The sequence below is a fragment of the Lotus japonicus genome, chromosome 1 (genome assembly GCF_012489685.1).
Source record: "Lotus japonicus ecotype B-129 chromosome 1, LjGifu_v1.2".
Classification (NCBI taxonomy): Eukaryota; Viridiplantae; Streptophyta; class Magnoliopsida; order Fabales; family Fabaceae; genus Lotus; species Lotus japonicus.
In genome coordinates, this window is record NC_080041.1 from 98,970,538 (window position 1) to 99,034,640 (window position 64,103).

General features: G+C 35.5%; 5 protein-coding genes across 9 annotated transcripts; 2 read left to right on the forward strand and 3 right to left on the reverse strand.

Annotated features, from left to right (window-relative positions):
* Window positions 1-4,816: 4,816 nt before the first annotated feature.
* Window positions 4,817-9,288, forward strand: LOC130728272 (bifunctional L-3-cyanoalanine synthase/cysteine synthase 1, mitochondrial). Its single transcript, XM_057579687.1, has 10 exons — window positions 4,817-5,142; window positions 5,693-5,802; window positions 5,911-5,968; window positions 6,177-6,440; window positions 7,000-7,137; window positions 7,242-7,293; window positions 7,615-7,694; window positions 8,014-8,073; window positions 8,254-8,334; window positions 8,861-9,288. The coding sequence occupies exons 1-10, from the start codon at window positions 4,960-4,962 to the stop codon at window positions 8,957-8,959; spliced, it is 1,125 nt and encodes a 374-aa protein (XP_057435670.1). The 5' UTR covers window positions 4,817-4,959; the 3' UTR covers window positions 8,960-9,288.
* Window positions 9,289-15,901: 6,613 nt separating this feature from the next.
* Window positions 15,902-29,073, forward strand: LOC130728273 (ATP-dependent helicase BRM-like). Of its 4 annotated transcripts, none has more exons than XM_057579689.1 (15): window positions 15,902-16,299; window positions 16,411-16,636; window positions 18,239-19,543; window positions 19,687-20,997; window positions 21,175-21,287; window positions 21,521-21,608; window positions 21,697-21,783; window positions 21,993-22,085; window positions 22,173-22,256; window positions 22,341-22,544; window positions 23,753-23,995; window positions 24,076-25,623; window positions 25,726-26,265; window positions 26,602-26,853; window positions 28,041-29,073. In XM_057579689.1, the coding sequence occupies exons 2-15, from the start codon at window positions 16,439-16,441 to the stop codon at window positions 28,692-28,694; spliced, it is 6,720 nt and encodes a 2,239-aa protein (XP_057435672.1). In that variant the 5' UTR covers window positions 15,902-16,299; window positions 16,411-16,438; the 3' UTR covers window positions 28,695-29,073. The 4 variants fall into 4 exon arrangements, with proteins under 4 accessions (XP_057435672.1, XP_057435671.1, XP_057435673.1 ...); XM_057579688.1 differs by having other exon boundaries at window positions 15,902-16,283; XM_057579690.1 differs by having other exon boundaries at window positions 15,902-16,283; window positions 16,416-16,636.
* Window positions 29,074-30,988: 1,915 nt separating this feature from the next.
* LOC130728274 (uncharacterized) lies at window positions 30,989-32,892 on the reverse strand. Its single transcript, XM_057579692.1, has 7 exons — window positions 32,758-32,892; window positions 32,481-32,668; window positions 32,072-32,249; window positions 31,911-31,968; window positions 31,582-31,817; window positions 31,437-31,488; window positions 30,989-31,344 (listed from the first exon to the last, which is right to left on the reverse strand). Exons 1-7 carry the CDS (start codon window positions 32,758-32,760, stop codon window positions 31,277-31,279), a joined length of 783 nt encoding a protein of 260 aa, XP_057435675.1. The 5' UTR covers window positions 32,761-32,892; the 3' UTR covers window positions 30,989-31,276.
* Window positions 32,893-36,257: 3,365 nt separating this feature from the next.
* LOC130728276 (ubiquitin-conjugating enzyme E2-23 kDa-like) lies at window positions 36,258-39,035 on the reverse strand. The gene is made up of 6 exons (XM_057579693.1): window positions 38,830-39,035; window positions 38,622-38,701; window positions 38,006-38,120; window positions 37,856-37,908; window positions 37,620-37,748; window positions 36,258-36,558 (listed from the first exon to the last, which is right to left on the reverse strand). The coding sequence occupies exons 1-6, from the start codon at window positions 38,871-38,873 to the stop codon at window positions 36,425-36,427; spliced, it is 555 nt and encodes a 184-aa protein (XP_057435676.1). The 5' UTR covers window positions 38,874-39,035; the 3' UTR covers window positions 36,258-36,424.
* Window positions 39,036-46,523: 7,488 nt separating this feature from the next.
* On the reverse strand, window positions 46,524-52,150 carry LOC130728277 (AT-rich interactive domain-containing protein 2-like). Of its 2 annotated transcripts, none has more exons than XM_057579695.1 (3): window positions 52,025-52,150; window positions 50,273-51,411; window positions 46,524-47,944 (listed from the first exon to the last, which is right to left on the reverse strand). In XM_057579695.1, exons 2-3 carry the CDS (start codon window positions 51,236-51,238, stop codon window positions 47,153-47,155), a joined length of 1,758 nt encoding a protein of 585 aa, XP_057435678.1. In that variant the 5' UTR covers window positions 51,239-51,411; window positions 52,025-52,150; the 3' UTR covers window positions 46,524-47,152. The 2 variants fall into 2 exon arrangements, with proteins under 2 accessions (XP_057435678.1, XP_057435677.1); XM_057579694.1 differs by lacking the exon at window positions 52,025-52,150 and adding an exon at window positions 51,552-51,842.
* Window positions 52,151-64,103: the final 11,953 nt, after the last annotated feature.

Consider the following 64,103-nt stretch of genomic DNA (forward strand, 5'->3'; position numbering starts at 1 on the left):
CTAAATTAGAAAACTCCAAAACACTCTTTTTCCATTTCTTCATAATTTTTTTATAACATTTTGAACTTTAAATCTTGGAATACAAATTTAAGAAATACATTCTAAGTTTTAAATTTGGAACACAAATTTAATAAACACATTCTAGGTTTCAAAACTCAGAACACAAATCAAATTTGAGAAATATATTTCGGATTTTAAATTCCCGAACATAAAACAAAATTGAGAAATACATTCCGAGTTTCAAATTCTTTAACACAAAACAAAAATTGAGGAATACATTTCAGGATTTCAGTACTCGATAAAGAACTTAAGTAATAGTAGTATTTTACTACAATGAGGTGAAAAATTAAGTAATGGGGTGAAAAATTCAATATTCAATAGACAATGATTGCTGATACAGAAACGTGCTTGTTTAATTTGCCTTTGCCTCCACGCTTATAGCCACATGCACTGAACCTCTTTTGGCTCTACCTCCATATCAATGGACACATCCACTGAACCACACGTTCGAAGCAGACGCCAAAGTGGTACTGACCACATTATCCTCTAGCTGCGGGCATAGCAATTTTCTCAGTTCATGAGGCGTAGACACTATGAGTTGTATAAGTAAAGTCCAAAATTGATGAAAAAAGAGATGTTGATTGAAACATATATTAAGTACTATGCATGTATGATTATTTTTTAAAAAATTAACTCTAAAGTTAAAATTAATTATGGAAGAAAGTTTAGAGATTTACAAAATATAGTTTTCTGTGCGTTCTTAAATGGTAAAAACAACTTGTTTAATTTTGCTTTTTTTGGTGTTCTAGGCGGATTCAAGCACTTGAAACTTAGAGTTTAATTTGTCTTCTAGCGTTTTTTTTATAAGCAAGAAATATACATTGAAATGAAGTACAAGGGGTACTTCAACTCAATACAAAGAAAGATATAGGGAGAAACTAAAAGAAATAAAAGTACAGCAATTGAGGAACCATTCTTGGTGGGGAGAAATTAGAATAATGCCTCATTAAAACCTTACTAGGAAAACCCCCTTGGGAAAACCTAGTGAATTGAGGAAAAAGAGTACAAGACTCCACAGGGAGGCTCGCCCAAGGGAAAAAAACCCCATAAGGAGGCTCGCCCAAGGGCGGTCACTAGGGCATAAGGGAGTTGGGTCCAGCACGGAAGGCCTAACTGGCCCATTTAGCTTAGGAATTAGCACTCTGTGTATCGACCCTGTAAAAGGGAATCTGACACACATTGTATGAGACTTTTGACATCTATCATACACATGATAAACTATTACCATTCTCAAGCTCTGCTAGGGTTTGGGATCTACCCCTCTCTTGAATGTTCATTTCAAGAACATTTTGGCGTCGTCTGTGGGGATCAGTAAACTTTTGATTCCTAGACCACAAATAATTCATGAACGTTAGAAAGCTACGGAGTAATTCCATGTTGGGGCGGATTTTGATTCTGGAAATGGATATTGGATGATCATTTTCGGATCTGGATTGGACATAATGCGATGCACTTGACCTTCGGGAATCCATGTCGCCACAGTTCTCTCGAAAACATCTTCTTCCGTTGGGTTTAACAATGATGGCGGCAGAAGCTTGGTGAGGAGCATCGACGACGAGTCACGCATCGTTGAAGCGGCACTGCTTGTGCTTCTAGCGAAGAAGGGTGAAGACACCTTCGACACTGTCCGTGACCAAAACTTTGGTGTGTTTATCACTACTCTAATCTGTATACGCGTCTTATTTATTTACACTCAATTTTCTTTTTTTATCTCATTTTCATAATTTTTTCTTATTATTTCTCTTCTTTTTATATTACACCAAATAGATAGGTCTTTGCAACAAACTTTTCTCCATCACACTGTCAAGAACCGAATCATGAAATAAATATTTAAGGAGCTCAATTATCTACTGACTGTACGTGCTTATTGGTATTGAAAAGAAAATCAAACATAACAATATAATCTTAGACAGAATAATAATAATAATTTTAAATGTTAGCGTTATGCTTCATGTTTACTTTATGTAATTTTTTATGCGTTATATACCAAAAATAAATTACTTTATGTAATTACTTTTAAGAGTAATTTCTCTACGCAGCCCTTACAATAATTGACAACTTTTAACTGTTTATACTTTATCGTTTACTTTTTAAAATTAACAATCATAACATCTTTATAAATCTAACTTATAGTACTCACTTATTTTAAGAGTCATCACTTTAAACACTCATATTGATTGACTGACTGAACTTTTTTTTTAAAGGTGACTGTAATTTATTTAGGTACTACTTTTTTTTTTTGAATAGAGGTACTACTAAATTTAATGTAAATCCTAATTTTTAATAGATCTCATAAATTTCAACCGACCAATGATAAAATAAAATATTAAATTGAACATCACTAGCCTTTTTCTTAACTTATTATCATTTTCAATATTTTTTTCAAAGTCACTATAGGGTAGGATATTACAAATAGTAGTATAAAATAGACAATCTATACAAAAAAAAAGACATCAATCAACTTATAAGTATTAATAAGGTCTAATAAAATTTATAGATAACTGAGCTCCTCAAGTATATAATTCCTTAAATATATAATTTAGAGTTCAATTTTTAAGTGATGTATAAATAATTTATATTGAGAGACCTACCTACTTGATATAATTTCTGAATCTCAAGCGGATTAATCTCTTATCTGTTGGCGGAACATATAAGGGATAAGAAAGGGCCATGGCCCTCCCATTGTTTTGTAAAAATGTAAAATTGTTGTATATATTTAGTGGTCGTGGCAAAGTTTTCGATTATCTGTTCCGTTACCCAATTCCTTCACGGCCCTATTGTGGTGCCCAATATTGATCCACTTTTGAGAAAATAATGGAATGGAACATGGCAGTGAGTGAAAGAGAAGAATGGAAGAGGGTTGATTGAACAGTTGGCGGTGGTGGGGCAGCAGGTAGGCACGTGTCCCATTCTATCACTTTGTTTTTTTCTTTTTTTTTTGGTCGACATCACTCGTTTTTTTAAAGACCATTCTATCACTATATTTTTGATAGTATCACTTGTCCGAAATTATAATTTTTTTTTACATTAGAAAGGTAAATTGTGCCCGTCAGGAATAAATCTTTGGACCCCCGTACCCAACTCATATGTCTGACAGGGACGGAAAAGATAATCTTTTATGTGAAGAGATGGAAAAAAAAGAAATAAGAAAATAGAAGAGAGAATGTAAAGATGTGATAGATGATTTGATGAATATAAAAGAGAAAAATAAATAGAAAATGAAGTTGGAAAAGGGATGAATATATGTATGAATAATAACTCGTCCGAAAAATTAAGCCACGTTCCCAAGATTTAGTGTATTTTTTAGGTTCTAATAACTCTTTTGAAGTAATGAAAAAAAAATTGATTTTTATTTTGTCTCTTGGAACCTGTTTGGATTCAAAGAGACTATCTATGGCTCTCATTTTAGAGGATTTTTTTACATGGTTAGTACAATTTTCAAAGAAAATTACCAAACTAGTGCAACTTTTGTTTTATCTCTTTTTTTTTTTTATGAAATCGCCACTACCAGTGGCGACACCAAATTTTTTTTTTGACTTTGTTTGTTAGTGACGGAAATGTGTCCGTCACAAATTCCGTCGCTAAAACTTTTGCAACGGATGTATTCACACTTCAATTTCCGTCGCTAACTTCTTTTTCATTATTCACTGGGATTTTGAGACGAAATATACTTCGTCGCAAATAGAATTCCGTCGCTAGACATTTTGTGACGAATGCTATCTCTCTTCACATTGGGTCACTAATAACTTTTATATTATCCTAGGATTTTGTGACGGATACGATTCCGTCACTAACAAATAAAGTAAAAAAAAAAAAAAATTTAGGGTGTCGCCACTGGTAGTGGCGATTTCACAAAAAGCAAAAGAAAAAAAAGATAATATCGCCAATGAGATTGACGATTTACACTAAACCTGTAAATAAAAAAAAAGTTGCTCCATTTTGGTAATAAATCTTTCAAATTACACCATCTAGGTAAAAAAGTCCTCATTTTACTCTTAAAACTTTTTTTTTCTATATTTCATTTAGTTTATGAAAATCTTATGTCTGATTTATTTTTCTACTTTAGCCACCTCAATTATTTAAGTTCAGCTCCGCCAATGTGGCTATGAGATACCTCAAAAAATAAACAACAACTAATAAGCTGTTGATTAAATACTGAGGACCAAATTTTAAATTTAATAACGTCATTTATCGAGCGAGACCAATATTTTTCAAACTAAATTTCACACCAGAAAGAGAAAAATAAAGTATATACATAAATCATAGCAGCCCCATACACAATCTCTCTAATTTCATATTGCATTTGCAGCACACCACCGCCACCAACTATGCAACTACTAATTCTGGTCTCAGACACTCAAAACTAAATTGGAGTTTTGCTCATCATAATAAGCAGAGTCTATATAAGTGGCAAATAAATAGCAACTCTTGCTCTATCAAGTAAAGCTTATCCCATCAAAAATAAAAAAGCAATAGTAACCCTACGTATTTAATGTGATCTCAAAGTCTCAAATGAAGGATTCACTTATATCAGTGAGATTCCTACAACTAATAAGGTGTTGGCTAAATACCGAGGACCCAATATCAAATTTAGCAACATCATTTGTTGACAGAAAGACATATTTTCAAACAGGATTACACACTGGAAAGAGAAAAAAAAATATATACATAAATCAGTGCAGCCCCAGATGCATTAGGGAAAAAATAAAAATAAAATATATACATATGCAGCCAACAACTAGGCAACTACCAACTTCTGGTCTCAGACATTCAAAACTAAGACTAAATTGGACTCTTGCTTATAACAGCAGAGTCTATATAAGTGGGAAATAATAGCAACCCTTACTGTACTATAAACAGAGCCTTGAGATCTTATCACTTCATATCAATTCTCCATTAATGGCTTCCCTCAGTAGCTTCCTCAAGCAAAGGCCTTCTTCATATGCTGTTGCATGCCACCACACCCTGTTGAGGAGATTGTTCTCAACAGCAACCAGTGCTGATTCCCCTTCTCTTGCTCAGAAAATCAGAGATTTGCCTAAGGATCTTCCTGGAAACAACATCAAAAAACATGTTTCTGAGGTATCTCTTTTCTCTGGCACTCTAACTTTTGTTACAAGCTGATGAGACAACATTCATGATTCAACTCTCCACTCATATCATGCCATGTGTATGACAAAATTTTCACTCTTTCCAGCTCAATCTTTTCATCATCACTCAAATGGGAATTGAATTTTGGAACCAAATCTTGTTCTGTTTTTCCCCCCTTTGTCCTGGGGTTGGTTTGAAAAGCTGTTTTGAATTCTTAGCATAGATCTTGGAATAATTACAAAATTGTGTTAGCAAAACCAAGATTAATGTCATGAAACTCAGTTGTTCTGTTTTGATTTCTTTGAATTGTTCTGCTATGTGATGACAAGAGCAGAAGAAAAAACAAAAAAAATTATCACCTTATGAAGTTCTTTATATTTTCTTTTTACTTCTCCATAGGAAAAAAAGAAACAAAACTTGAAGAAGAAACCATTTTGCAGAATAACTGACCTTTCCTTTGTAACCATTTTGTTTTATTGGAGCACACACTCTTGTTTCACTTATTCAATGCTTATCTGAAGTATAATATTCAATTTTTCAGCTTATTGGGAGGACTCCACTTGTTTATCTTAACAAAGTCACTGAAGGATGTGGAGCTTATATTGCTGTAAAGCAAGAGATGATGCAGCCCACAGCCAGTGTCAAAGACAGGTACAGGCACAGCCCCTTTCTATTTCCAATTCAATAAGAATTTCTTTTAATTGTATCTACATTAAATTTGATCAAGTTAACTTATATAATTTTCTTGAGTTTTTGCAGACCAGCACTTGCAATGATTGCTGATGCTGAGAAAAAGAATCTGATAACTCCTGGAAAGGTTTGTTTTGGCTTTTGATTTGATTTTGGATACCAATTCAGCTAATAGTGTGTTTGGATCAGTTTCTCTTTCATCAGAATTAATTCTGAAACCCATAAGCTACTCACAGAAGCTTCTACCCAGATTCTGGCTTCAAATTAAATTGTAGTTTTCAAACACAATTTTCAGATGTAGATGCTAATGTTGTGTACATAATTTTTTGGTGCAGACAATTTTGATAGAGCCCACATCTGGCAATATGGGTATCAGCATGGCTTTTATAGGTGCTTTGAAGGGATACAAGGTGGTTTTGACCATGCCCTCATATACCAGCATGGAAAGAAGGGTGACCATGAGAGCATTTGGAGCTGAATTGATCCTCACTGACCCAGCTAAAGGAATGGGAGGCACAGTGAAGAAGGCTTATGACCTTCTGGAATCCACACCAAATGCTTTCATGCTGCAGCAATTTTCAAACCCTGCCAACACTCAGGTTACCTGCCTAAATTCCTCTTTTTGTATTTGAAATACTTTACTGATAAAAAAATGTATAATACTTTCTTTGTTCCTGTTGGAAAATCTCACATTGACTAGAGATATGGCCAAATAAGCGTTTATAAATGGTATAGAAAGCTTTACTCTAGATTTGTTTATCGGAAAACACCCATATATGGGCCACCTGCAAATGTTTTGTAAATTTCTCGCTCCAGATGTCTAGCCCTGGGCATGAGGTTTTGAGAAGTCTCACATCGACTAGATCAAATGAGTCTTATAATGGGTAGAGAAAACCTCATCTCTAAGCTAGCTTTTGATGTAGAGTTAGGCCTAACCCAAATTCTACAAGTTCTTATTCATAAGTCACTTTTAACTAATTCACACAGATTGAGAATGTTATTTATCAGTCTCAAATTTATACAAGTTTATATTAATTTATGCTAGTGCTATACTTGTGTGTAATGGTTGGTTGCTTTTAATTTTAATTGTAGATTCATTTCTAAAATCCTTGGCATTTGTCATTGTGAGTTTATATCTGACTTCAACATGGAAAACAGGTGCATTTTGAAACAACCGGTCCTGAGATATGGGAGGATACAAATGGACAAGTTGACATATTTGTTATGGGAATAGGTAGTGGAGGCACAGTCTCTGGGGTTGGACAGTATCTTAAATCCAAAAACCCTAATGTTAAGGTGATGTTCTTCAGATCACAATTGAAATTACAAACTGTAACAGTGCCCTAGTGTTCTGTTAGATATCCTCATTAAATCCTTTGAACTGTTTTCAATCATACCAGATATATGGAGTGGAGCCATCTGAAAGTAATGTGCTGAATGGTGGTAAACCTGGTAAGGATCATTTATATTTCTTTGAATATCAGTTTACTTTTTTTGTATGGTAATTTTGTACATATTTTCTCCTTAAATGCTCCATTTCAGCTCCAAGCAACAATAGATTAAATCTAAAAGAAGTGGTGTAGAAGTCTCCAGAGTTTTTACATTTCATAGTCATTTCTTGCATGGGTAAATTGATGAAATAATATAACGTATGTAAAAGGTCACTAAATATAAGAATCTGAAGTATTTAAAACAATTATTCTGGTCTGTGATATTCTGAAGCCCCTTCTCCTATATACAAATTGCAAACTCTGATGCTGTCCTTATATACAGGTCCTCATCATATAACTGGCAATGGTGTTGGATTCAAACCAGACATATTGGACATGGATGTAATGGATAAAGTTCTTGAAGTAAGTACATATTGTTAGATTCTTCTACTAGAAAATAGAAATTTGGTTTGAGAACCTTGGTCCTCATCATTTGTTGCAGTCAAAAAATGATGTAGTCACTATAGTCATAAAATCTTGACCTTGGGATAAAGATTAGACGGTTCAGATTTCAAGTTCATGTTTTAATTCCAACTTTGTTGCAATTAAACATAGACCGTTTGATCTTCATTCAAAAATTCTGATCTACTGACTGCAGCGGCTGCACCCTATTTTGACTGCAGCAAATCCAGAGTCGAATACCTTGTGTTTCTCCTAACTGTCATTGGAAACTTGTGTGTAGGTAAGCAGTGAAGATGCAGTTAAAATGGCTAGGATATTGGCCTTGAAGGAAGGACTCATGGTATTCTTCAAATGACAATTTTGTGGAAGTCTAAAAGCAAGAATGCATGAAGTTTTATTCATTTAACCATGGATTTCACCCTAAGATTTACATATGATTCTTAAATAACTGGCAATAGACTGTTTCTGAAATGCAAATTAAATTATGAAATTGTAAATATTTTTGTTCCAACTTTTCCAGGTTGGGATATCTTCTGGAGCTAACACAGTTGCAGCACTCAGATTGGCTAGTCTGCCTGAGAACAAAGGCAAACTTATTGTGGTGAGAACACTTTCCTTAAAACAACATCAAACTAATGGTGTAAGCCTAAATGATCATCACCCTCAGTAACTAATTCACACCAGGCATAAACACTATGCAATCAATGGCACATTTTTTTCTGTAATATGGTTTTGGTCCCTGCATTTTTGGAAATTAGTCGCTCATTGTTTTTTTGTTTGACTTTAGTCCCTGTGTTTTCAAAATAGCCATGTTTCAATCCCTGAGATGACTAATAGTCTAATACCATAAGAGAGGCAATTTTTAGGATTGAAATTTACTAGAAAAATAGTCCTCGAAATTGTCTTTTTCTTTTGATATTGGTCTTCTAAGAGACTGAAATACGACTATTTCGAAAATATAGGAACCGGAGTCAAACAGAAAAACAAAGAGCGACTAAATCCAATAATTTCCAGTAATACAGACACCAAAAACACATCTAAACCTATTTTTATCATCATATGATTCGAAATTCGATTAAAAATGCTTAGAACTATGATTTTAAAAATTGCTGGTGACTTATTTTCAGACTATTCATCCAAGTTTTGGGGAAAGATACCTGTCATCTGTCCTGTTCCAAGAGCTTCGTGATGAAGCTGAAAAAATGCAGCCAGTGTCAGTTGATTAATGCCCTCCATCAGGTCTCATAAAACTAGAAAGTTTCGTTGTGGAGTTACAATCCTGTTGTAGCAAAAGTTGTCAACTTCAGCTTACAACTAGACTAAGACCCGTGCGCTGTTTGGGCGGACACAACTTAAATAATTGCAGAGTAGTCGTCTATGGTTTCAAATCGTTTCATCTTCCAAAATTTTTAGAAAGAGTTCAGCCACAATAACTAAGATTTTCTTACATTTTCGAAAACTGTCACTTTCATTTGTGAATTGTGATATTTATGATGATAATAATCACTGTTAAGTGACTTTATTTTCTCTCAAAATGTCTACACTTGAATCGTCATTGTGTTATGTTCTCTACTATCCACTCCTCTACTTGTTGAAATGAAGGAGTTTTACAATGGAATCTAAAAAAGAAAAATGAGGTAGTTGTAGAGAAGCTATGAGTAGTTGTATCCAAACCAATTGCATCCACTTCAAGTTTTTTAGAGGAATGAAATCAACCACTAAAAACATGTTTTGCTGAAATTTTGAACAAACCTAAAAAAAAGTAAATATTAGGCTTAAATATGTTGGAGGTCCCTCTAAAATAGGGGTCTTTTGGTTAAGGCCCCTACAATTTTTTTTGGGTGGAATAAGCCCCTAATGTGAAAATAATATATAGTGATAAACCCCTGCCGTGAGGTTCCGTTTAATTTCTCATGATTCTGCAAACGACGCTGACGTGGATTATATTTTGTGAAAATTATTCAATTAAAGAGGGTGCCACGTAAGTAAATTAGGGTTGAAAAAATAAAAACCCAAGTAAAAAACTCAAGTAAAATTCCCAAACATACTTGTGTTTTTTACTTTGGATTTTCATTTTATTTTTATTTTTTGATCCCTCATTTACTTACGTGGCACCCTCTTTAATTGAATAATTTTCACAAAATATAATCCACGCCAACGCCGTTTACAGAATCATCAGAAATTAAACGGAACCTCACGGCAGGGGCTTATCACCATATATTATTTTCACATTAGGGGCTTATTCCACCCAAAAAAATTTGTAGGGACCTTAACCAAAGCACCCCTATTTTAGAGGGACTTCCAACATATTTAAGCCTAAATATTACACCATTTTTCATGCTACTTACTTAGCATTGTCACGTTGCTAATATCAGTCCACAAATGGACACCAAACCATATTTCATGGACACCAGAATGATGAGTTCCACTTGGAGATGTTCCAGAAATCACATCGCCTGCAATATGAACAAAACAAAACAGAATTCGAAAACATTAAGTTCTTCTTTGCACAAATTGATAGGTAATCAACCAAAACCAATGATAACAATGGAAGTCCACCGAAAATTAAATCAAATGTTTTTTGTGATCAAACTAAATTACTAAAGTAATCTCTTATATCTTCTTCTTAAACTTGACCTATGTGGCACACTCATGCCAATAGAATAGTCACATGCCATGCCGTCAAAGAACCTATAACCCAACCAGACACAATATTCACCACTTTGTCGTTCCATGTCTTCCATGGCAAGTACAAGCCTAACATTTAATGAGGTTTTATGTATAAATGGACGAATCATCAGGCAAAAAAATAGGGCAAGGGAAACAGGTAAGGTTGTGCAAATTAGAGTTTCCGAAGAGAGGTTGATGGCTTAAGATTGATGCAGTCGATGGAGGTTGAATTGAACTATTGAAAGCAAGCTAAGAGTTGAGGGAACTTGAAATACTAAACTATAAATGTTTCTTTTGCTTTTGGGCCATTTGGAGGCATTTCATAAAGAGTAAGGGGAGGAGACAATGTGACCGAGCTGAGGTCAATTTCGAGCATGCCTTTCTTTTACATGTTGCATGTCTATCTTTTCATAACATGGTATAACATAATAATTTTATTTATTTTATATAAATAATAATTTTGGTAATGGAGAACTTATGGTTGTCGGGTCTGGAGATACATTCATAATACCAGTAAACAAATTTCCTTCTCTTTGTTGTCATAATATAAACTGCCAAATTGACTAGCTTAGTTTCCGGGGACATGTAAAGAATGCGTTTGTTCCTTCATTTAATATCGGCTTGTTAAACAATTTTAGGTTATGTTATTTTTTAGAATTACCTAATACGTACCATTACAACAAAAAAAAAAATTTAAAAGTAGCTCAGATTTTGCGATGAACAAACTTTTCGTCCAAAGAAAAAAAAAAAATTGTGATGAAATTAGCGATAATATCAGCCACAAATATTTATTGAAAAAGAATTTATCACTTTGGAAACGGGTTCTTTTTATCCATGGTAATTTAGTGATGAAAAAGTTTAATTTGTGTCAAATTTGGGATGAAATTAATTACTACTTCATCTCAACTTGAAACTTAATTTTTGGCAAGTGTCCTAGTGCCAACATTGGAGACAAATATGTGACACTGTTTGATCATAATGTAGTTTATTTTTAAAAATATCTTCATGACACATTTTTTTTGAACGATCATTACATAATTAACTAATATAATTTTAACATGACATTCTATTGAAGAAATTTTTCGCTAAGCTTCATTTTCATTTATTATTTTATATATTTGTCATACTAAGATATAATAAATTAACATTTTTTATACAAAGGGGACTTATAAAATATATTTAATTTAATATTTCAAAAAATGCTAAATATTTTATGTTAAGCAAAATTTAATATTTTAAACAAAAAATAAAAATAAATATTCATTATATAATTTAACTTATTTTTATTCATAGTGTTTAAATAGTTTTTTTTTGATACATGGAGGGGCAAAGACCTATGCTTAAATAGGTATTTGATACGATATTGTGTAACTTATTGATTTATTCAATATAATTTTATTTATTTATCAGGTTATTCATCTGGTAAATATTATGGTGTACTTTTATGAAAAATATAAAGAATTAAATATGTTTTTGTCATCTAAAATCAGGGTTCTTTCGTTTAGGTCCCTCTATTTTTTTTAAACACCCCTAAATGGAAATAATATTGCGGTTTCAGCCCTTGTCGTCAACTTCCGTCCTTTAGAGAGACCTAGCTAAACCAAAGAACCATGATTTTAGAGGGACCTAAGACCATGATAAAAATTGGGTTTTAGGTCCCTATAAAATCATGGTTCTTTGGTTTATGTCCCTCTAAAATTATGGCTCTTTGGTTTAGGTCCATCTAAAATCATGTCACGTCAGCGTTGTTAGGTGATTCAGTAGATAATAGAGAGAAGGTGAAGGGGCTGACACCTTAGTATTATTTTTCATTCAGGGGTATTTTACAAAAAAAAATAGAGGGGCCTAAAGCAAATAACCATGAATTTTGAGGGACCAAAAACACATTTAAGCCAAATATTTTACGAAATAACTAATTAAGTAGCTTGATTTAACAAAAATGGAAAATCTAACCATCCAACCCATATATATGTCAATATCATGCCTCCTTTCCCAATTCCTACCTTCTTGAAACCCTAAACATCTACTTCGCCTCAGCTGCGTCTTTTCAATTCATTCCAGTGATTTTCGACCTCTCTCTGCCTCATTGTCTCATCTGATCGCACCTTTGTCTTTATCGCTACCTATTGCCGCATTTCGGATCGGAGGCCACAAAGGATTTTCACGATCACCCTTTGACTTCATCTCGCGGATCCTCTTCATCGGGTTCTCTATTTGCGTCAACATTTCGTAGAAGGTAAATCAACAAATGAATCTCTTCGCTTGATTTTTATTTGCAAAATTAATTTACTAGATCCGTTTACATGCATGCGCTCAAATGTTTTTTGTGATATTTTGTTGTGTAATAGAGGAGGATTCTTATAGTCCTCCGATGGTCGTTATTGTTGGAGTTGGTCTTGAAATTGTTGTTATTGCCCTTGAAGCTTTGTTGAATGCGACTGAGTGGCTCTGCGTTGATTGCATTTGTTGTTTGCGGTCGTTATTTGTAGTCGTTGTTTGCGGTCATTGTTTGCGTTGTTGTAATTATTTCATTGTTGAGAGAATTTGTATCCCAACTTTCTATCCAATAAAGATTTTGCTTTAAAACAGAAGTCTTTGTAACAAAGGGCCAATTCTTTTATTTTATGTGGTAAAATTTCAATTACAGGTGTAAAATCAATTGTCCAATTTCAGTTAGAAAACATAGATATATTAGTTTTTGATTTAAGATATGTTTGGATTGTTGGGATTGAGTGAAAATAGATGAGATGGAATGGATTGTGAAGTGTTCCTTTGTTGGACTTAAAATAAATTATAATCCAGTATAACGACTGCATGTATTACTGATGGAGGTGGTCTCCGCCTGGGATCCTTCCTTGTTGGGGAAATTGCTTTTTGAAAAAACTTAGTATTGACATTCAAGTTTTTCAATCACCTGAATCTAAGATCACTTGCAGGAATAGTTAGGACTTTAAATGTCTTATTTGATGTTGCTGAGGTTAAGTTAACCTTTGAATATTTCCTTACTGTAATGAAAATTTCTATTATCATATCAATCAAATTGGAAATAATTACCGGTAACAAAATCTGGTTAGTTACCTAATTAGATAAGTGATACTAATTTTAAGAGGACACGGATTTCCATTCATTTCCTTTTTTGTTTTTGAATTAGTTATGCTTTTTTAATGGAGATTTTTTTCAATCTTTGTGTAGGTAAAACAAGATATTGAATCGGAGATTCTTGGAGAAGATCAAAGTTAGGGTGGGTCACTAAGAAAACAGTGTGAGTGTATTTTCTTTTTTTTAATTTAAGCCATGACAAACACAACATTATTCATCTTCTATTGCCTTAAGAGGTTTCTCCTCTTGGTGTGGATCTAACCATTTACAAATAATAATCAACATATGTAAAGGTAGTAGTATTAGTTATAATTTATAGAGTTAGTTCACATTTACCCTCTCAAAGACACTTCAATTACGCTCACATCTAAAAAAAATTGCATGTCAAGCCTAATACACAGACAACAAACTTCTGCAACTCTAGAACTTCATCCCCAAAGAACTCCCACCATTCTACTAGAGTCCTCTTGTTAAGTGTTCCAAGAGCTAGGTCAGATCTAAGAAAACCACTTTTGCTATGAAAGAATTCTTCTTGAACTGGTATTTTATCACGTGCTTCATAATCAGGCATCATCTTATATAAACAATCAAATAATCCTTATTTAACTTCAACATCTGCCTTAAAACTAAGAGCATAATGCAATGGAGGGTTGAGATAAAATTTTGCAGCATGCAAAGGCTTGTGGAGTTGTCTACCCCATATTGCATCAATAATATCTCACAATGGCTTATAACAAAATTACATAGATAGTTGAACTAGTTTTAAAATAATAAGTTAAAGCATAAAAAACACAATAAAGTTTAATTATAAAAACTCCAATTGAATTACCTCATCTTAACACCATGGAAAACCCTTTGTGGATTTACTCTTTAACTTGGTCAATTGACTCATAAATGAAACCCATGGTTGAATTATCTTTAGAATTTACATCACAAAGCACTTTGATAAGAGGAAATGCACCCCTCAAACAATCATATACATCCTTCCAAAATAGGTTGTTCCTAACTAATTCCTCTATATGTTTTCCTTCCCTTGTCCTAGCATAGGTGGTATAGCATTCCATTCTTTGCTTGCAACCATTCTCTTAAAGAAGCCTTGTCCTCATAAAAACATCTAAAGTGATGTAAGATGTTGCAAATTGAGTCATGCCGGGTCTCACCAAGTCTTTCCCATTGGTGTGTTGTTGCAACAAAACTATAAGATAAGTTCTTCCATAGATATATCTTGTGATCATTCCCCCCTTTGGAAATTGTGTTATTGTAAATGGACACTTTTCTCAAAATCTTCTAACATAGATCAATTCAATGGGCGCACATGGTGTCCCATACAATTTCTTCCCTTTTCTTATGGACAACTCTATGGTGGCTTTGTAATCGACAACATTCTCTGTCATAACTTGAACAACATTATCATCACCAATCTCTTCCACGGCTTTATAAGCATTTTAAAGATGGCTTATGCTGTCTTGGATATGTGGGAGGCATCAATGGACTTTAAGAATAACTATTTACCAAAAAATTCATAATTGTTCCCCTCCTCGTATCAGCCCATCCATCTGTCGTTTTAGTGTACCCAACTTTCTTCCAAATAACTCTACGCTCTTCAATAATCGGTGGGCCTATTCTGTTGTGTTTGGGGCTTTAGTTCTCTTGTAAGGTGGCAAAGATTTCCCGCTTTAGATGGACCCTCCTTATTGGATCACTTCTTGCTTCTAATAACTTCTAATAGTTCCTTTTGAATCACTTATTTTCTAAACATGAAAATTTGATCTCTCCAAACAATCACTAATAGGGAGATATGTTATAAGCATAAAATGCAAATATTAAATTTTTTTTCAATTATCTTAAAGTACTATTTTCTAGTTATTTTTACATGTAGCCTAGCTAGTACTTAATGAGTGTCGGTCGTAATAGTTAAAAGCGGTTATTTGAAACCTCTGAGGTTGAGTGTTTAATCGTCAGAAAAACCAGAAGACTTTTAACCCTAATAATACCAAAATTAAATAAGATTGTCTCCGTAGAGATTGTCTCCGTAGAGAGTGTACGTGCGGTTATAAAATAAAATGTAGCCTAACTAGTATACAAAGGTTATGTAATTGGAGTAATGATATATACACACCTCATTTTTTAAACACTTCATTTACACCTCTTTTTATTTCTATTTCTATCATCTTATCATCTATCACATCTCATATTTTCTCTCTCTTACTTTTTATTTTCTTCCTATTTCTCTCACCATTCCACCTCTCCACCTCAAAAGAGAGGCGTGGATGAAACATTATCCATGTAATTGTGATGGGAAAGAGGGGCAATCTTAATTGCTACATTCCATAAATTTGTAACCGTAGATGTTTTGGCATATAAAATGGCACGAGTGAAAGACAGTAGGAGAAAGCTTTGTCATCAAACCTGAGGGAAAAAAAAAAGGAAAAAGAAATAAAAATAAACACGATTTTTTTTCTACAAAAGAAAATGGAAAACAAAATTTGAGAGTTGAAAAGAAAAAATTAAATTTCCCTCTAGGGTTTGACTGTGAATTGGGGGAAAATCGCGTGTGGCCCAGATAGTGGAAATCACCGGTTCCGTCAAGTTCGGTTTCCTACGTCGGAAGATCCGACCTCGATTTCCCCGAAACTCGCGGGTTCTAGAGAGAGAAAATTGGTGTCAGTAGCTGCAGCTAGAGAGAGAAAATGCGGGTGATGATGACGATGAATTTTTGAACTTTGGGATCGGAGGGAGGGAAATAAATGGGGCTTTCTAGAAATTCGTAGGGATTTAAAGGTTTTTGCATTTCTGGGTATTTCTATTTTGTTCAAAGTTTGACTCTTTATTTATTTACTTTTTTCAATTAATTCTTTTTTTTAATCAGTGTGAGTGATCTGAATTTTGGTGATTTTGGCACGTGTAGTGAAGGTGGTGAATTCTGAGGTGATTGCATGCAATCTGGGGGTGGTGCCGGCGGGGTTCCCGGCCGGAATCCGGTGGGGCGGGCTGCGTCGACGTCTTCAGCAGCTGTATCATCGCCGCCTTCTTCATCTTCAGCCTCCCACTTGGGATTGGACTCTTTGCAGCAGCAGCAACAACAGCAACAGCAGCAACAACAGCAACAGCAGCTGCTAGGTTCTTCTAGGCAGGTATGGATTTTGATTGGTATTGCTGAATTTCAGTGATAGGTTGGAACATTTGGGTTGTGGGATCTGCAATTAATGCACTTGGTGTTGGGTTTACTTGCTCACTCTGTTTCAAAATATTCTAATTTCTAACACATATATATTGTATTAAGAAATGCAATTAATATCGTTAGCTTTTTAAAACATATCATTTGTTTTCCTATTTTACCCTACAAAGTGTATACTTTTATATCTCCTCATTTATTTTTCTCATAGAGCATTATATGGAAAAAACATCAATTAATGCTCCATTAAACTTCTAAGTTGACAGTTATTATGAAACAATTTTTTTCTCTCTAAGTGGATTATTATTTGAAACGGAGGTAGTAGTTACCAGAGAATGTCTTTAGTTACTTAGTATATGTTTTGAACCAATTGGTTTCCAGGCTTTCAAGGAGTCAAACTAGGCATGTGAAAAATTGAATAGGATATGGAAACTGATGGAGTCATTGAACCTGAAAATGATTGGGTTGAATTTTGTAGGCTAATGTTGTCAGTTCCAGTCTAGCTTCCTTTTAATCATGCAGCAGCGAACACTCTTCTGTTGACTTCTAATTTTTTTACTTCTTGGACTCTGCATTTATTTTCTGTTCATATCTGATGTACTAGTTAAGTACTTACTATTCTGTATACGGTATTTCTTTTCTCACATTTCTGGGGAATTTCCTTATAGAAGTTGATGATAATTATGAAACATCAGAGTTATAAAACTTGGGCTTTGTGTTTGGGTTATATGAACACACTCTTTCCTCATTCTTTTTCTCTTCAGGTGCTATTTTTAAAATTGATTAACTTCGGATTCTGAATCCCCCCTCCTTTTGCCCTTTCTTTATACCTTAAGTGAACTGTATAAATTTAAAACTTCTACTAATTGTGAATTGTAACCATACAAGCTAAAGTTATGTGCTAAAAAGTGTTTTTTCGTCAACATCTGTAAATTGTCAGTTTGTCTTAACTATTCCAGCTCCCCATTCATTTGCTCTGATATTATCAGTAAAAGATGTCTGATTTCAATAATTGTGATCGTCTTTTTCTTGTTGACTTATAGTTTCTTTCAAATGAAGTTTTAATGGGGAATGTCATAATTATGTCGATTTCTTTCTCAAAATGGTGTTATCATTAATATGACTGATTTTCTTTATGCTAAATGGCATTGTTACTTAAAAATATGTTGGGATTATGGCTTTGTATGATCCATGTCCTGATCTCAGTTAGTGGGAAAATTTTGGTTGTTGTTGTTGTTGGTATTTAAGAATCTGTGACAACTTACAAATGGTCTCTATTCTGCTTTCGTGGTTTTGTTACTTCAATAGTGGACATAGATTGGTTCTTTTGTCTGTACTTTTTTTTAATATTAGCCTGCATAACTCTTCATAATATTTCTGTCATACCTTTTAAGATACAAACCAATAGTTCATCTTATACTTTAGAAGGTATTTATGTACTTCTCTTTGTGTTGATATCTACGAAATTTTCATTGTGATCATATAATGTTTTTCTGTAACCTTTAACCGTATCATTTGTGTTGTGGAATGATGACTTGTACTCAACTACATATCTATGCAGTCATTTCAACAGCAGCTGCTTAGAAAACCTGAAGGGAGTGAAACATTTTTGGCATATCAAGCTGGGCTTCAAGGGGGGGTATTTGGAAGAAACAATTTCTCATCTCCTAGTGCAATGCAACTTCCTCAGCAATCTCGAAAATTTATTGAATTAGCTCAGCATGGGTCCAACCAGGGTCAAGGTGTTGAGCAGCAAATGCCAAATCCTGTCCAGCAAGCACACTTTCAATATGCTCTCCAGACGGCTCAGTCAAAATCTGCATTGGCAGTGCAGTCACAGCAGCCTAAACTCGGAATGTTAGGCCCTTCTTCTGTGAAGGATCAGGAAATGCGAATGGGAAATTTGAAAATGCAGGACCTTATGTCTATGCAGGCAGTGAGTCAAGCCCAAGGATCCTCTTCTAGGAATTCATCTGAACGTTTTGCTCATGGGGAAAAGCGTATAGAGCAAGGACAGCAGCTAGCACCTGATCAGAAGAATGAGGGAAAACCTTCAAGTCAGGGCCCCACTGGTCACTTAATGCCTGGAAATATTATAAGACCTGGACAAGCACAGGCAAATCAGCAGAGCAACCCAAATACTATGAATAACCAGATTGCGGTATCTGCTCACTTGAGGGCGATGCAGGCATGGGCACATGAACAAAATATTGATCTATCACATCCTGCGAATGCTAACTATATGGCTCAGCTACTGATGCAATCAAGGATGAGTCAACAACCAAAGGCCAATGATGCCAATGTTGGTGCTCAGTCATCATCTGTCCCTGTTTCAAACCAGCAGGTTACTTCTCCAGCAGTTGCAAGTGAGGGCTCAGCACATGCTAATTCATCTAGTGATGTGTCTGCACAGTCAGGTTGTTCAAAAGCCAAGCAGGTTGCTCCACCCAGCCATTTAAGCTCACCAATTAATGCTGTTGCAGCCAGTAACTCCAGTGGCATGGCAGTGCAGCAATTCAGTCTTCATGGAAGAGATGCTCAAGGATGTTTGAGGCAATCAGTTGTAGTTGTAAACGGAATGCCTCCTGTGCATCCACAGCAATCTTCAGAAAACATAAACTTAGTTGCAGATCATCCTTTGAATGCAAAAACTTCATTATCTGGGCCAGAACCTGCAAAAATGCAGCACACCAGGCAATTAAGCCAATATGCTTCTCAGGATGGAGGTCTGACAAATGAAGGGCCCTCAGGAAATCACCCCAAACCTCAAAGGGAGCCATCTCAGATGCCTCAACAACGAACTGGTTTTACCAAACAACAGCTTCATGTTCTTAAAGCACAGATACTAGCATTTAGGCGCCTGAAGGTTTTATCTCTACTTTCCTTTTCGTTCTTTCTGTGTCTGCCTCATGTGTTTATGTGCTATTTATATAGGGTCTAATGAAGATTTACTATATAATATCTGAAGAAGATTGTTCTAACTGATATTCTTGTTCTGTTGGTTGTTAGAAAGGAGAAGGTACACTCCCCCAAGAACTTCTTCGGTCCATTGTTCCGCCACCTCTTGATTCTAAAGTTCAGCAGCCAATTCATTCTGCTGGTGGACAAAATCAAGACAAATCTGTTGGAAATATTGTGGCAGAGCAACCAAGCCAAAATAGTGCCAAGGATTCACAACCTATCACATCTATTAATGGAAAGAGTTCTTCAAAGCAGGAAGCCTTTGTCAGAGATGAGAAATCCACTGTAACAGCAGCTCATATGCAAGCTATGCCTCCTGTTGAAAAGGACTCTGTTGGCAAGGAACAACAGCAGTCTGTTGGATTTTCTGCTAAGTCAGACCAGGAAACTGAACATGGAGTGAGCAGAGTTCCTGTTAGAAATGAGCTGCCGTTAGATAAGGGAAAGGCTATTGCACCCCAAGCTTCTATAACTGACACAATGCAAATTACTAAACCTGCACAAGCAAGCGCTGTTGCCCAGCAAAAGGATGCAGGACCCACCAGAAAATATCATGGGCCCCTATTTGATTTTCCTTCCTTCACTAGGAGACATGACTCTTTTGGGTCTTCAATGATGGTAAACAACAACAATAATTTGTCACTGGCATATGATGTGAAAGAGCTGCTTTTTGATGAAGGCAAGGAAGTCTTTAATAAAAGAAGGACAGAAAATTTGAAGAAGATTGAAGGATTACTTGCAGTGAACTTGGAGAGGAAAAGAATTAAGCCAGATCTTGTGTTGAAGTTGCAAATTGAAGAGAAGAAGCTTCGCCTGTTAGATCGGCAGGCACGTTTAAGGAATGAGATTGATCAACAGCAACAAGAAATAATGGCAATGCCAGATAGGCCATACAGGAAGTTTGTTAGGTTATGTGAGCGTCAGCGTATCGAACTTGCTAGACAAGTTCAGGCATCTCAGAGAGCTTTAAGGGAGAAGCAACTGAAATCTATATTTCAATGGCGCAAAAAGCTTCTTGAAGCACACTGGGCTATTCGTGATGCCCGTACTTCTCGCAACAGAGGGGTAGCCAAATATCATGAGAGGATGTTGAAGGAGTTCTCAAAACGTAAGGATGATGACAGGAACAAAAGGATGGAAGCCTTAAAAAACAATGATGTTGACAGATATAGGGAAATGTTACTGGAGCAGCAGACTAGCATGCCAGGTGATGCTGCAGAGAGATATGCTGTTCTTTCAACTTTCTTATCCCAGACTGAAGACTATCTCCAAAAATTAGGAAATAAGATAACTGCTGCTAAAAATCAACAGGAAGTGGAAGAGGCAGCAAAAGCTGCAGCAGCTGCTGCGCGATTGCAGGTATGCTTCATTAATCCCCCCTGGGAGAAAAACTAAATGTTTCTGTGCCTTCTTTTTCATTTCTAGTACAGTTCATTTCTTATGTTTCTGTTTTTGGTGTTTTCTAATGCACTGTTTTGACTTATTTTTTTTATATTTTGTATTTATCATTAATCCATCATTTGTTTTATGGCAAAGGGTCTCTCTGAAGAAGAAGTCAGAGTGGCAGCAGCATGTGCTGGAGATGAAGTGATGATTAGAAATCATTTCATGGAGATGAATGCTCCTAGAGACAGTTCTTCTGTCAGCAAGTGAGTTTTGTTCTTCTTTTAATGTGTATCTTGAGTTTCAGGCTGTTGGTTCGAAAGTGCTTGTCAAGTGCATTTTAGTGCTAGCTGCTGGCTTGAAATGTGCAAATACCTTTTTTTAATTGTAATTTTAATGCTAAAATATTGTTATTTTAAACCTTGATTTGTGAACAATTTATTGGTTATATAATAATACATCTTGTGCCTGATGGTTACCATTATTGGCCAAATACCAGGTATTACAACCTTGCTCATGCTGTGAATGAAAGGGTTGTAAGGCAACCATCAATATTACGGGCTGGAATACTGAGAGACTATCAGCTTGTAGGTTTCGATGGTTGATTGAATTGTCAGTAATTCTTGTGATCTTTTTTGAGCATATTGTTAAGGATGTGAAATATAATTTTTGAAGGTTGGTTTGCAATGGATGCTTTCTTTGTATAACAACAAATTGAATGGAATTTTGGCTGACGAGATGGGTCTTGGCAAAACTGTACAGGTTAGTATCACGTTTTGCTTTGTCCCTCCCTTAAAACGGGAAGAACATATTGTGTTTTTTCCAGCTGAGTGATTTGATTTGAACTCCATATTTAAGCACATCATGCATGAGAAATGTAAGAAATTTAGTCATTTTTTGTGTTATTTCAAGTGTACTGCATAATTCCTATGATTGTTAACTGTAAGTTTAAGTATTTCTTCAATGTCCAGGTTATGGCATTAATTGCCTACTTGATGGAATTTAAAGGAAACTATGGCCCACATCTTATAATAGTCCCAAATGCTGTTATGGTTAACTGGAAGGTGAGCTTTCAACTCTTTCTCTTTATTGATGTTCCTTTTCTTTGTGATTATGTGCGCCTTTAACCCGAAAATGTGTTGACTCTGCAGAGTGAGTTGCACACTTGGTTACCATCTGTTTCATGCATTTTTTATGTTGGAAGCAAGGATTATCGCTCAAAATTATTTTCTCAAGTAAGTGTGCCACAGCTTATTGACTTATACTGCTAGGAGTAATATAATGTTCACTGCTGAGTTCCTTTTGGGTGATACCTGTAGGAGGTTCTGGCTATGAAATTTAATGTCCTTGTGACTACTTATGAGTTCATCATGTATGACCGGTCCAAGCTTTCAAAAATTGATTGGAAGTACATCATAATTGATGAAGCTCAGAGAATGAAGGATAGAGATTCAGTTCTAGCTCGTGATCTTGATAGATATCGTTGTCATAGACGCCTGCTTCTGACAGGAACACCTTTACAGGTCTGTGTTACTTTGATAGAATATGCATTGTTGCTGCAATTTCAAATGTACTCATTAAGTATCATGCCCTATTTGAACCAAACTTTACCGTATCTTGAAGTTGGCAATTTTTTTATTTTGTTGTGTATCTTGTTCTTCCCTTGGTAACTATGTGAGATATTATAATCATCATTCATGTGTCTTCTCTTAATTGCACAATTGGAGAATTGGTCCTTGGCACACGGTATCAAATTCTCACCACATGGTCACAAGTTTGATGTTCGTTACCTCCATTCTTCTAAATAAAGTTTACTTTCATCACAAAGTAGGGTGGACCTGTGCATTATCCATGTTTGAAGTCCTAAGGGCTCTTTTGCAAAGGGGCATTCTAAAGATATTAAAACCATTCATATGCTTTCACCTTGTAGATTAAGCTTTTACACAGAATGTTTGACATTACCAGAATTTTCCTTGTCCTTTTGATTTTCTAAATATTTGCAAAGACATTGATAAGAGGGTGTTGTGTGTGAACTAATACTGCTAAGCCATTTAATTTGTTGTGCTATAAAACTAATAATTACTGTACCTGTTAGGTTTTAAATTATAGTCAGTGGGCCGGAGTTTGATTTTATATGTTTGTTTTGTTATTTGCTTTGGGATTGAGTTGCTTTTGTTATTTGAGTTGGGCCTATGTTTGACCAGAGTCATTTGCTTAGTAGTGTTAGTTTATGATAAGTAAGAGTACTCGCCTTAGGTTAGAGTATGATTTGAGTATTAGATTTGTAAAAGGGTTTCACCATTGGAAGGGGATTATCTCTTGAAAGAAGGTTCTCCTTCTTGTGAATCCATTATGATTGTTTTTTGTATCATAAATAATGTCTTTTGTTTTCTAACCAAATCCTTTATCTTTTCTCTCTTCTTATTTTTTTCCAGTTTTAAATATATCAAATGATGTCTTTTGTTTTCTAACCATAACCTTCAGTCTAGCATGCATCATACTATGCTAGTTGTGGTTGTTTAGTTTTTAATGGATATAGTCAAAGTTCTCCACTAGTAATTCATAACTTAAACGTGTCTTTGTAAAACATGTATTTTCTTGTTTAAAATATCGACTTTTGATCAACAGTTAATTTCATGTAGATGTCATGTTGTCAATTAATAAATCATAGGTTCATGGTGCAGTATGTATCTTGTTGATGAAATTATTAATGGTATAATTTTCTCTTCAGAATGATTTGAAGGAGCTATGGTCCCTTTTAAATTTACTTCTTCCTGACGTTTTTGACAATAAGAAAGCCTTTAACGATTGGTTCTCGAAACCATTTCAAAAAGAAGGTCCCAGTCAAAATGCAGAGGATGATTGGCTTGAGACAGAGAAGAAAGTTATCATTATCCATAGACTTCATCAGATTCTTGAGCCTTTCATGCTCAGGCGCCGTGTTGAAGATGTTGAAGGCTCGCTTCCACCGAAGGTTTGATTGTGACTCATTGTTTTACCTTTTACTTTCTATCTATCTAGTAGCCCTGTCCTAATATCAGCGCTGTGTTGCAGGTATCTATAGTCTTACGATGTAAAATGTCAGCTATCCAGAGTGCCATTTATGACTGGGTGAAATCAACCGGTTCCCTTCGTCTTGATCCAGAGGATGAGAAACGTAAGATTCAAAAAAATCCAAATTACCAGGAAAAGTCATATAAAACTTTAAGTAACAGATGCATGGAGCTGCGTAAGACTTGCAATCATCCGTTGCTTAATTACCCATTTTTTAGTGACTTATCTAAAGAGTTCATTGTAAAATCCTGTGGGAAATTGTGGATCCTCGATAGGATCCTTATTAAGCTTCAAAGAACTGGACATCGAGTTCTGCTGTTTAGTACCATGACAAAGCTCCTAGACATATTAGAAGAGTACCTGCAATGGCGGAGACTTGTGTACCGAAGAATTGATGGGACAACAAGTTTGGAAGACCGTGAATCAGCTATAGTGGACTTTAATAGCCCTGATTCAGACTGTTTCATCTTCTTGCTTAGTATACGAGCTGCTGGGAGAGGCCTTAACCTTCAGTCTGCTGATACAGTTGTCATTTATGATCCTGATCCTAACCCTAAAAATGAGGAGCAGGCTGTGGCCAGAGCTCACCGCATTGGACAGAAAAGAGAGGTCAAAGTTATCTACATGGAAGCTGTTGTGGACAAGATCTCTAGCCATGAGAAAGAGGATGAACTGAGAAGTGGAAGCACAGTTGATATGGAGGATGAACTTGTGGGTAAGGATCGCTATATAGGATCCATTGAGAGCCTTATAAGGAACAATATTCAACAATATAAGATAGATATGGCTGATGAGGTTATTAATGCTGGACGTTTTGATCAAAGGACTACACATGAAGAGAGACGTTTGACTTTGGAGACATTATTGCATGATGAAGAAAGGTATCAAGAAACTCTCCATAATGTTCCTTCGCTGCAGGAGGTGAATCGCATGATTGCTAGGAATGAAGAGGAAGTTGAATTGTTTGATCAAATGGATGAAGAAGAAGATTGGGTTGAGGAGATGACGCAGTATGATCAGGTGCCTAGGTGGCTTCGAGCCACTACAAAAGAATTTAATGCTGCCATTGCTGCTTTATCAAAAAGACCATCAAAGAAAACTGTTTTGGGTGGTGGTACTGGCTTGGAATCCAGTGAAATTTCTGAAAAAAGAAGGGGACGGCCAAAGGGAAAAAATCATCCTAGTTATAAAGAGTTGGAAGATGAAAATGAATACTCTGAAGCAAGCTCTGAAGACAGAAATGGATATTCTGCACATGAAGGGGAGATTGCAGAGTCTGAAGATGATGGGTTTATTGGGGCTGATGGATCTCAGCCCATGGATAAAGCTCAATTGGAAGAAAATGGTGCACCTTTTGATGCTGTCTATGAATTTCCTCGGTCTTCAGAAGGTGCTAGAAATAATCACGTGATTGAAGAAGCTGGTTCCTCAGGATCATCCTTGAACAGTCAGAGGTTGACACAAATAGTGTCACCATCAGTTTCTGCTCAGAAATTTGGTTCCCTCTCGGCTTTAGATTCCAGGCCAAGTTCCACTTCAAAAAGGATGGTACATTGCTTTACTTTATGTTTTTAATTTTTTATTCTCTTGTTCGTTGGCTGTCTTTGTTCTATTTCATTCTAATTAATATCTTCTGATAACTTTTGCCAGGGAGATGACTTAGAGGAGGGTGAAATTGCAGTATCAGGTGATTCTCACATGGATCATCAACAATCAGGAAGTTGGATTCATGATCGTGATGAAGGTGAGGATGAACAAGTTTTGCAGCAACCCAAGATTAAACGTAAGCGTAGTCTTCGTGTTCGGCCCCGTCATACCATGGAAAGGCCTGAGGACAAGTCTGGCAGTGAGATCGTGTCTCTTCAACGTGGAGAATCATCTATTTTATCAGACTATAAATATCAACTGCAAACAAGGACTGACCCAGAATCAAAACCATTAGGAAACCCCAATGCCAGCAAGCATGATAAGAATGAATCATCATTAAAAAATAAGCGAAATTTACCTTTAAGGAAAGTAGCTAATACATCCAAATTACATGGCTCTCCTAAATCTAGTCGTTTGAACTGCATGTCTATTCCTTCAGAAGATGGCAGTAAAGACACTAGAGAAAATCGGGAGGGGAAGCCTATCAATTTAAGTGGATCTTCAACACGAACCACTAAAATGACTGAAATCATCCAAAGAGGGGTATGTGTCTTTAATTGATCAATGTTCTATCTTCCTTTTTACCTGTGTCTTATGTTTTTCCAGAATGGAGTGGATCTTAATAAAATACGGATATATTGCAACAATAAGTTTTTCTGATCACAGGTTTCTTTACCAGCTGTGATCCTGAAAATCTCAATTCATATGTTCTGTTTCTCATGAAAACTTTCTGTTTGTTAATTGAATTTAATCCGACCTTCTTTCCATGTCACAATCTATGTTGGAGAAGTGGTCCTGTATTTGTGTTGCCTGCCTTCTTTAAGGAAAGTAGCTAATACATTGTAAATATTTGGACTTATATAACTATTGCATTTGCAGTGCAAGAATGTAATTAGCAAGCTCCAGAGGAGAATAGACAAGGATGGCCAGCAAGTTGTACCTTTGCTGACAGCTTTTTTGAAGAGGATTGAGAATTCTGGGTACACTGCTGGATCTGGGAAAACTCTGTTGGATTTACGAAAGATTGATCAGCGGATTGATAGATTGGAGTATAATGGAGTAATGGAGCTTGTTTCTGATGTGCAGTTCATGTTGAGGAGTGCAATGCATTCTTATGGCTACTCAGAAGAGGTGAGATTTCTTATCCATATCATTGTACAAAATAACGACAACTTAGTTCTTTTCGGTACATAGCATGTTCGAATCTCTGTTCTAACTTCTAAGGACTTGAAATATATGATCTGGAGTTGTGAAATACATGTGTTTCGATCCTTTAAAAGAAAACCCCATACATGTTTTGTTAAAACCATGCCATTTTTTGAAGCCTTATTTTTGTTTTCACGTATAAATGTATTTTATGGTGGCTACCCTTTTTTGTTTGTTAAACCAAAGTTTAAAGATAAATTCCAAAAATTATTTGAAATGATGTTCTAAGATTCATTAATTATTCCTGTACATCACATTCTAACTTGCACCTTTCTTGGTGTGTATAATGTTTTGGCTAGCTTAAGTTTTATTTTTAAATTTATCAGAGGTGGGAATATGTCCGAGACTTGAAACTTGATTTTTCTGATTGTTAATTCGACTTCCGGGCATGCAAAACATCATGAACCTTTCCTTTTTTGTGTGTTTTTGATCAAAATATTTTAAGATGGATCAGCGCATTTTTTGATGTTATAAACCAATCATGTATGCTCATGCTTGAATTGTTGTGCATTTGCATATGGTTGCATGCATTTTGTAAAATGTACGCATATCTACTGTTCATATAATCTAATTGGTGGTATGAAACAAAAGTTGTAGTATTGATCTGGATCTGATCTTGGAGTGTGTTACCAGGCCTTGTCAAATAATTGTTGTCAAAGTGAAACAATATTATCTGATAGATGATATTTATGATGGATTTACATGTTTTAGCTAATTGAATTAGGAGTTAATAGTTGATAATGTTCATCTTTTGAGGGAAATTTTCAACATTCAATCTGAAGAGATCTGTCTGCATAATGTGCTATTACTGATTAGCTAGATTTTACATGTTTCATATTATTTAAGCAAAAGATGAATAGCGTGATATTATCGAGCAAGGGTTGACATGTTGCTCTTTGTAGCCCCAAATTAAATAGACTTGCTCTTTGTATTCTTCCAGTACATCAAAAGTGATTCTTCCTCAAATTTTTTGCCAAAGACAGAATGGGCTGTCTCTATCTTCCACTGCTTCCATGATTGAGATCGCTGTTGAATGCACTGATAAATTGATTATGCTGCTAGGATTGTTTCTATGTGATCTCTATTTGTTTCTAAGTGATCATCATTGACAGGTAAACAATGAAGCAGACCGGGTTCATAATCTCTTTTTTGATATCTTGAAAATTGCATTTCCCAACGTGGACTTCAGAGAAGCAAGAAATGGACTTTCTTCCCCTCCCCAAGTTTCTGCCAGTGCTGTGGCATCCCCAAGGCAGGTGACTGTTGGCCCAAGCAAGAGGAACAGGGTGATGAATGATGTTGAAACTGACCCAACCCTTCCACAAAAGCCACTACAACGCGGATCTGCTTCCGCTGGTGATAGTTCGAGGATCAAAGTCCAGCTGCCACAGAAAGAATCAAGAACTGGAGGTGGTTCCGGCAGTGCCAGGGAGCAACATCAGCAGGATAATCCTTCACTGCCCACTCATCCAGGTGAACTGGTGGTATGCAAGAAGAAAAGAAATGACAGGGAAAAATCATTGGTGAAGACAAGGACCGGATCAGCTGGTCCTGTCTCACCACCAAGCATGGGTCCTGCTATAAAAAGTCCAAGGTCAGGTTCAAACCCCAGAGATTCTCGGCCGGTTCAACAGGCTGCGCAAGCAGCGGGACGGGTTGGCCAGCCATCTCAGCAACCAAATGGGTCTGGCGGGTCACTCGGCTGGGCCAACCCGGTGAAGCGCCTTAGATCAGATTCTGGTAAGAGGAGACCAAGCCATATGTAGATTTTTCAAGGCACACAATCATGGTAAAAAAAATAACATTGTTTCTAGTTTCAGGAAGAGTTTTAGTGGGCTTTACCTTTGATAGTGTTCATCCCATACTGTTAATAATAACAGAGTTAGGTCCCCTTTGTATTTTACAGCTACCTCAATGGGTTGGTTTATGACAGTGGTTTCCTGTTTTTGTTGGGTAAACCTGCATCTTGCAGGAATTGCTTTTCTTTAGATATAGCAGCTTAATCTCTTGTATAGTGACTTGTTGGGATCATATTAGTCCATTCAAGGGTTAATTAGAGTCAAGGTACTGTTTTACCCGGTGACATTCTCCTCCTTCTAAATTGTTATATACAAATTATAATGATATACCTTGATTTCTGTCTAAGCAGCGGAAGAAAAGAACATGGATGATGTTCTGACAGATTGCATGTGGAATTACAATCTTTTATGTTTAATTAATGTTGTGCTTTCCTTCCAGTAGGGATAACAATTTCCACCTGCACGTGGGATCCCTGCGGGAATTGCCTCATTTAGGACCCTGATCTTGAGAATTTCTCCCTTTGGGATCGGGATAACGATGAAAACCTCCATGAGATAATATTTGGGAAGAGGTGAGGATTAGTCTCTCTGCCTCGCGGAGACCTCACTTTACATATATATAAACGAAAATACAATAATACTTCTAATCACTTAGAAACAAATAGTGATCACACATACTAACTGTTAATTGATTATTAACATACTAAAAAATAATTTCAATTAAAAAACTATTAGTTTGAAATAAAAATTTGGCTTAATCGCACTTTTGGTCTCCCACGAATGCTATATGTGCCATCGCGGTCCCTAAACTTCAAAAATTCCATTATGCACCCCCAACGTTAACCTCCGTTAACAATTTTGGTCTCTCCTCTCTTTTTCATCTAAAAACTAACGGTTTTGGGGACCAATAGTGCAAATGAACCAAAATTTAAAAATTAAAATCCAGAAAACACTTATTCTTCATCTTCTTCCTTTATCATCTTCATCATCTTCAAACCTAGAAGTGAGATTGACACAACATATTCTCACCCACCTCCTTCCTCACCCACCTTCACATAAAACCAACATAATGAAGAACAAACCAAAATATTTTTTCCCCAATCTTCATCAACACATCAAATAACTAGAAATTGATCACCACCTCTCCTCTCCTCTCCCTTCCATAGCCACGCTGCCACCACCTCGTTTCCTTCATGATCGCACCACCATCTCCTTCCCTCAACTAGAACCAACATCGCCACCACCGCAGATCTGGGAGAGGTAACACACATGGAAGAAGAAATTGGAAACATGGGTATTGATTGAAAAGTTTTGATTTTTAAAGAATGGGTATTGATTGATTGGACCGTTTCCTATACCACAACCAAAGATGCAGACCAAAGAAATTGGAAAAAAAATGGGTATCAATTCATCTAATGGGTATTGATTTTTCTTCCTATGATTGGACCGTTTCCTATACCCCAACCAAAGATGCAGACCAAAGAAGTTGGAAAAAAATGGGTATCAATTCATCTAATGGGTATTGATTTTGGGTATTGATTTTTCTTCCTATGATTGTTCTTCCTAAGATTCTTCTTTTTGGTTGATTTAAGAAGTTTCTTCTTTTTGGTTGATTTTAAGGTGCGTACAAGATAAAATCAAGCCCATTAAGGAGCCTCATGCTGACCAAATAAAAAGAACAATAGAACATCATCTTCAGACAAAATATAAAGAACATAATCTTAGGGGTAAAACTAAATTCCCCCCCACCCCACATCAAAATATTCTCATCCCTTCCATCCCGCATTCTCTTCTCCCATTCAAGATTGCAGTAATTTCATTATACAGCAAACCTTATAGAGAGCCTAGTCATCTCACTCTGCCCCCATCATTAGAAGATACTGCAGGGGCTTCCGGACTTGAACTATATATATTTTCACAACCATTAGTCACAATAATAACTGGTAAATAGTTAGTTATGCTCCACTTGCGACAACCTTTTGAACGTTATCAAAACCAAAAAACAGCATATTCTAAAAATATAGCCACACCATTATCTCCGCCAAGCAAATTTACCAACTGGAACCGTGCCCTGGTTGTGAATTTTAAAACATCAAATGACAAAAACACATTTAGTTAGAGTCCCAAAGTTTGTTAGGACTAGAAAACTAACTCAAGCAATGTCCAAATTGCTTGTAAAAAAATGTTTAATTCTACCTCAGCACATCCGTTATTATATGCACTAAATGATAGTTAAACTTCATTAAAATTTGGCAATATAGTTAACTCTAAATGATAAAGTGCTAGATTTGATCATTGCATTGACTATCCAAATAAAAAGAAAAACAGAAATAAAAGGAATAGCAGAACATGACATATCACAATCCAATAACAAAAATCCCTCACTAAATTCCAAGATGAAGCCTCAAGTACCAGCAAATACTGCATAGTGTTCCGTAACATTGGGGATGGGGGTATAGTTTATACCTACAAGACTGCAAAAATCATGGGAGATGAACTTAACCACTGTTTTCTGAAGTCATGTTAGAACTCCAATACTTGCTCTGACCTTAAACAAGCAATACAGCATTTATACAACCATCATTTTCTGGGTTATTGGTAACCTGAGCATATTTACCTGCATCCATGGCAAATTAAATCCAGTGCATCAGTTCCCATTAAAAATTCAATCAATCATGACAAAGCCAAATACAAGTAACAAAATCATACCCCACACAACTTTTCCTGCAGGAGTGACCAGACCAAGTTCACTGCAATTCACCTAAAATTACAGGAAGTGTCAGGATCAACTTAAATGCTTTAGATTGTGTCAACGAAAATAACCCTCAATTAAAAGAGCAGGAAAGATAAACACCTCAATTATAGTCCCCTTGGTCATGACACCAAGAGAGGTGTACATAGGGCCATTAGGGTTTTTCTTCACTCCAATTATTTCTAGATTGAATGTGCATTTAAGTTCTGGATGAGTGACATGAGCTTTGGTGAATCGCAGTCCAGTAGGACGAATGAACCGCTCATACTTGGGAGGTTTCCTAGTAAAACCAGGCCCAACAAATGTAGCTTTGGTAACCATTCTCTTCCATTGCTTGGCTGCAAAATGGTGAGCCAAATTCTATCAGATATGCTGCTGAAATGATCATTATGCATTCTCTCTAATACCCTTTAATAAAGGTAAGAACTTACTCTTTCTTTTTCCAGTGCGGACGACTTTGAACATTTCATCTTCAGCCACAGGACGCACCTGCAGAAATGAGAAATCACACATTGACGGTTGACGCTAATACTCAAGAGATATGATTCATTTAACATTATTATCTAATGAAAAGTAGAGAATGCAATCTGACCTTAGGTAGGGGAACATCCCATCTCCCAGCCTTCTCCTTCCTCTTTTGCTTAATGGTGTTGCTAATAATCTTTGCCCTGGCGGTGTTCTCACGATCCATAAGATATGCAGGAATAGCTCCCTCTTGAACATTATCATCAGCCTTTCGCCTGGACGTTGATTCCTCATGCATGGCAATACTGTTGAAAGTTGAAACGCCAAAGTTAAATCATTTTCTCATACACGAAACAGCCTACGAACCCGACGAAAAACTAACAATGCTAAGTATTCAACATCATATAACAACTCCATAATATACATATACATCCCATTGAAAAATAATCCATATGTAAGAAATCAAGCAGAAATTATTTTGGCATAAACACATAGACAATACGCGGAACATTACATAGAAGTTAAACTAAACTCACGTTCTTTTCATCTGAGCTTTTTCAGCATAATTTTTCTTGGCAATCATCTTGCCCTTAATACCAATAGCCTTCTGGGCAATTTGGGAGCGCTTGTGAACTTCACGAGCATCCTTCTTGCGCTTGCGCTCGAAGTGATCAGGACGGTAGCCATAATCTCTTATATGACGTTCTATGTAATCTCCTTGCGGCTGCAATTACATACATAAACAACCACAGTAGTCAGAAAACAAACGCAAAGAAATTGAGAATCGGTGGAAAGTGAAGTTGAAGGACGAACCATGACAGCGATGGGGGAGGCGGCGAGAGAGGAGAATGTGTTTCAGATGTATGATACGTTTTCAGGGTTTAGTTGTTTCAAATTGCAAACAAACGACCACGTTTCGACTCAGAAAAATTAAATATTTAATTAACTATCACCGGTTAAAGTTTTGTCCTTTAATCTATTAGCATATAGGCTTGTTGGCATATTTACACATAGGTTAGGTTTGTTCGTATACTTAATATTTCCATTATAAAACAGACATTTAAATAAGCTAACAGGTCATACCAGACTTTTGAAGAAGGTCAGGCTGACCTGAAAAAAACTTGCGATAGATAACAAGCTAGGTTCAGACCCTAAATCTTTTAAGCAAGTCAAAGCCTATTTAAGCTAAGCTCATCTTATTTCAACCCCTACCGTGAACTGACTAAACCGAACAAAATCCCGTCGAGGTGGGCCATTATATTGCATGATCGGTTCAGATTGGATTGAATTTTTTTGGATCCGAATCCGATCGAAAAGGATCTTATGTATAATAAAGTTACTGAAAGTTACAATTCAAATGATACATTTGTATACATCATGTCATTTTTACTAAGTATCCACTATCAAAACAAGCAATTGTCATATATACAGGTCTTGGTACAAGTCAGGAGCCAAATCAACATATCATATATTGCACTTCCTCAATCCACTAATAAGAGAAATTTCAAACCCATTTTAAGATATATCCATGAACAATTGAACATACCACATGCTGCTTTGACAACATTCAGTTAACTATTTGGCTTGTCCTTCCACATATGGTTTAATGAAAGTTCTCCGCCACCTAACCTCGAAAGCTCTTTGAAGATTGGGACAACCATCACCACTTTTCAAGAAACTTCCAACCCAAGAAAGCAAAATACTTTGTTGATCCTCCAAAGGTAAGGTGAGAATCGTCCTTCCAAATCCTTCCTCCACAAGTTTCCAATCAAATGACCGGCATCCATGCTGCAACCAGTTGTAGTCGTTGATCAGAGGTTGCAGCCATGTCTGTAACATCAGTTGGCGCATGTTTTTCAACGGTAATAGCTCCCCCTTCCGATTCCAACAGAAAGTCTTCCTGAAATGCAACTGACGTGATAACGAAATATGATAGACAGCTTTCCATGTGGAGCAGCCAATTCCTGCCGGTTTGCCCACATCAGGGCAAATCCATTGTCTTAAGATTTTGGGTGAAAGATGTGGTGTCTGGTCCACTTATGGTTTGCTCTTTAGTCCAATGTGGAGTTTTATCCCCCGATTTTAAACAATCTCCTTTGTTTGGCCCTTTTTTTGTCCCAACAGTGGTATCAAAGTCCATGGTTGTTTGACCATGGGCCTGAGTCTTTGAGACTCAGGAGCACAAGCCCAGAATGACGGCCTCTGAGGTTCTGGATGAGTACAAGCCCAACTTTCGTTTGAGATGGACTCACACTTGAGGGGGAGAATGTTGTGTATCAAGTGTGAGTAAGTCCCACATTGGAAGATAAGAAAGAGTTTGAGTGGTTTATAAGTGTGAGGACTCACACATCCATTGCCTTAAGGTTTTGGGTGAAAGAAGTGATGTCTGGGAAGTGATGTCTGGTCCACTTATGGTTTGCTTTTTAGCTTAATGTGGAGTTTTATCCCCCAATTTTAAATCATCTCCTTTGTTTGGGCCAACTTGGAACTACTAAGTACCTGAAAATCAAATAAAGTAACAAGAAGCTTTGTTATGGAGAGTGCTTTAGTTCGAAATCATTGTTGGCGAAAAAATGAAGGGAAAAAAAGAAGAAGGAAGAGAGGTCACATCAAGTTGTGGCTTGAAATGCAATGTAGCTTTTTCTTGGTACAAAATGAGGGGAGGAGGAAGAGGAAGAAGCAAGATGAGGTGAAGAGGAAGGAAGAGGAAGGGAAAGATGAGACGGTGAAGAGAGGGAATGTAACTTATGTAAGGGATGGTGAAAAGTTTAAAAGTGAAGGGGTAATTTTGTCTTTTTGTCAAAAAGTGGCGATGGTGAGGACATTAACACTATGTTTGTTTGGGGTGAGATAGAAGAGAGAGAGATGGAAGAGAGGGAGATAGGGGAGAGATTGACCATCCAGCTTTGTTTGGTACAAAAGTACTGTAGACAAGAGAGAGGTTGAGGGTGCATTTTCCCCACTTTTTCAAGTCTTTGCGTTTTGCGAAGAGATAGTGAAAGCTTGCTTTTTATTTTTTTTTTCCCTATTCTTTGCCGTTAGTGGCGGTTTAAAACCGCCACTATTTGCTTATGACACCATAAAAAGTTACTTTTTCATTTAAATAATGTTTTTTAATCAAAAGTTACTTTTTTCTCTCTCTTCCACCTCATTATTTCTTATCTCTCTCTTCTTTATCTCTATCATACCAAACAACCTCTAAATCTACTCTATTTCTCACATATTTCTCTCTACTCAACTTCTCTCTTCTCTACTCTCTCTTCTTTATCTCTCTCTTCTCTACCAAACAAAGCATAAAGGGGTGGTGGTAATAGTTTCTCTCACAAAGCAATATAGAAGAGAGAATGGCTTAGACCCGAAATAGCAAAGTGAATGAGAAATTGAGAACCAAGTTGAGACACAAAGTGAATCCAGTTCCACCACCATCCAGTGCTTAATCTTAGACGCCACGGAAAGAATATATAAAAGTAGGTACACGTTACCACTACATTTTGAGATGGTTTTACCAAATTGTAAGATCATGTCAGTTTGCTAAATTTGTTGTACATGGACATCATACATTTTGACCCCCAAAAAACAATTTATACACATTCGTGAGTTACTACAATTATATTCCAAGAATGGATTAACCTCCCCACTTGCATCCCTGTTTTAGCAATGGCATGCACTTGATTATGTTAGCATACATTTTTTTATGTTACTTTTCTAATGCATTCTTTCATTTTAACCTACAAGTTGTGCTATTAGAGTTCTTGAATATGCGTCATAATTAAAAACTAAAATAAAAGAAATTATTTAAGTTTACCTTATAACATAAGCACTTATATAAGTATTTGAAAAAACTTATGTAAATAACTTCTAACCTACCTATCACCTGTTTTGAGCTTATTTTCATTAGTTGCACATAGTAGTTTGTGAATAAGAATTTATACATACCTATAACCTATTTCGAGCTTATTTCATTAAGTTTATCAAAATTAACATAAGAATACACATTTATGTGATAAGTTATTGCTATAAGTGCTTGATTAAGTTATTTATCCCAACGCACTCTAAAAGTGAATCTCTAAGTTCATAATCCGTTTCAATAAGGTCTCTGAACCTCCTATATTGTCAGATTCTTACAGGGACCAAACTGAAGAAGTATTTGGAGAAGAGCTTAATTATTTTATTTTTTTGAAAAGTACAAAGACTCAAATTAATTTAACTTTATATTTTATTCAATCCTAAACAAATTATTTTGTTGAAAGTAAACTTTAATATGGCCAAACATCACAACTCATGCACTTGGCAGAGCTAAACAAGAAATGAGATTGGATCAGGAAATCAGTGGTGCCTTATTTACCGTGATAGGAAACTAACAGGAAGAGGAATTTTCCCCCTTATCCACAATCAAGTTCATTACATGTAGTAAGGTGAATAAACAGAACTACAACATCATGTACAGGTAGATTACAAAGAACAAGACACGGATTCAAAGCTAGGGATCCGCTTTACCAGCCACCTGTTCATCACTAGAATCATATTCTTCTGCTTCACTCATCTCCTCATCGCTAGATTGTTCTTCGGTAGCCGCCCCTATGTCTTCGGGTTTAGCATACTTCTCACAGTACTCTGACATCGAAGCCAATTACACATCAGGGAAGTTTTGATTATATAAAAAGAACTTAATTGGTTCTCAGCAGAACTAGATGATAAAAAATCAAAGGTGATACTGTCAGACAAGTTAGATTAACAAAGGGAGAGGAGTAAAATGTTTGAACGAAAAAAGCAGTTACAACTTACTATATTATTATAACTTTCACATACTACAAGATCAAAAGTGTATTTCACATACTAAGTTTCATAGAGTTACCAGATGATATCATCAGTAAAGAATTTCAAGGATGATGTTACCTATGAAGCGATGTGATTCATAAACATCAATATACCGGGAAAACCAAAGTTTCCAAATTATGATGAAGTATAAAAATCTAGAGAAACAAGCTCAATGAAAACCTGGTTTAGTTTGCAATTTTCAAATGAAAATATGAAAGCCATAAACGAAACATAGTGCAACCCTTTAACTAACATTTTGCCTTAGAGGACTAGAATTGCCACCACTCTATAAAAGTTTCATGCCTTTAACATTTTTTATGTTACCACTTACCACCACAATTGTTACTAAAACAAGCTTCTAATGTTCTTATTTTACCCTAAAGTAAGTTCCATTAATGGTTGTCCTACGCCATCTTTTCATGTTTCTATGCTTCAGTTTTATGTGTAGCATTTATTGGCATTATACGAGGCAGTAGCATGATCTTGGTGACAGATGTTAAAGAAGTGAGTTATGTTGGCAGATTAGAATCAGAGAAGCAATAACGTGTGTTCATAAGTGCATGTGCATGAGCTAAAATGTTAAGACAATTGTATTTCTGATTCACAGATACAGTTTTGTATTTCTGATTCACTAAATATAGATGGTAGTTTACACTCTACAACTACTACCCTTAGTTCTAAAATGTTTGTCAATTTTCCTTCTTGGTTTAGAGTTTGACGGAGGCTAAGATTAGGAAGAGCATGATTTAAAACTGCAAGGAAAACATAGCGAATCTTGAGGCAGCAGGGGACGGGTGGACATAAACTAATGCAAGTAATGCATATTAAGAAAATGAAAAATCAGAAAGTATCAATACCTTTAACCCTTTGATCATAACTACCCTTATCACGCATCATTAACGCTGCAGCTTCTCCATTCAAAGGGTCTGATGGATTAGGATACAGAAGAAGTTGTGGCAGAAACACTTCAAATACATTAACAAGATCTGGAAGAAAGTGGATTTTTGACAAATTAAAATAACCAAAAATATCAAAATGTGAAACTTTGAACAAAACCACAAAATTTCTCCGAAACATCACTGAATTTCATTACCAAACATGGGGCTCCAGGTTTGATTGATAACATCCAGACAAACTGATCCTGACCTGAAATTATTGCCATCCAAAGTAAATTATTCATGTAACTAATACCAAGGTAAACTACTCAATACGAAAAGCCTGAGAATCACTACTACATGCTTACATCTCATCAACATTAGGGTGATAGATCTTATTGATAAATCCAATTGAAGGAGATTTATAAGGATAAGCATCTGGCAGTTCAACTCTAACTTTCCACACCCCACCATGATAAGGACCTGCCAGTACCACCATGTGGATGAAAAGAAAAGTGAAAAGGAAGGTGCTTAATACAAGAAGATGATAAAGATCTAACAAGAACAGAACAACAAGCAAAGGTAAAATCAGCAGTTATCATGCTCTATTTGTTACAGCTAAACAGCAAAAAAAAATCTAGCCCATACCATTCCTTACCTGACAAAAGGGAAATCAATAAGAATAAATAATAAGAAAAATAAAACAGTATTTTTGTAGCCAAATTTATTTGCAGAATCCACAGGATGCAGAGAGCAATAAATACAGGACACAGAAGCATCATCTTGTTTCTAACCAAATCTAAATCCTTCAACATCTGTATTCTGTATATGGTCAAATAGCTACATGCAGCAATATTGATGAGAACATAGGTACATATCAAGAAAGAAACTCCAAAAACAGACCATGACCCACAAAATCAAAGCATCTTCATGAGCTAAAACTTCATCAGAAGAACAAAAAAAACACAGGGAAAGGAAATTTACTGTCATTGGGTCCATGGAAGTGCACATAAAACTCTTGCATTCCATCATTAATCATCTCTACCTTGTAATCACTCATCATCCTAAAAAAAAGAATTAACAAAACAACATTAAAAACAGAAAAGTGGGAATCAAAAGAAGCTTTGTCAGACCCAATTAGAAAAAGATTGAAGCTTTAATAAAACCAGAAAGAAAAAGATTGAGAATTAACAGTTTCATCAAGTCCATCTCTCGCCGCTTGCTTGGTGAAGACATTTTTCTCCTGCAGAATTTTTCTTAATCTTTGGCTTTTCTGGTCCTCAGCCTTAAGCAAGTGGGTAGAGAGAGAGAGAGAGAGAGAGAGAGAGAGAAACTGTAGTTTGAGACTCTTGTGTAGCTGAAGCAAGTAAATTTGGTTCAGACAGCAATCAGCAGAACATGGAGATAATAAAAATAAAATGATGATGATAATCTTTAATTCTTTATTATGATCATGCACGCAGCAGTAAATTCTCAATTGTCAGGCTATAATATTTAATTTTGGATTTTATTACCTAACTGAGCATTGATTTTAAGAATATGCTATTCATTCTCTTTCTGAAAATACCCTTAGATACATCTTCCGGTCACTATTATAAGCACAACATTTTAGATTCATTCAATAAATAATGTATCTATTCATAATTATGACTAGATACAATAGGAGAGTGTATTATACTCGTGCGTGGTACGAGTTTACTTACAATATTTTTAAACATTATATAAAAATTATTATAGTTTAAATAAATAAAATAAAAAACCGAAATAGTTTTAAAATATAAATATAAAAATATTGTGTTAAGACATTTCAATAAATATAATTAGAGTTATCTTTATGTAAATATTTAACATTACTCATATTTATTTGTTGATATTTAATTATTAGCATAGAAATAATTTTAACAATTAAAAAATTTATGTATTTAATAATATGAAAAATTATTAAGTTAATTTGAAATATTTAAATTACGTAAAAAAATGTTAAGTAATAATTGTTTAATGTCATGAAATAAGTTTTAATATCGTTTTTTATACTTTTTACCTTGAACGTCATTTGTTGTGACATGTCAAGACCAAGGAGAATAAATTAATTTTAACCTTTTGAATTATAATAAGTGATAACTTAAATAGTCTTTTGACAAAAACAAATAGCCTAAATTGTTATCTTGTGAATTTAATTTTTTTTCAACTTATTTTATTTGCGAGTGTTTTCTCACAGCCGATAGTCATGAGACTAATCCCTTGAGGCTCTACGATCACGCTAAGTGGATAGGTCAGCCCTCTCACAACAAACATTTGTTCAAATTTAGCCATTATTATTTTTCTCTATTATGCTTCCTCGAGTAATCTTTACTAATATATCATAGATAAAAAATATATATATATTTTTTAAATAATGCACATATATGTCATAGTTAATGTTAAATACCTTATAGCGACATTTTTCAATTCATAAAATATTTATCATATTATTTATTATTAAATATTTTTAATTTTTAATATTTGTCAAATGCAAAACTTAAGATAATTTCAGTTTTTTTTAAATGTCAACTTTAAGTTGATGAATGTTGTTATTTAATGTTAGTAGTTGAATACTTTTTGACAATACAATTTTTTTTCAGTTTTTAATTTTTTTTAATATATTATTACAAAGTAAATTTATTATTTCTTAATATATTTTAATACAAAGGTATGAAAGTTTAATGGTTTAATATATTTAATGTAATACTCAAATCTCCTTTAAATAGATTTTTTTTTATAATTTTAAAGTTATTTTATCTAACTTATTTGTTAATAAATATTATTTTCTTATTGAATTTAATTTTGAATATTCATGAAATACAAAACTCAAGTAAATTTTAAGTTTATGAATGTTGTTATTTAATGTAAGTACTTGAATAGTTTTTTACAGTATAAATTTTTTAATTTTATTATTGTTTAATATATTTATTACAATTTTTTTGTTTGGATGCTTTTAATACAATGCAACACTTGAGTTTTGCACTTGAGTTTTGCTTACGTATTTAATGCTAAAACTCAAGTGTGCTCTATTTATATATATATTATTAGTGAATCATGTGATATTCAAAAATTATGTTGAGTGTGATAGCTGCATTAAGTAGTTCAGTAAATTATTGTCATGTGTGATATAGTTTTGGCTGTGGAGGCTTATTAACAACAAAGACCATAACATCAGGAGATCGTTGTCGGCAAATGATGAAAATGATAATAAAGGTTCCAACGCATCTGTTTTGGAATAAAACTTTGGTGATGTAGATGAGAAGAAGTGTTGAGAAAAGTTTGAAATATTACTTTGCAAATAATGATAATAATATTCACATTTAAAAATTCTAAAAGAAAATATTTATATAAATATATGAATGCTGGCTTAATCTAAACATGTATATTTATTGGTAACATTAGGGATGTCAAAATTACCCACACCCGTGGATACCCGCGGATAAAAACTCGTTATGAGTAAAATTACCCGCGCCCACGGGTATCCACGGATTTATTTAATGGATATTTCTACTATCCATTAACTAATGGGGTGGGTACGGATATAGATGTATCCATACCCATGGATACCCACCCGATATGTAAAATACTAAAATATCTTTATATATATACATAGATGTATATTAAATCTAATATCTAGTGAATTTGTGTTTGAGTTATAGTTCTCCTTTAAGTAAACTTATACAATGGTAATGGTGAAAAAATGCCCTTAGACCCAAAAAAGGGTAGAAAGGAAGTATTTTCCTTCACACATTGATTGACTGTATAGTCTAATCTTAAATTTTAATTTTAATATAATTTTCTTTTGAACAAATACATGTGAATTCATATGTTCATGAGTGTCGGGTGCCCATGGTTATCCACAGATATTTTAAAATTCAGTTAAAACTCACTTAATGGATATCCATGTGGGTATGAAGCGCGTACAGGTATAAATTTTTACATGTGGAGCGGGTGGTGGGTGTATACTATCCATGCCCACCCGTACCCATTAACATCCCTAGTACACATCATTTTGGTTGTGGAGGCTTATTAACAACAAAGACCATAACATCTGAAGATCGTTGTCGGTAAATGATGAAAATGATAATAAAGATTCCAACGCATCTGTTTTGGAACAAAACTTTGGTGATGTAGATGAGAAGAAGTGTTGGGAACAGTTTGAAGGATTACTTTGCAAATAATGATAATAATATTCACATTTAAAAATTCTAAAAAAAATATTTATACAAATATATGAATGCTGACTCAAACTAAGCATGTATATTTATTGGTACACATTATTTTGGGTACCACACCTTGATATGCCGTAATGTACCACAACAAGCACCATTTTTAAATTCTACTAACTTGATTGTTGAATAATTTTTTTAAAACACAATTTTGTATAAATCCAAACAAACTCAACACCCTCTCTGAATAGTATCGGTGCACTGTGATTGAACAAAGATAAACTCGCTGTACATAGAGTGAAACGCTCCGATTTTTTAGGGTCACTTTAGTAACCTTTACACAAATTAAATATGATGACTAAACTTTCGGAATCCAAAAAATGCGAATATTTTTTTTCAGCACATGCCCTAGCAAATGCATAGTAATTACCCAATAATAGATAACTCTATTTCTATAAATATACGTACAAAATAGTCTTAAAAAAGAATAATCAAAAGACTTCTTATGCCGGACAAGCTCCATGTGATCTCCACGCTAGGTAGACCACAAAATAGCAAAACAACGAAACCTACTCTTCCTCTGAACCCAAAAGAACACAAACTCATACGATCATCCTACAAGCTTCAACCATCAATGGTAAACTTTCTAACCCAAAAGGCTTAAGTCTTACACAAGAAGCTACTCCTCCCTCGAGAAACTTCACTCGTCGGTCGATCAATCGATCTCCAATAAGAATTGCAACATATCTCTGGAAACCGCCAACATGTAACCAATGAATTATTAATTTAAGTGGTACATATATTTGATTTTTCTTATATACCAATTGAGTATTGTGTATAAATAAATAAAAAAACTTCACTGTGGAAGTTAGCCCCACTATCATCTAAACGTCTCCGGGAACAGAATTACACATGTGGTCAGAAAAAAAACATGTGAAATTATGTTGAGTTCATGATTAACCAGCTAACAATCCAAACACAAAGACAGTCATAAATGTTTTCGTTTTGGGCAACTTGATAAATTTACCTATTTGGAGGATGTGTTGGAGTGTGGGGCTAAAACTTTCTTGCTTAGACGGCAATGTAGCTTCAGTGCATGAGGCACTTGTTGAGTATTCATGGTGCTTCTTTTCCTACTCATTCCAATTAGTTGTCCCCTTTTAGATAAAGAATTCAACTTTCCTCCTCCATAAATCAAAATCTATGAGCTAGCATGTTAAAGTTTGACGTTTCATCGAATAAGGTGATGCTTGAAATATTTTTAAACTTCATTGCTGTCCTCTATTTTTCTTTATTTTCCTTGTCGTCTACGTACGGGAACATCATGCAGAAGATTCTAGAATCACATGACAATTATTGTCCTTTAAAATATGGTTTAGTATGACGCATGAACAGATTCAATTAATTGTTTAAATGTGTTGAAGTCATCAAGTTTTTTGTGGATAATATACCCTAACCGCAGTTGTCTCCTAACAAGCTTCATTAGGTTCCATGGTTTTGGTGTTAAGCCACTATGTCAAGTATTCTTAGACTAATCTAATTAAAACATATTACATGACTAGTTGAAAATGTGTTGTCATTACTCCCTTCGTTCTTATATAACTGACATTATTTCTAGCTGAATTTTGTTCCTAATTATCTGTCACTTTACAAAGTTCCAGAGAGCATTAATTATACTTTACCAATTGTACCATTCATTTATTGGTGGTAGAAAAATTGAAAAGTTAGAATTAATAAGAGAAATAAAGGGTATAATAGAAAGGTAGATAGTAATTTTAATAAAACAAGAACATTAATTGTTATTTCTTAATACTTGTGCAACAACCTTAAAGTGTCAGTTATTTAGGAACGGAGGGAGTAGTTAATAGTGCAAACCAAACCTTTGTAGTTTTCAATATGATTTCAATATTCTAAAAAGTTTGTTGTTTTAGGATGTCAATGCATTTCCCCCCATTTTTTTCTTCTATACCCTTATTTATTAAACTTTCTTTATCCACTAAGTTCATTGCAATTCTTGATATAGTTACCACTATCCTTGGAAATAGAACACCATAAATAAGGGTAATCTAGTCAAATTGTACTATCAATAATTGTTTTCTTACTCTTTGTGTCACAATCTTAAACTACAAACTTTCTGGAACGGAGGGAGTAGTAAACTATGAATTTGATATATACCCTCCGGTCACTATTATAAGCAAAAGTTAGATTTTTAGGTTCATTCAATAAATGATGTATGTAGTCATTAAAATGGTCACATACATCATTTATTGAATGAACCTATAAAACTAACTTTTGCTTATAATAGTGATCGGAGGGTGTATGTAAGAAAACAGTCAAATAGATGTGTAATTTTGAACCCGCTTTAATGCCAACACTACACTTTTGATCACGTGTCGTCTTAATTGAGCTAATTAACTGTGGCTAAACTGTAATTTTGTTTATTGAGTTTTTTTAAGTTTATGTTAACAAAATAGTAATTAATAAGTTTAGAATCGATATGTTCAAATGGTGAATGGTGGAACTTTGCATCTGCAAACTTAGGCGACTTTTAATTTGATTTTAGTGTCGGTCTAACTAACACTTACTTTTTTTTGCGTATAACCAACACTTACTTTGAAACCTATTTGTAATGAGTTTCCTTCCATACTAAATTGCCCTCTCTTCCTCTCACTCTTGCCCATGTTTGATAAGAGGCCATTTTGTAGCATTATGCTCTCTGTTTACCAACCGCCTACTTGGTTGCAACTTTCTCCATTCAAATTGGTCGCACTTCACATCTCTCTCACTTTAACCAATGTCGTTAAATTTTCATTACACTCTGTGTTCACGCTAGCCACCTACTTTGTTGCAACTTCTTTCCATTGAAATTGATCGCACTTCTCTCTCTCTCACTTAGACTAGTATTCACCTACTTTGTTGCAACTTCTTCCATTCAAATTGCTCGCACTTCTCTCTCACTTAGACCAGTGTCGTTATATTTGGACAAGTGATTGACTTGATCAAGGTACTAGGCTAGTGAGTTACTGTTTGAACCCGTGGTCAAGGGTTGAAATGGTTAAACCAATATACATTATAATATTTTAAATTTTGGATTAATATTACATAAAAAACAATAGGCTTAATTTCAGTTTGGGTCCCTGATGTTTCACAAATGTGCGGTCAGCACCCCTTGTGTTTAAAACATGCGATCAAGGTCCCTTATGTATCCAAACTGTGACATTGACACATTTCCGTCTATACCCTTGGTTCTGTTAGTTGACCAAACGGAACTACCTTCATTAATTGACATGGCGGTCACGTGTAATACAATTTTCTTTGAACTTTTTGTTTTCATGAAAATAACCCCCCCCCCCCCCAATGAAGAACTCGATTCCCCCAATTTTCCCCAATTTAAACCCTAATCATAACAAAGAAGAGAGAGAGAGTGAGAGCTAATCAGAACCTGATTCTCTCTTCTTCTTTTCTCACCACTGCACCACCACCACACAACCACCGCACCACCACCTCTACCCCATCATAACCCACTGAGAACACTCCCCCACCAACCCCAACATTCAGATAAACCTCTAAAGCACAGATCAACATTAAGATCTACCTAATTTTCCTCCAAACACCCCTAAAGCTTCCAACTTTTTCAGAACCCGCTTGACCCTCGTCTGAATCAGAGGCCAAGGAATGATCCACGACTACCAAGAAGAGAAACCAGAGAACTAGATGGAAAACAAAAATCACAAACCAGATGGGAAACAAAGATCGTGAACCAGAGGCAATACAGATCACGAACCAGATGAAACCAAGAAGGTGTAATTGCGAACCCTAGATAGGGGAATCGCGAACCAAGAGGAAAAGGTCACGAATTAAGAGACGAATTGTGAATCTAGATGAAAACAATCGGAAATCCAAATGAAGAAAACATGATGAAGGGAAGGAATCACGCACTAGAAGAAAGGAAGAGGCAATTTGAGTGGTGGTGCGATGGTGAGAAGAAGAAGACGAAGAAGAGGGCGGCACTGTGTTTTGGAGGTGGAGGGGTTCTCACAATCTCACCTCTGATTAGCTCTCACTCCCCCTCTTCTTTGTTCTGATTAGGGTTAAAATTGGGGAAAAATTGGGGGGAATCGGGTTCTTCATTTGGGGGGAGGAATTATTTTCATGAAAAAAAAGTTTAAAGAAAATTGTATTACACGTGGCAGCCACGTCAATTAATGAAGGCAGATCCGTTTGGTTAATTGACGGAACCAAACGGGTATAGACGGAAGGGTGTCAATGTCACAGTTTGGATACATAAGGGACCTTGACCGCAAGTTTTAAACACACGGGTGCAGACTGCACATTTGTGAAACATCAGGGACCCAAACTGAAATTAAGCCAAAATAATAAAACCCAACATATAAGATTATATTTTACGACAACAACTGAATCTAGGTTCTTCCTAATATGCACCACTTTTAGAGTGGTGTAATTTTACATCACTTACTTTAACCGGTTATAGCAGGTCAACACATTATTTTTTTAAAAAAACAATATCATCAAAAATTTGTCATATATTAATTTTTTTAAAAAAAAAATGTGTTCACCTGTTATAGCAGGTTAAAAAAAGTGGTGTAAAATTACACCACTATAAAAGCGGTGCACATTAGGGGTCACCTTGAATCTAAACAACATTTAATTACATATTACTTGAAGCATAAGTAAGTTATAAACATCAACATTTTTAAAATTGAAACGGTCATTAAACCGATTGAAGTACTTGTTCAAGGTTCAATGATTCAACCATAGAATTACTTCAGAGTTAGAAAAGGAAATAGACAAACTTGCAAATACTGAGTCGAAAACAATGTATTGCAATGGAAACAAAAAACATTCACATAGAAACTCGCATCAGATGAAAGGCTGAAATCAAAACTCAACTACACTGTACTTGTTTGATGATCCTCTTAAAATGTTGGTCTATATTTCCTGATGCTGTTTTTGTAAGTTGTATGTACCCCTGTGGTCAAAACCTGGTGAAAATATGTGCATTTAAGAGTACCTGCAGCTGCAATATATCACTGTGAACAAACAGAAGGTATGTCTCAAAATTGGAAGCTTGTAAACTAAAAGCAACCCCAACTTCTATGCTGTCATAGTTGGCAGCTTCCACCCCCAAAGACAATATTTTTCATCTCTCATAAATTGATCCTACACCAAAGCAAACTGCTACTCCTCAAAAGCAATGACGATTTGATATCCTAAGCAAAGGAATACTTGAAATTTTGCTGTAGTGAAGAAAAGTTATCAATTTACATTCTCAATGAAGCTCATGATTCGACTCACATTCACATGCTATCTCCCCTTTGTCTGTGATTTCTTAGGGGGTAATAAGGTATGGGTCGGACGTCCAAAAACATTCCTCAATGGTCCAAATTCTGATTCGTCATCATCACTCTTAATGTCCTCTGGAGTGTGCCGACTTCGGTGTCCTACGCGCTGCAAGAGGAAGACGTTGAAGTAGTAGCTGATTAAATCTTCCCTGCTCTTCATAGGGAATGCTTTAAAAATATGATCCCAGAAACATCTATCCGATGAAGGCGGGTTTGCTTTTACCACATCTTTGAATTTCTTCTCTTCTTGCTTTGTCCACGAATGACTAACTTCTTCACCTACCTTGTGTAACTCCCACCGATAAAAAGCCACACCCAATTCCATCTTCACTTTAGCTCTTTTTTCAGCAATGTGAAATCGGACACACTCGACAGAACCTTGTACTTGGCAACCACATGAATCTTGTCTTCCCTTTCCGATAGGGTCCCTTTCAAGAAGATTGAAATTCACAGCTTTTGTTGGCCATATTTTGGTCCCCAACCACTTGGAATCACTCTCATAGCTCATGTCAGACCATTCAGGCATTTCAGCTTGATGGTCTGGCCCTAGAGGAATGTCCAGATGTGAGAGCACAGAGTTATGTGACTTTTTACCAGGGTTTCTCTCTAAACTTCTTCCTGTTCGCCCAGATGAAGAGGCTCCATTTGATGTAGATTTTCCAGATAAAGGGCTCTTGTTACATTGAAACCTCTGCCTAAGATTGTAATTTGCCCCAAAGTTATCATCATACATGGATGGATGCATCCTTGGACCCTACAAAATGGAAGAAGATTTGGGTTTTAATGTGATGCCAAAAGAATATTTTCTATTTGTTTCAAAAAAAGCAAGTGGCAACATTTAGACAAATAATCAAAGCACTCAAGGACCAGCATTGATTATGAGTTTATGACCTTTTATCATCCAAAAAGAAACAATTACTTCTATCCAGAACTTACTTATAAATGGTAAATCTTTGAATTCGGATCAGATCTAATTCTACAAAATCTAGCTCAACGATCACAATTATTTATAAGGACTTATTTGATCACATCTCTAGTCATTGTGAAATCTCTCAAAACACTATTTCGCACCCAAGGTTGGACATCTACGAGTGATTCATTTATGAGTGGCACAAAAAACAGATATAGGATAAGCTTTGATACCCTCTAAAAATTCAAGCTAGACCTAACTATACCTCAAAAGCTAGCTCAGGGGTGAAGATTATTCTACTCTTTATAAAAACTTATTTAGTCATATCAGATCTCTCAAAAATAACTACATAATTAACTAATAACAAGTGAAAACCTCTGATGGTGATACAGTCCCAACAAAATTTTAACAAATCCATTTGTGTTATCCATGCCCTTAATAAGACAAGCTTCTAACATTTGGAGAATGTTTGGCCTATAAGATGTAAATAATCGTGTTACATATTTTTTGTACCAAAAAGCCACAATTTTTTTTATCAGCCACACATTCGAGTAGTACAAAGGACCAAGGACTTTCACAATTTTTCTCACCTTGTGAGTTTATTGACCTCTCGTTTCATCAAAACTAGTTTAACACCTCTGCCATAGACAGAATAATTTGGAAGATGATATTACAAACAATTAACACAATTCTAAATCGATCAAACATTGAATTAGTAATCCCACATTGACTAGAGATATAACCAAGATAACCTTTATATATGGGGATACAATCCTCACCTCTAAACTAGCTTTTGGGATAGAGTTAGGCCTCCCAAATTCTAATATAGACATTTCCCCCTCAACCAATGGGTGGTTGGTTCAAGTGATTAATGTTTGATTCCCTAAAGCAAGGTCACGGGTTTGAGTTTGGTATTATACAGGGAAAAAATATCATTGGGAGAGCAAGTCTTTTTTTAGAAAGCAAAAATATATTGATGGGAGAAGGCAATATACACAGGCCACCTCGAAGGATAGCGAAAGCCAGCAAAAAAAAAGGTCGGCCCAAAAAAACCCAACCAAACACCAACAAGGGCAAGAAAAACCAAAAACCCAGAAACAAACTAAGCAAACCAAACAGAAAAACCACAAAGAACAACATCTAGAAAGAGCTTAAAACACACAAAACCATCACCACCACCCAAATCAACCCCTTACTCATCCTCTACGGAATTTAACGTGGTCAGCAAACGACAAAACGGCCTCCTCATCTGAACAGAGGAAGGTCACACCAACCTATTCCGCAGCCAAAACAATGCACTTAGCTCTAGTCAAAACGCCATCAGAAAAATGAACCTCTAGAAGGATCAAGGGATTGACCACAACAGGAGGAGCTCCTGATGTCCCCGAAACCTCTATTGACATGGAGCCTAATATGGATGTTCCCGGCTCAAACAAGATTGTCTTTATTGGAGGATACTTGTGTTAGACCCAACACAAGACATTTCCCTACACAAAACTCACTATCCAAAATATTAAAATTGACCCAAAAAAAAATCCCAAAAATTTATCTCTTCAGGAGAAATACTAGCAATACACTTTTTTGAACACTCTCCAACACACTACATGCCCCCACCACCTATGCAACCATTGCACCCCTCTTGAAAACCTAAACCATGCCCTTCAAATTTTATCAAAAGTTTACTAAATTTCAAACTTGGTAAACTTTTAAAATCATTTTATATCTTCACTTCATTATAAATCCTAAAAATAGAATGAAGATTTAAGGATTTTATGTATATTAAAATTGGCATAGGGAGAAAATTTCCTTAACTTTAAACTAGAGCGACTAAAATCACACATTGTCCAAATTAGAGGGAACAAAATTTCAATTAAGCCATAAAACAAGTCACCCATGATTCTATTATATAAGTACAATATCAATAATTATAACTGTAATGGTGAAAGATGCTACATCAGAAAATGTATGTAATAATTAACAAACATAAATTCAACACAGAAGATATCTATTCAATCAGATAATTCAGGAAATAGATTTATCCAAAATATTAAGGATTCTTTTCCATGATGTATGGTCTCAGCACAAAACATTGACATACACCCTATATTATAGTTCAAATTGTATTAATGATGCACATGACCATCAAAAAGCTTATAGTTAATTTCATGTTACCTGCTGTTCACTGCTTGATTCAGAACCTTTTTTAAGAATGACAGCTTCTCGAAACAACAAAACCTGCTTCCAGATTTCTTGATTACTGTAAGACTTCCACTTAGACTTTTCTGGAACTGAAGCAATTATAGGATCACAAGGATTCTTTGCAATGCCACTAACCCAGCTTAGCATCTCCGACCTAGAATTTCTCTTCCTCTTACGACCAGAGCTCTCTTTATTAACACTTGATGGATCCAATTTCACTACATCGACATTGTGACTATCATTCTCGCATCTCTTGCCTCCATCAGATAATCCAGGCATGTTTTTTATCATACCAGATACATCCACTATTAATATTTTGTCTGCATCAAACTCTTTCAGTGTTTCCATGGCATCTGTATGGTTGCAGAAGTTTCCGAGACTAGGCTCATTCGCCCAATGGTCCTGCATATTAGAATCAACGAGCCCTCCATTCTGAACTTTCTTGACCCCATTAGACTCAGGATTCTTGCTCTGCGCTCTATTAGCACCACACGACTTCCTCCCATCTAGATAGTCATACACCGTCTCAAGTTCAGCCACATTCAACTCTGGATTAAAGCCCTTCACTCTATTTGTACCCCACAACTTCCTCCCATCTAGGTAGCCATATACCACCCTCTTGACCTTTTCATCATCATCATCACCATCCAACATGAATCCAGCTTGAACCTCCATCAAACGCTTGCCGAATTGAACTCTATCATTCACTAAATCACACTCAGGGAACTTACTATCAGCAACATTCTTCAGCCATGTCTCAAGAGAACTCAAATGCTTACTGTAAACCATTTCCACAGACGCTCCAACCTTCACACCCAACCCATATTCTTCCCCCACCAAATCCCACAACCCGTTCTTACAAACCGCATCATAACCGCCTTTCTCCTTCACCACCATGAAAAGCTTATACAAATCCAGAGGTTGCTCACTACCCAACATTTTCTACCCACTGATTGATCTCTTTCAACAAAAACCCACCAAGGAATTGCTCAAAAACAGCCTCCAAACTCACCAGATAAACCTACAACAGCACTATACCACCTTCATCTTCAAACTCTTCAAAGGGGTTACAGCAAAGTTCATGACAAACCCATCTTCATGCATCAACAACCCTGTAACATACACCAAAATCATTCCCAGAAAAAAGCAAAACAAAACAAAAATCACACAAAAAACTGAAAATCAAAGACAAAACAGAAAAAGCAGAACTGGGTATGCAAGCATTCAACGTGAGAATCCAGAAAAAGGGTACCGATTGCGAAACATGGGTAGTAGCTTTTGGAGTGAGAAAGCTCTGTGTTTCGTTGCTCTCACTAGTTCAAAACTTGTACTAGATTTGAGAGTAAGAGCGAAACTTTTGGGTATCCCGCGCTTTATATTGAATTGTTTCTATGTCTGAAAGAAAAATCAACGATTGGCGTTTTCTCATGAATTTGGGGTAACAAGAGAAGAGGGGCCAAACTTCAAGTTTTCAACAGATGAAGACCCTATTCTTCAAAATCAAAAGAGGGGTTTTCTAAATCTGAAAATGAGAAATAATATTTTTTGGAATGGTTTGATTGAAGAGGGTTTCTGAAAATCTGAATATAAAAATAGTTTTCAGGAAATAAAAGGAATTTTTTTAATTTTCTTACCAAACAGATCTCATTGAAAGTAAAAACAAGTCAATTTTGATTGGAAGTTAGGGGGAGAGGAAGGGGAAAAGATTAAGAAAGGAAGACATACCACTTTCAGTGTCAATTGAGATGTACAGGAGGAAGTGCTTCTATGAGATCTTATGGTGACTTCACTAAGCTTTTACTTTGACACCAACTTTTTTCCTAACTTGAGAAATACCAATGTTGTAGTATTTGTTCTCAACAAGGCTAGGTTATATATGTATATGGATGGGCTTGGGCCTCAGTCTTTTTGGGTATTGCGTTTTGCGCACCTTAAAATTCTTGTAAACGCGTCCAATAAATTTTTAATTCCTAAAATTCCATTTTTGAAATTTTGTTCTTGTGCATTTTACTTATAGAACTTAAATTTTCTGAAGCAAAAAAATCGTAAACTTTCGGAGAATGAACTTTCGAAAATCAAAGATTTTATACTTCTAGAACTTGAACTTCTAGAAGCAAAAAAATATTATACTTCTCGAAGTCAAATTTTCAAACGTATAAAGAAATAAATTTTAAAACATAACTTTGGTTATCACAAGAACCCTGCCAATTATTATTTCGCAAGAACCCTAATTATCACAAATAAGAGGAAGGCTCAAGGAGAATTAATCCCAGAAACAGTGAGTGTTGAAAGATTTTTAGGTTTGTGGCCGAAAATTCAACTATGTTGTTTGTTCCATTGAAGAATCAAACAATGTGAGCACCCTCACCATTGATCAACTTCAAAGTATTCTCTTGTCCATGAGCAAATAATGAGAGGGTATAATGAGGAAGAGCAAGCTTTAAAGGTGACAAATGCTAGTAGAACAGGAGGAAGAGGCAAAGGACACATTGGAAGAGGTGGACGTGGTCGAGGCAAACATCGCTTTAAGTTGTTTCAGAAATCTTAGAAGCCTTAGAAGTTTGCTGCTCTACAACTAGAAGTATTCAAAAGGTTCAAAGTTGTTTCAGAAAAGGGAGTTTGGGGAAGTTATGTGTTTCTTAAGGATTGATAGAGAAAGATAATTCACCTTAAATGAAATCAATCAGTTCTTAAGCGAGAATGGAATTAAGAGACAACTCACGACATCATATACTCTACAGCAAAATGAAGTGGTTGAAAGGAAAAACATGACAATTATGAACATGGTTCGCAATATGCTATTAGAGAAAGAAGTTAGAATCCGGCATGAAGGAAGGTAATTGGGTAGTATTTATTGAAAACAGAAGTCCAACAGTGGTAGTAAATAACATCACACTTGAAGAACGATGAAGTGGACTCAAACTTACAGTTGATTTTTTTAGACTTTGTGGGTACATTGCACATGTTCATGCTGAAAATCAAAGAATGAAACTTGGTAACAAGAGCGCAAGGTGTGTTCTCTTGGGAGTTAGAAAGGAGTCTAGAGCATATAGACTCTTTGATCTAATCTTAAAGAGAATCATCATCAAACAAATGTTATTTTTAGTAAATAAGAAAAATGGGTATGGAATGAAGGCAATAAAAGCGATGAAGTTGATCTTTTTGACCTTGAAGATGAATAAAGCAGAGGTGATATGGTTGCTGCATCAAGAACAACAACAAAATCAGGCAAGTATTCCAGATTGCACAGTTATGGCGAAATCCTCTAATGCTCAAACTAGCACCTGTGAATCATAAGAGATAAAAACTGATGACATGAGGTATTTTGGTGATTTCTTGAGCTTTTATTTGTTTTTATAGGTCTTATGTAGAGTTGTTAGACATTTTAGATTTTTTTGCATCTTTTTATGTTTTTAAGGGTTCGTTGGGATTCACTCTTCTTTTTAGTAAGTTTTATTTTATTTTCTTTAGATTTTATTAATTTCTAGTCTAGTAGTTATTATCTTGGTCAGTTTTAAGCTATACTGTTGGAGCACTAATGATAATGATGAGTAATTTGGTGGTTACATGTGCTAATGATGTGGACTTAATGGTTTCTTGTGGCTATTGATGAGTTTGTTGGTGATTTCAAGTGTATTAAGGTAGATTTGATAATCAATGATGAGCCTTGATGAATAAAGATTATTGGAGTTTTAAAGGAAAATGATGGTTTTCGATGAAAGGAAGTCGAAAAGCTGCTTACTGCATGGGCTCGTTCTCATTGCACAATCATTTTCTTGACGATCTGACCAGTCAAGTTGAAGACTATGTGTTGTGAATGACATATCAACATTTCAGCTCCATACGACGATTAATGAATCCACACGGTTCGTTCTACGAAAAGAGGTCAAAGCTGTCAGCATGAAGGTGGATGGCCAGCAAGCCAGCGCACTAGCACTGGGAAGCCAACGCATGAGCGCTGGTAATTTGTCCCTGGTGCATTTTTCTTTGCTTTCTCCAGCGTACGAGCGCTGGGAAAGCCAGGTCATGAGCTTTGGGACATGTTTAAATTTTTCTATAAATTCAAAACTCGTATTTGGACTTTGTACCTTGTATTTTATGAATCATACCTTGGAGCTATTTTTTCTAGGATTTGTGAATGGCCTCTTTGAGCTCTTATTCTAGGTTTTTGTTCTTTTAATCTTTAATTATATCTTTGTTAGCCATGTTTACCCAAGTTCCTTTTATTACTTAGGGATTGTGAATCCTAATTTTAGTTATGTTTTGAACTTCTAAATTTCTATATGAATAAATGATAAGTGTCATATTTACCTAGTTTTGATGTGCAATTTAGACACTTATCTTTGTGATTAATGAGTTAAATTTGACAACTTCACCCTCTTTTGATTAGAACTTCTTAATATGTGAAATTTAGTTAGAATATGCATAAGCATTGATTCTAATCTAAAAAAGTGTTGTAGGATTGAAGATGGAAGAAAATGCAAAGCTTTGAGTAGGAAATGCAAATTTGAAGTTCCTGTGTGCCGGACACTCCTCAGAGAGTGCCGGGCGCTCCTGGCGGTCAAGGAAACCTGACTTTGAAGAAAGCAGAGTGCTGGGCGCTCCTCAGAGGCCGCCGGGCACTCTGTCTGACGAATTTCCTATTTAAAGCCCCCTTTTTAGAAATCTAGGGAGAATTTTGGACCAAAACTGAAACCCATCACTTAGGGAAAGATAGATCTCGAAGAAGAGCATCAAGGGAGATATAGGAGACTAGAGAGAAGGCTTTGGAGTCGATTTCATCGCCGGGGAACCGTCACGTATTCGGTTTTTCATCGTTCTTCTTCTCTTTTATGATTGTAAAGCTATCCATGTAAATGGATAGCTAATTTCTCATTTGTTGGGATTAGAACTAGTTGCTTTGATGCTCATGTAATCTATTTGATTTCCTTTCATGCAAATTTCATGTTTCTATGCTAAAAAATCAATGGTTTTCTCTTTTGCTTCATGCTATATCTGAGGTTTGATCCCCTTGGGTATTTTGATTGATTCAAACTTGTGTAGGGAACTCGCACGTTCTTGAGTCTGAACTAGAGTTAATCATATGTTTCTTTTCCATGATTCAATGATTTTTACCTTGTGCTTCATGCTTGTTTTGGATTGATCACCTAAAACATGAATTTAGATTTAATAGGGCGGTGGGAACTAACTATTTAAATCTGAATTAGGTCAAATCATCTAATGATTCTAAGGTCTAGGAATAGGGTTAGATCATTAGTCTATTCAAACATCCATGTTTAATGCTACTCACTATTGTTAATCGTCAAGGGATTGAAGGTTAATATAGGGAGTTGATAATCTTCTACACCGGGGAACTGGGTAGTAAGATAAGAAATGGTGGGAGGAATCAATTGCATAGAACGATATTTGTATGTGAATCAATAGAATACATAGAGGTCGAACAACGAAACTCTAATCCCAGCAAAACTATCTACCTTGGTGAATCCAACTCTTTTTATCTTCTTGATTTATGTTTTTATGTTCTTAAACAAACAATCAATCTCTTTATAAACCATTGTTTGAGTTTGTTAGCTATTGAACGGCATAAGTATTACACCCCCCTGTGGATACGACAAAACCCTTTACTATACTACAATTGAGTCTTGAGAGATTCAAACGTAGAGTGGTAAAAAATCTTTCATCAATAAACCTATCTTTCTATGAATCTTTTCTCTGTTGTTTATTTACTATAGTGCATAAAAGTGTTTTGCTTGTTCTTGGACAAACGGTAGTTTGGTAAGAATATGAGACCTGAGATTAGATTGATTCTTTCACTGCCACTTAGGTATAAGAATGGGAATCAATAGTGCTGGCCTGAATAAAGAACAATCATTCTTCAATTGAATTAACTAGGTACAAAGGTATTAGGTTTAGTAACTGAGATTGAAAGATTTGCTTGATTAAGGTATTAACAAGTGAAGGTAAAAACTACATCACCATAAAAGATCTCTAAGAGTTCATATGGGAACCTGGTTGTGAGAAACATAATTCAATTGGGTGGAACTACACCCCAAAGTTATGTTTTCCTAAAAGTGTTTACGACATCTTCTTTATCACTTTTGTTACAAGTATTTCAATACAAACAATCTTTCAAAATATCTTTTTCTTTTTATTTCTGGATTGTGAGACTTGATTGAGAATTGAAAAATAAACTATCCCTGTGGTTCGACAATCAAACTTATTATTATAAATTTTCATTAGTGCGGGGATAGGACAAGAAAAAAAGTGTTGTATTTCGCTTAGATAATGCATCAAGTTGTTCACAAGGGCCAACTTGATCCTCTTCCCCATGATCACAAATGAGGAAACCTAGGAGAGCAACAAGAAGAATAACCGAAAACAAAGAAAGAAAGCTCCAAATGGGAAAACAAAACATCACAAAAATGCACAAAATGCAAACCATCACAAAACACAATTAATCCTAATCTTACAAATTTTCAGTTGTGCGGGGATAGGGCAAGAAAAAAGTGTCACAATTCACTCAAAGGGTAGAAGGGAGATAGTGCATCAAGTTGTTCGCAAGGGCCAACTTGATCCTCTTCCCCAGGATCCCAAATGAGAAAACCCTAGGAAAGCAAAAAGAAGCAGAACCGAAATAGAGAAAGAGGGCTCCAAATGGAAAAACAGACCATCACAAAAATGCACAAAATGTAAACCATCACAAAATGCAATTAATCTTAATATTTATAAATTTTCACTTGTGCGGGGATAGGACAAGAAAAAAGTATTGCATTTCGCTCAAAGGGTTGAAGGGAGATAATGCGTCAAGTTGTTCGCAAGGGCCAACATGATCGTCATCCCCATGATTCCAGATAAGGAAACTCTATGAGAGACACCAAAAGTAGAACCGAAACAGAGAAAGAGAGCTCCAAATGGGAAAAACCATCACAAAAATGCCTAAGCAAGAAAAAACAGAAGAAGCAGAAAATTGAAGAGATACTAACCTCAGATCTGAATGCGAAATGAAGATGTTGAAGCTGAGTCCTTCTCTCGCACAATCACACTATTTCTCCTAAACCCTGCGACGCAAAGACTGATGTGATTGGTGATTGCAATTCCTTTTAAAACCCTAAAATAATTGTCAAATATTTCATATGTGCTATTAATGAAAAGGGACAATTATCCCTGTTTTTTCGATTTTGGGAAGAGAAAACTAAAACTAAAAAGCAAAACCGCGCTTAGATGTTTCCATTTTTGGGGGTTTTAAAACGGGAAAATGAAAAATGTTTTCAAAACTAGTTTTAAAAAATTGGTTAAGTTTTTTAATTTTATTTAAAAAGTGCATTTGTGCAAACAAACAAGTTCTAAGAGGGCGTTTGTTACAAGTTGTACGAAAATATTCTCAGGAATGTTATTTCCTAGGAATCTCATTACCAGCAAAGTCATTTCCGGGTAAAATGAAAAACATGTTTGGTTAGTAAGCGTTATTCCCGGGAATGTTTTTCAAAATCATTTAATAGAAAAAATATAAAAATAGAAAATAAGTAGTGGAAGAGAGAGAGTTAGTGGAAAATAACTTTCATTCTCATGGAAATGTAAAATTCCCCTCCTTTGAGATGTGAATGAGATTCAAAAAATCATGTGTAATTTACTTACCTGAGAATCTTTTAATGTTACTTTTCCAACCTCATATTCCCGAGAATATTGAGATGCCTACCTACCAAATGCACGCTAAAATGCTAAATCACATAATACTTCTTCTTTTTCTTTTTATCATAAATCACGTGTACTAAAGCGCTTGAAAAAAATAAAGAACAAAAACTACATCTTCTACTATTAAAGTAGATACACTGTTCGTTCAAAAATAAAAGTAGATACACTGTCTAACAAAAATGGAATAGACGAAAAATTAGAAACAACATAAAAAACACAAAAAGGCACGCAGATACCAAGATAGTTTCTCTAAATCGATAATGAAAATTAGTTATTTTTATTTTACCCTTTTCTTCAAATTAAAATAAAATGAATTAAAAAAATATTAATTTTGAAAATAGATCAACACCTGAGTATCCCGGGATCAAATTAGAAACTCAAAAGTCATGCATTTCTTCTAAAAATAAGTCTTTATTGGTTAATTTTAATTAAGAAAGTATTAAGCTAATAGTTCATATATATATATATATATTGTTTAAAAACTATGTGGGTTGAGTAAGAGAGATCTAGAGATCAATTCTTAGAGAGAGTAATTTATGTTTCGATTAAAAAAACTATAACAAAATCTCTTGATTTGAAGAATAAGAAACAAACATCAACATAATAATAATAATAATAATAATAATAATAATAATAATAATAATAATAATAATAATAATAATAATAATAATAATAATAATGGACAAGAAGAGTACCTCGAATGCGACAACTCAACCTTGAACGGCTGTTACAATTCTCTCTAAAAAAACTCTGCCCAAACAATTTGATAAATCACTCCTTATATAGAAGTAAAAGCTTTGGAAAAAGCTTGCAACTTTTGATGTGGGACTTCAAAATTCAAAACTTGCAACTTATTATGTGGGACTTCAATAGGTAGGTGAAAGTATTTTTTTTCATTACTGGCCTTTAAAAAATATAATGTAAGCAAAATTGCTTTCAAAATTTCTCTTTCCCCATGTTAAGGGTGTGTTTGGTAGAGGAAGATTTGCGAAGAGATGGAGAAGAGGGAGATTGAAAAAAGAGAAGTCAATCACTCTTATTTGATAGCTACATTTGCTATGAAGAGAGGTTTCTAACGCGGGTCTCACTCCTTTTTTCCTCTCTCTAATTATACTATAGATGATGTTTACTTTTTTGTTTCCTATTTTGTCCTTGTCGCTCTCTCTCTCTCTCTCCAAGGCCGTTGGAAGTTGTAAATCTTTTTCTTTTGTTGGACAGCAAAGTCCTTTTCTAAAAATTAAATTTTTTATTTTTTATTTTATATTATCCACCTCATTCTTTCTCTCATCTCTCTTTCATCTCTATCATACCAAACAATCAACAAATCTACTATATTTCTCACATATTTCTCTCTACTTAACTTCTCTCTTCTCTATTATCTCTTCTTTATCTCTCTCTTCTCCAAACAGGTTCTAAAAGCCAGATCAACTTACAGTCTTACACCTTTTAATAACTTTTTCTTATATAATTCTATCATGAAATTCATGTTGGTTTAAAAGTCACACTCACATATTATATTCATAAAATTTCACATCAATTCAAAGGCTTCATTTATGATACTACCTCTGTTTCTATTTATAAGACCTTCTTAAGACCACTGTGTTCTTTTTTTCTTGATCTAGGTATCCTCACTGCTCGCAACTGTGAGACTAATCCCTCACTTCACAAAAACAGTTGTGTTTATTAAGGAAGCATGTACTGAAATCAATTAATGTATTGATTTAAAAAAAATTATACAATCTTCTATATTTTTTAAGAAGCAAAATTATATTGAAAAGATAACCAAGACTACACATACCTTCTTAGAAAGAAGGCAAAAGCAGCAAGGGGGAGGGTCATCCAAAAAAACACCACCCAACAAAGCACTCATAAAGGAAGAGAGAGAAAAAACCTCTAAAGGCAAAATAAACAAGCGAACCACCACAATCCTAAAACCTCATAACTACAAGATAACCTCCAATGAACAAAAGAATCCTAAATCCTTCCAATAAAAGGAGCAAAAGTGTGACAAAACCAACAAACCCTGAATCGGTTAACAAGTCAAAGTTAAACTCTTTCTATACGGAGTTTAACATGACCAGCAAGCAACATAACAACCTCCTCCTCAAGGATCAATCAAACCTTCATCCCTACCAATAATAAATACTTAGCTCTGGTCATAACGCACCCTACCAATAATTAATACTTAGCTCTGGTCATAACACAATCAGAGAATTGAGCTTCTGAAAAAATAAGCGGGTTAACCAAGGTAGAAGTCATAGATGACCCTAATAGCCCCAAATTCACACCACATAGAGAACTACCTGCATAACATCCTAATCTGACGACTGGCCTCACGGTAACAACACGAGTCTTTTCAGCGCGCTTTGTCCTCACTCGCGCACTTCTTGGGAAAACTTCCCAGGAGGTCACCCATCCCAATATTGCTCCAAGTCAAGCACACTTAACTATGGAGTTTTTATGAGTTGGGCTCCCGAAAAGAAGATGCATCTTGTTGTTATGAGTAGTACCAATCAAATCATTTATGCCCTCCTTGACTGTATAGTCTCATACCTATATAGCCTCGGAATACCTCTTGTTCGGGTGCGAGATCGGTTCATTCATGTGCCCCTCCGCCTAGAAGCCTGCCAGGAGCCGCTCCTTGTCCGTGCCTCACTGCACCGGCGATCACTCCCCACCCTCGTCAGCCCCGGGTGTCACAACCTGCGCAATCTACCCCACCTTCATCAACTGAATCCTCTCATAACACTCCTCCCCATCATAATTTACATGGTTTGAATCACAACCTTCCCCTGAAGAGGAATTAATTGGCCTCTCCAAGAAATCCACGACAAAACCAAGTCCTTCATGAATCCTCCTTTCAGTACATGTAATCGTAGATGGTGAGAAGCCTCCACAACACCCAATTTCAAACCTTATAACTCCTTCACAAAAGGCCCACGAGACTTGGACAAATGACTTAACAACCCAGAGGTATGAATCGTAGCTTTACCAAAAACTATTTCCTTATCGAGGCTCTAAACTAAAGAGGAAGTTTCTGGAAACAAGACCGAATTCGGAAATCTCGACTCCGATCTGAAGACCCAAGGAAACCCAGAGAGCATCATGTCTGCTCCCCACAAAATAGCTTGCACTCGGTGTAAGATCTAGAATTTTGAGGGATTAATTAATTAATTAAATTCCGACTTACGCCTTAGGTTTTGCGCCGGTGTAAAAGTGCTTGCATAAAGTGTGTGATTAAGTGACAAGTGGAACTATGTATAAAACACACACACATGTTATATATATATATATATATATATATATATATATATATATATATAGTAACTTTCAAATGCCAATTCCGAATTGTACCCCCAGACTAGTTACAATTCAGGATCTTCAAAGGGCGATTCCTCGCCATTAAAACACCTAATGAATCCTGAATTCTAATTAGAGAAGGAATAAGACCTTCTCATGGTCTGATTGTGAATATGTTTGTGATTTCATAACTTTTGATTGTAATATCGATAGGGTTTAGATTCAGAGTCTGGGTAAGTTTTTCTCAACCTCCGCAGAGGTTTTGTAGAGAACTTCCGGGCCACGAATAAAAATTTTCGAGACCCCGTTTCAAAATTTTGTTTTCCCAGAACGATTCTTTTTCCACAAGGAACCATTTTCCAAAAAGTAAATTTTCCCGAACGGGGAAAGTTTTACGATCGAAAACGAGCCGATCTCTTTGCCCATTGCCCCGAGATATTGTGGAGCCTTAAAGTGAGGCCAGATGGGCCATGTGGGCTACCACCAAGCCAAGTGTCATGAGGTTATGGTGAGTTATGTGGATTAAAGCTTGGTTAAGGGGGTTTTGCTTTAAAAATCAAGACCAAACATCACTTAAAGCATCATTTAACCATTAAAAAAAATCAAACCCAACATACACACACACTACACAACCGTGAGTTTGGTGAGAGAAAGAAGAAAGAAGTGAGCGCTTGAGTTCTTGAGTGCTTGTTTTCTTCATCTTGTTCTTCTTGGGTTCTTTGAAGAATTGTTAGTGATTCTTGGAGCTTGAGTGGAGAAACTTGTCTTGGATGCTTGTTGGGACTTCAAAACCACCACTACCATCCTTCTCCATCTCTTTTCCTTGACTTCTTTGCTTGTGTTGAGGTTAGTTGTCCCCCAAGCTTTGAGTTGATGGGCTTGGGAGTATTTTTCTATGGTTATTTAAGATTTTGAACCATGAACTTTTGTTGTTTTGTTGATTGATGCATGAAAATGGAAAAATATATTTTTAAGAAACTTTGTTGGGGGTTTTAGTGTCGTACCATGACTTAGGCTAAGTGCTTTCACATTAAGTGTATATATGACCTTTTATTTTAAGTTGTATGAAATCAATTTTGGAAAATCATAAACTTTGAGCTTTAGGGTTTTGTCAAGTTTTAGTTCCTATGCTTTAAACCTCATATAAGTGAAATGTACATGCCTTTAGCTTTCTAAAAACACTAATATGGATGCATGATTTTGAACTTGAGAATTTTGGTAATTCAAGTTAGCCATTGTTTGGAAGTTTGGTTGAGGTTTTAGCCATAGAAAGGTCATGAAAGTACCTAGGAATAAATTAGTTTTGGAAGAAAAATTTGGATTGCAAGAGAACCTTGTATGGCCGAGACATAGCCCTGGGTTTGGAGGTGAAAATATCATTTTTGAAGCCTAGAATTGATACATTATGCTAAGGCTTAAAAGCACATTTGGTCCCCCACAAATGCGTTTTGTGCAAAATGAGTCCCTAAACTATTTTAATAGCATTTTCAGTCCCACACGTTTTCCTCCGTCAACATCCTTCGTCCTTCACCCCTTTTCCGTTAAAAACAAACGATTCTCTCCTAAGTGGCACATTTTTAATGACATTGGAGGCTGATTAGGAGAGAAATAAGGCCAAATGGAACACATGTGACCTGCATGTGACCATCTTCCTCATCTGAAACTTCAAAACCCAACAACCTTCGTCATCTTCATTTCCTATTCATCATTTTTTTTGAAATATAACTGTTATTCAAACTCCATACTATTAAACTTTTCTTCTGGATAATGATAAGCAGTACACTTTTAGCCACAAAACAAGCATCAGAGTATTACCAAAAACATCTTTCCAATTCATGAAGTTTGCTCCCCAATAGGTTTTGGACGAGGAATAACATTCATCAAGGTCCCAAATTTTCCGCCGCATGCCCTCCAATATTCCTTCATACTCCTAATTATCCATCAATTGATCAGTTATAATGTCCTCGGTCAATCATCCCACAGCCTCCAGATCTGAAAATCATCCCACAACCTGCTCCTTCAAGCTGCTCGTCAGATCTGCCGACGACCTCAAACGATGTCGTCGAGGAGATCGCACACCGTTACCGTCGTTTCAGAGGTCGATCTGGTGGTTAATGGTGTTGGGAGTTTCGATCTGGTGCGCATAACTGCAAGAATATGAGTGGGTGGAAGGTGGAAGATGAAGCCCTAAAGGATTGAGCAAAGGATGCCATGGTGAGTAAAAAAGTTTCAATCTTTGAGTTTCTTTGACTCTTTCTGGGTGATGAGATCAGGGGGAGAGAAGCCTTTGACGCCCATAAGCTTTTTCTCTCTCCTGATAAGCCTTCATGTCAATTAAAAAATTCCACGCAGACGGAAAACGTTAGAAATTTAACAGAAGGACGAAGGATGTTGAGGGAGGAAAATGTGTGGGACAGAAAATGCTATTAAAATAGTTTAGGGACTCATTTTGCACAAAACACATTCGTGGGGACCAAATGTGCTTTTAAGCCTTATGCTAATGTTGTAATTGGGATAGATTGGGTTTGAAGTTGATGGGCTAATTGCTAAGTCTTACACGTTGCTTGCTTTTTAATTAATTGAAGAAAATGCATAAATATGTATGTTTGGGTGAGTTTTAAGGTTCATGAGACTTAGTAAGTAAATTGATGCTTTGAAAATGTTTAAGTATGAAAGAGCTTTCAAAAAAAATTGGCTGCTTGTAATGTATGAGAAGTTCTTGAACCTTAAGGGGAAGAGTTTCTATTAATTTGGCCAAGGAGTTACTTTTAGTCTTTGGGTCATAACTCTCACCATAGTAACCCAAAAGGTG

Bases quoted from the DNA above. Each gene is read 5' to 3' on its own strand.
- LOC130728277 (XM_057579695.1), bottom strand. From the start codon at position 51,238: ATGTTGGGTAGTGAGCAACCTCTGGATTTGTATAAGCTTTTCATGGTG. The intron at 47,945-50,272 runs GTAACATGAAAT...TCCATTTTGTAG, and splicing joins AATCAAGCAGTGAACAGCAG to GGTCCAAGGATGCATCCATC.
- LOC130728274 (XM_057579692.1), bottom strand. The intron at 31,818-31,910 runs GTAAGTTCTTAC...ACCATTTTGCAG, and splicing joins CCGCACTGGAAAAAGAAAGA to CCAAGCAATGGAAGAGAATG. The intron at 31,345-31,436 runs GTATGATTTTGT...CCATGGATGCAG, and splicing joins TGCAGGAAAAGTTGTGTGGG to GTAAATATGCTCAGGTTACC.
- LOC130728276 (XM_057579693.1), bottom strand. From the start codon at position 38,873: ATGTCTTCACCAAGCAAGCGGCGAGAGATGGACTTGATGAAACT. The intron at 38,121-38,621 runs GTAAATTTCCTT...TGGTACTGGCAG, and splicing joins CTTCCATGGACCCAATGACA to GTCCTTATCATGGTGGGGTG. The intron at 37,909-38,005 runs GTAAGCATGTAG...CAATAATTTCAG, and splicing joins CACCCTAATGTTGATGAGAT to GTCAGGATCAGTTTGTCTGG.
- LOC130728273 (XM_057579689.1), top strand. From the start codon at position 16,439: ATGCAATCTGGGGGTGGTGCCGGCGGGGTTCCCGGCCGGAATCCGGTG. The intron at 21,784-21,992 runs GTTAGTATCACG...TTCAATGTCCAG, and splicing joins GTCTTGGCAAAACTGTACAG to GTTATGGCATTAATTGCCTA. The intron at 26,854-28,040 runs GTGAGATTTCTT...CATCATTGACAG, and splicing joins CTTATGGCTACTCAGAAGAG to GTAAACAATGAAGCAGACCG.
- LOC130728272 (XM_057579687.1), top strand. From the start codon at position 4,960: ATGGCTTCCCTCAGTAGCTTCCTCAAGCAAAGGCCTTCTTCATATGCT. The intron at 5,143-5,692 runs GTATCTCTTTTC...TCAATTTTTCAG, and splicing joins TCAAAAAACATGTTTCTGAG to CTTATTGGGAGGACTCCACT. The intron at 5,969-6,176 runs GTTTGTTTTGGC...TTTTTGGTGCAG, and splicing joins ATCTGATAACTCCTGGAAAG to ACAATTTTGATAGAGCCCAC.